This window comes from Narcine bancroftii, chromosome 1, assembly GCF_036971445.1.
Source record: "Narcine bancroftii isolate sNarBan1 chromosome 1, sNarBan1.hap1, whole genome shotgun sequence".
NCBI lineage: Eukaryota > Metazoa > Chordata > Chondrichthyes > Torpediniformes > Narcinidae > Narcine > Narcine bancroftii.
In genome coordinates, this window is record NC_091469.1 from 282060097 (window position 1) to 282131867 (window position 71771).

The window sequence follows — 71771 nt, forward strand, 5'->3', positions numbered from 1 at the left end:
TAACTCTATTGTCAATATCAGGGGTGAATGGTCCGATAATATTCTAGCTTTATATTCTGTTTTTCTTACTCTTTCTTCCATACATGCTGATAACAGGAATAGGTCTATTCTTGAGTATGTTTTATGTCTACCCGAATAATATGAGTATTCCTTTTCCTTTGGGTGTTGTTTCCTCCATATATCCAAAAGTTGCATTTCTTGCATCGATTTAAATATAAATTTGGTTACTTTGTTCTTTCTGTTAATTTTTTTCCCTGTTTTATCCATGTTTGAATCCAAATTAAGGTTGAAATCCCCTCCTATTAGTATGTTCCCTTGCGTGTCTGCTATCTTCAAAAAAATATCTTGCATAAATTTCTGATCTTCTTCGTTAGGTGAGTATACATTGAGTAAATTCCAAAACTCCGAATATATCTGATATTTTATCATTACATATCTCCCTGCTGGATCTATTATTTCCTCTTCTATTTTAATTGGTACATTTTTACTGATTAATATAGCTACTCCTCTAGCTTTTGAATTATATAACGCTGCTTTTACATGTCCTATCCAATCTCTCTTTAATTTCTTGTGCTCCATTTCAGTTAAATGTGTTTCTTGCACGAATACTATATCAATTTTTTCAATAAATTTAGCAGTTTCTTCCTTTTGATTTGGTTATGTATTCTGTTAATATTTAAAGTCATATAGTTCAATGTAGCCATTTCATACTTTGGTTATCTTTCTTTTCCGTTTCCTCATCATCACCTTTCCTTCTTATGCAATTCTGCTTTCTTGTTTTGAACATTTTATAAGACAACATTTCTAACACATCAAACATTCCCCTTATTCTCCTATCTAAAATCTCTTTAACCCCATTATCCCCTCCCCTTCCTGAGCTGCCCTTTATCGCTTGTCGGGCAACCACATCTCCCCTCTCCATTTGGGTTTGCGAATACACTTGCAAGCGTCAACTGATTTCGCAGTGACCGTAACTCCTCCCCACCCAGCCCCCCCGAAAAGATTTCAATTTTCATATATAACAAAGGTCACTCTTTTAATTACCTCCTTACTTCCTCTCTTCCCTTTCATTTCCTTATTAATTCTTATCTAACCTCTATATATTCTCCCTTAAATATGGATACACTCATGTACACACATATACACATACACACCTATATATATCTATCTATATATACACACATACATATAGTTCGTGGTCATTTTTACTCTCATTACATGTCTTCATCTCTCTGCCTGTTTTGTAGTTGTTCTGCAAATTGTGCTTCCTCTGGGTCCGAGAATAGTCTGTTTTGCTGCCCTGGAATAACTACTTTAAGTACCACTGGGTACTTTAGCATAAATTTATATCCTTTTTTCCATAGGATTGTTTTTACTGTATTAAACTCCTTTCTCTTCTTCAAGAGTTCATAGCTTATGTCTGGATAGAAAAAAAAATTTTGACCTTTGTATTCCAGTGGCTTTTTGTCTTCTCTTATTTTCTTCATTGCTTTCTCCAATATATTCTCTCTTGTTGTATATCTTAAGAATTTTACTAAAATGGATCTTGGTTTTTGCTGTGGCTGTGGTTTTGGGGCCAATGTTCTATGTACCCTTTCTATTTCCATTTCTTCCTGCAATTCTGGTCTTCCTAGGACCCTGGGGATCCAATCTTTTATAAATTCTCTCATATTCTTGCCTTCTTCATCTTCCTTAAGGCCCACTATTTTTATATTATTTCTTCTATTATAGTTTTCCAGTATATCTATCTTCTGAGCTAACAGCTCTTGTGCCTCTAACTTTTTTGTTAGATTCTTCTAATTTCTCTTTTAAGTCCTCTACTTCCATTTCTACGACTGTTTCACATTCTTCCACGCTATCCACTCTTTTTCCTATATCTGACAAGACCATCTCTATTCTATTCATTTTTTCTTCTGCACTTTTAATTCTTTTTATTTCACTAAATTCTTGTAATTGCCATTCTTTTACTGATTCCATATATATATATTTTTTTTTAAAATATATCCATTGTCTTGCCTTTCCCTTCTTCTTCCATTTCTCTATGTTCTTCTTCTTCCTCTGAGTTGGTCATCTGTTGTTTCCTTGTTTTCTTTTTACTCTCTTCTTTCTTGTTCTCGTTGTTTTCTGTGTTCTCTTTTTGTTGCTGTGTTGCAGCTGTCATCCACAGCTACAGAGATCGACTCCGCAGGTGTGGAGATCAACTCCGCAGTTGTTCCCCCCTCCCGTCAGTGTACATTTTTCATGCGCCATTGCGCACTTTTACTTGGCTCCACGAGCCATTTTTGTAGTCCCGAGCTCGGGGCCTCAACTGACCTTAGGGAGCGGCTTCTCTCTCTGCGGCGGGTCTCCTCAGACAGGTAAGGCCTTCACCTTCTTCCTCCGATGTTCTTTCTTCTTCTCTTCTTCCCGTTGTTTTCGACTTTTCTCTCTTCGCTGCCATTTTCTTCCCACCTTTACTTTTACTTTGTTTTAATTTTTATTCTTGTACCTTTGTGTTTTGTGTATTTTTTTTACACTTTTCGGGAGAGGGCTGGAGTTCCCTGACCGGCCACTACTCCATCACGTGACTCCCCCCAGGTTGTGAGATTTCTTCATTAACTTGTCTGTTGTAAGCTCTGAGCTACAAAAATTACTTTACAATTTGTTCTCAGTCTTTTGTTAGTCCTGCCTCCGATTCAATGACACAGGAATAATCACCAGCAGTATTTTCCACATCTAATGCTTCATTTTCATCCACTTCTGATGAAAATAATTCCTTCAATATTGTTTTAGATGCCTTTATTTTCACATTGATCTATTTTTTCTTCAGAACTGATTTTCTTATTTAGTCTTTTGCTGTTCCCACAACTCATCAACTTTCACAACTGAAATCCTGTTGACACTTGTCTCTAACTCCTCCTGAGCAATAAAATTCTTTCCTTCTCAAGGTTCATTAACTGTCCACCCAAGTCTAGTTTTAACAGCATAAGGTCCATCTCCCCTAATTCCTACTACATCTAGTGTAGTGGCCATTTTCCATCCATCCCATATCCTGTAGGATGATTCGCATATTACCAGGCACTTCAAGATCACTAATGTTTCCATATCTTCCATGGCATTACAACCTCCTCTTAAAAAGAAAGTATATTCTTGTAAAGCCCTTGCATCATTTGGTTTTAGTGATGATCATTTAAGAGCTTTATATTTATAAGCAAAAGCAATTTGATGCTTATTGCCAAAATTCTTTCTAGTAAATACTTAGCTCTTTCAAATCCTCTATCTGAGGACATATGTTGCCAACTCTTTACAAGTGTCTTTGGCTGTTCTTCTGTGAACATTACCAAATAATAAAGACAATCTTCAGGGTCGAGACACTTGTTTTAATATTGCATCTAAAAGATCTCATGAACATTTGGTACTGAAGTGGGTCTCCTTCTTGGGCAAAGAGAGAGACTGTAGCTGAATCAACGATGCAACAATTTCATTGCTTCTTCTTGTGGATAATAGTTCATTGTCCTGTTCACCACCTCTTGTAGCAGGTAATGTATCTGGAAACCTCACCGGAGTAGGTTCACCCATAGTTCTGATATTTGACTCGAATCCCAAGGAAAATGCAGCATTGGACTGAACACAAGCCGCAGCTCTGTTAGCGGATTTTACCATTGGTATATGTGGTTTGGCTACACCACACTGTGGGAAGATTTGTTCTTGTACCCGTGGTGCCAAGATTTCTGGCTCAATAATTGGTTTTGTTTTCTGTGGATCTTTCTTAAAATATTGTTCCATACTGATGGCGACTAGCATCAAATCACACGAAGCAGAGTGCAGGTAAAAACGCTAGTTTTAATAGGCTAATATATACTGCTCGGTCTTGAGGTCTGTGCAAGCCTAGGTCAGAATGAGGGGGGATGGTCTCCACTGGTTTACATATGCAAGGTCACCAGGTACCCACACTAGCTGAAGATGGACAGCAAGCACTTTATTATCATGGCTGCAGAGACGTTGGGTCATGGGATAGTAAAGGGGAAGCGTGAGTATTCATCAATGGCATTGAAGAAATAAACGTTCCTATTGTAGGAAGGGAGCAGGCCTTTAAAGTCAAGGCTGAGACGCTTGAAAGGCCTGGTAGCTTTTATTAGTGTAGCTTTATCTGGTCGGTGAAACTGCGGTTTGCACTCCACACAAATGGGGCAGGCCCTGCTTACCGTCCGTACCTCCTCTAGTGACAATGGGAGCTTTTGGGCCCTTATAAAGTGGAAAAGCCTAGCAACTCCTGGGTGGCCCAGCTCATTGTGCAAGCTCTGCAGCTGGGACATATGGTTAAGGGCTGCACAGGTGCCTCTGGACAGTGTATCTGGCGGCTCACTGAGCCTCCCTGGGCGGTATAGAATATCATAGCTATACATAGACAACTCTATCCTCCAGCGCAAGATCTTATCATTTTTTATCCTCCTCTGTTCTGATTATCGTGACAAGGGTGAAGCATTTACAGGCCAGAAAGAGTCTCCAATGCCTCACTGCTTCCACGATGGCTTTTGCCTCCTTCTCCACTACTGAGTGTCTTACCTCAGATCACTGCAGGGTCCATGAGAAAAAGGCCACTGGTCACCCCTCCTGGTTCAGGGTGGCAGCCAAAACTATATGAGGCATCAGTCTCTACCTGAAAAGGGACTATCTCATCTATGGATCACAGGGTTGCTTTCGCAATCTGATCCCTATCCTTCATCTCCTTAAAGGCTTTGGTAGCTGCTGGGCTGAGAGGAAAAGTTTAGGCTTCTATAAGTGGGTGGGCCCTGTTGGCGTAGTTGGGGACCCTCTGTACGTAATATGCGAAAAGCCCCAAACATCACTTTAATGTCTTCTGTGAATGTGGAATTTGGAGGTCTAGGAGCAGGCGCATGCGGGCAGGGTCCAGGTTAATTTCCCCGTTCTGCACCACGTAGCCCAGAATAGCCAGCTTCCTAGTGCTGAAGATGCATTTATTCTTATTATATGTCCTTTGCTGTCTGAAAAAAAACGTTAGATGTTAGTGTCATGGTCAGCTTGCAAGTGGCCGCAAATCATAGCATTGTCCAGGTATGGGAACACCGCCTGTAAGTGGTACTCATTCATTATGCGGTCCATCTCCCGCTGGAACGGGGATACTCCGTTGGTAATGCCAAAGGGGAGGTGGAGGAACTGGTACAGCCTACCGTCCGCCTCGAATATCCGGTTGCTCTCTCTAATGGGCAACTGGTGCTACGTTGCCTTGAGATCATTGGTGGAGAACACTTTGTACTGGGCAATGCTGTTTACCATGTCCGCAATACGTGTAAGCAGGTAGGCATCCACCTGCATAAATTTATTGATCGTCTGACTATAGTCCACAACCATGCGCCACTTTTCCCCAGACTTTACTACAACAACCTGTGCTCTCCAGGGGCTGGAGCTCTTTTCTATAATGCCCTCCTGCAGGAGTCTGCGGACTTCTGCTCTAATGAACTCCCTGTCTTTCGGGCTGTACCTCATGCTCTTGGGGTGCAGTTGGGAGTGAGGTGTGTGAATAACGGGGGTGGTTCTATATTCAGGGCCATAAGGTTACAGTGTCGTCTATTTCTAAGGAGTAGTGGGGGGAGCAACCCATCATGCACTATTGTGATGCTTTTCAGCTGGCTCTGAAAGTCCAGCCCCAGCAGTACTGGCGCGCAGAGGGGCGGGAGCACCAGCAACTTAAACCCCTCATACTCTGTACCCTATATCTCCAGTATGACCTTGCAGAAATATTTGACCTTAGTTACAGGTTTGTTGAAGCCAATAAAATTTGGTGGTCACTCGGGTATACTTTTAACGCAAGGCATTCTACTAGGCCTTGCTCTATGAAACTCTCTGTACTCTCACTATCCACAAAACAATTTACAGTGGACCCATTAATCTTAATACTAACGGTCATGTCCGATAAATCTGTGGACTTGCCTGATTCAATCGCAGTGAGGCCAGCATGACACGTCCTCCATTCTGGTAGGAGTCTGCATCTTGGTCATAGTAGCATTCGGCATCGTATTCGTCACCCAGATGTGATGTCCCCTGTCCAGTGTCCCTTTCCCAAGATGGCTGACAGCACACGGCACTCTGCTTCTGCTTGCCTGTGGGGGGAAGGAGAAGAGCTTTCCCGCCTCTCATTTGCATGAGAGAGGACTTTGGCAGGAGCCTTGAGGCTTCTGCAGACTTTCGCGTAATGCTCCTTCTTTCAACACCTCGAACAGTCCTTCTCCCTAGCCGGGCAGTGAGCTCTGGGGTGCTTTAGCTGCCCGCAGAAAGGGCATTTAGGGCGCTCCAGTGGGGCTGCTGCTGGTATGTGCTGCCCTTGATCACCTGTGTATCTCTCCCTGTGAGGGGCTAACGTCCAGTTCTGAGTACTCCTCTAGTTCCCTCCTAGAGTTCTCCAGACCCTCCGCAATAGTTTCTACCTCTTCAAGCCTAACCATCCCCTTTTCCAGAAACCTTTGTCTTATTTCTGTCGATCTGACTCCGGCTACAATTCTGTCCCTTACCAGGTCATCCACATACTCTTGAGCTGATACTGCTTTAAAAGTACAAGCCCTCGCCAAATCTTTCAGCGCAAGTATTAAGTTTCTAACAGACTCCCCTGCCTGTTGCGACCTGGTCATAAGCCAATGCCTGGAGTGTAGCTCACTGTGCCCTCTATTACAGTGTCTCTGTAGAGTGTTCATCGCTTCTTGATACGACTTAGAGTCCTGTATTAATGAGTACAGGTGATCTCCCAGCTGAGCTAACAGTAGCATCAGCATCTCCTCCCTTCACCCCCGCGTAATTTAAAAAGCATCTCTGCCATTGGCTGAAGTGTATGCTCGCTCTGGGGTTTCTGGGATCCAGTTCTAGTCTGTCAGGCCTCAGTACCTGGGTGAACCTCAGCCTGTGGTAGCTGGGGGTGGGGGGCAGGGCACGTACTGATCCTGTTCTCTCACCCATGTGGTCACCCGGTCCTGCGGAAATGCGGGACTTCTCTGGGGAAATCGGAGATGGTTGTGGGTGGCTCTGGGGTAGTAGTCCATCCCCACAGTCCTGCCAGTAAAATGCGATTGGTAGGGCAACTTTCCTCACCCCTTCCACCCGCGCATGGCATGACTCTTGGTCGTACACCAGGAACCCTGTGGGCTGCACGGCCGGTCCTGGTCCCGGCGAGCTAGTTAACAGGCAAGGCTCTCAGCCACTCATTACCTGCTCCAGGATGCTTCTGCCCCTTCCGTAGTCCACCATGACCACTGGGTGGGTCCCTCTCTCTCTCGATCCCGATCTTGCAGCTCTTCGTCCAATCTGTTTCTGGCTGCACGTGCACGGGGCCCATCTCTGTTCCTGGGTCGGGACTCGGCTGAGTCGAGGGCTGGTGGGGCATCCATTCTGGATATATATAAGCTTATTAAATTGATGGCGACTAGCATCAATTCACATGAAGCAGAGTGCAGGTAAAACGCTAGTTTTAATAGGCTAATATATACAGCTAGGTCTTGAGGTTTTGCCTCTGTGCAAGGCTAGGCCAGAATGAGGGGACATGGGTCTCCACTGGTGACCTAGTGGTCTAATAACATACCACCACACCATCATACACTTTAGGTAATCTACCTCTAGTACCAGATACCTCAGAACCTGCTAGTGCATTTGACAAGGAATCAAATACAACGATTCTTTTTCTCAATTCCATCTGCTCCTCTTTCTTCCTTCTCCGCTCGTCTTTTTTCCTTAGTCGCTCCTGCTTCGGCTCCTCCTTTTTTTAAAAACTATTTAAGATTTTCAAATTACGTACAAACAATACATAAAAATAATAACAAAATAAACTAAACTAAAACAATATAAACCCACCCTAATCCTCCCTCCCACCCTCAGCATGCCCTGCAAGGGGAGCAAAAAAAAATCAATCAACAACAAACAAACTATATAATGTCTTAAGATATTTCTAAACCCATACATTCTAAATAGGGTGACCACATTTGAACAAAAATGAAGAATAATTATCGTGCAAATTATAAGTTATTTTTTTCCATACAGGATCTCAACTCATTGTGCCAATGATTCATATTTACTTCTACATCATCTTTCCAAGTAATTACAATACACTTCTGTGCTACTGCTAATGCTAGACTAAAAGCTATCTGAAACTTGTCCAACCCCAAACCGGTCAGTGAAACAATATAACCCAACAAAAAAATTTCTGGATCTAATGGCAATCTAATCCTAAATAACTTTTCAAAAAATACTCTAATTTTTTTCCCCCCAAAATGGTTGAACTTTACCACAAAGCCAAACTGCATGTAAAAATGTTCCAGTATGTAATCCACATCTAAAACAGAAATCTGAATGACTAAATCCATATTTTTTTCACTTTCTCAGGGGTCAAATACAACTGATGTAAAAAATTATAATTAACCAAACATTAAGTAATTTAATCACCCTGTCTTGGCACATCACTTCCAAGTCTTCCTGAGGTATATCATAAGATAAATCACCTTCCCATTTATTTCTAGATTTATTTAAATTTGGTTTATCCATACCATTTTGCAATAAAGCATATATAGCAGAAATAAAACCGTTTTTAGATATATGTGAAATCAGAATCTCAAATTTCGTTATTTCAGATAATTTAATTTCTCTTCCATAATTATCCCTTACCAAAGCTCGAACTTGATAATACACAAATAAAGAATTAATTGATATTCCAAATTATTCTCTGTCCATTAAAAGAAAGAAACTGTCCTTCTTCAAAACAATCTTCCATCACTTTTATACCTTCAGATTCCCATGCCTTTAAATACCTATTATTCATCAAAAAAGGAATAACCCTATTTTGATATAATGGAGCTTGAATTGATATCTTACCCTTCGTACCTATAATAGAATTCCTTTTAATCCAAATCCCTAATAAATGTTTTAAAACAGTCATGTTATATCCCTGTAATAAACCAGAGTCCCACTTAAATATAAACTGGTGAGCCTGAGACTCAGAAATACAGAAATACAAGCTAGTTCCATTTTAGCCCAACTAGGAGGTTGCGTAATATCCAACATTCTATTAATGAATTTTACTTGTGCAGTTTCATAATATTTTTGAAAATGAAGTAATTGAAGTCCTCCTAAAGCATATTTCCACATCAATTTCTGTAATGGCATTCTTGTCAACTTCCCCTTCCATAAAAACTTCCGTACTGCCATATTCAAATCTTGAAAAATTACTTTTGGAAGTGAATAAGGAATCAATTGGAAAAGATATTGAATATGTGGGAAAATATTCATTTTAATACAATTTACCCGACCTATTAATGTCAATGGAAGATCTTTCCATTTAATCAAATCCATCTTAATCTTTCTCAATAATGGTACATAATTTAATTTTTATAACCATTACTCCTAAATTTTTAATTTTATTGGACCATTGTAATTTTGTAATCTGTTTACATTCACGATAATCTCCATTTGAAATTGGCAATATCTCAGTTTTATCCCAATTTACTTTATACCCAGATAAAGCACCATATTGCTCCAAGCATTCTTGCAAATATTTAAAAGATTAAATATATCAATACATCATCAGCAAACACATTAATCTTATATTCCTCATCTGCAACTCTTATCCCTTTAATATTATCATTTTGTCTGATTGCTGGTTCAATGACCAATACAAACAGGACTTTTGACAATGGTCAACCTTGACATGTTGATCGTGTTAACTTAAATGGCGAAGAGGTTTGGCCATTCATCACCACTCGATGCATTGATCAACATAGTCAATTGAAGAATATTATCAGAGACATACCTTCTTAATACCTGCCTGTACTGATTGAGGTAAATATTTGGCAAGTCTATTCATCAATATTTTAGCTATTTCCTTATAATCTACATTTAATAAAGAAATTGGCTGATATGAGATCACATTCAATGGGTCTCTGTCTTTCCTTGGGATTACTGTAATTATTGCACTTGAACAAGATTCTGGTAATCATTGCTCATCCGTTATTTGTTGAAGTACATCCATAAATATAGAAGATAAATCTGCATAAAACACCTTATAAAACTCAACAGTGAATCTATCGTCCCCTGGAGATTTCCCATTTGGCATCGCCTGTGTAGCTTCCTTAATTTCAAAATCTGTAAATGGAGATTCCAATTCTTTCACTTCATCTTCTCATAACACTGGCAGAGCTAAAGCAGATAACAAAGCTTCAGCTCCTCCTTGGAGCCACTCCCACTCAGCTCCTCCTTGGAGCCGTTCCCACTCAGCTCCTCCTTGGAGCCGCTCCCACTCAGCTCCTCCTTGGAGCCGCTCCCACTCAGCTCCTCCTTGGAGCCGCTCCCACTCAGCTCCTCCTTGGAGCCACTCCCGACTCAGCTCCTCCTTGAAGCCGCTCCCGACTCAGCTCCTCCTCGTGGCCGCTCCCTCTCTTTATAGCTGCTCCTGCTCTGTGCTTCCTCCTTTTTTTCTGACATTTATCCTTAAGCCATTCATCTTCTACACCAAAAACAGCCTTTTAGGCTCTAATTTTAAATGTGTTGATGTTATACTGGAAACTCTGGAGCTTGCTCTTGAAGAGCTTTGTTTGCTTCTCCTGCTTTTCACATTTGACACCCTGTCACCTGCAAGTATTTCTTCCGGTCTTCTTTATCCAATTTGAATTGTACATGCGTTGCATCTTCAGACTGTTCTTCATCCCCTTTTGGTGACACATCTTCAGCATTTCCACGTTGCTGTCTTCATATTCAGTTGTGTTTTGCAATAATTTTGCAATGACTTCATTCCCATCAACTGGCTTCTTCTAATGCCAGCTTCAGTCTTGCCTTTAGAAGATTTTTATTTTCACTTGTATCTCGATTCCAGTGGCTCAGTTCTTCTCTAAGTTCTGCCATCTTCATGTCTAATACGTTGCTCAATAGCAGAAGCAGCTGCTGCAGCCATTTTTCCTCGCCCTGTTTCACCGTCCTTCCAGCACACACAACAACCAATTCAACAGCCCCCAAAGGACTAGCGGCAGCAAAATCCAAACTGTGTTGAAACTTTCCACAAATACACAGGACTCCACAGACTGAAACCGATCACTTCTAGAAGATGTAATGTGTTGATATTACAAACGAGTTTCCACAGCAGCATCTGTCAATAATATCACTGATTTTCAAGAAGTAGCTTCACTAACATAATTATGAGACATTTTGCTATTAGATTAGAGACTTTAAATCACTGTCTGGCTGTTACTCATAGAGCATGGATAGAGATTACAAACAGCCCCCAACTTGAGGCATTTCCAAGATGGCAACATATAACTTTCAATTGCAATCCAAAGCTCAGAGAGTTTCTACCATCTTCCAATTTTCTATTCCAAACAATAGTAGTTTTAGTTGAGTGATCCAATATAGCGATCCAATAAACAGTCACCTGAAGGCGGTTAAGTACCTATTCGTGAGGTGTTTACAATTAGTTTCAATACAAGCCCAGATAATTTATTTTCAACACATAAACTTGAAATTATCTTTCTTAATGTCAATACAAAATATTCCTAAATAACATCTGACCAGATGCTCCGTGAATACCGAGTAATATCAGTGTTAACGTTTAACTAAAGTTAAAGGCTCCAACCTTAACAATGTCTGAACTCCGATCCACGCCAAACATTACTACACATGCTCTAAACACCTGAATGCACTGAGCATGCTCACAACATCAAAGATGGCCCCACCCAGCTAAAGCGCACTTAGGATGCCTCGAGCAGCAACGGGGACCAACAGTAGCCGACCTCACAAGAAAGGTAAACTAATTAAATATGGTGTCTCTTTTGTCCCCGACAACCAGAGAACGCTGTTTCGTCAAGTTATCCTTGTAAAATCAGATGACAATAAACTTGACTTGGAAAAAAATGCTGAGTTACTAGTAACTGCTGGAGGCCAGAGCAATGTTTTGAGCCAAACCATTTTATTGATCCTCGATGACGGTTTCTGGCCTGAAACGCTCAGTTATTTTTTTCCCCCACTGATGATGCCTGAACCACTGAGTTTCTCCACCCACTTCCATCAGGTAGAAGATATCAGAGCATCAAAATCAGGGATGTCCGGCTGGGAAATAGCTTCTTCCTGCAGGCTCTATGAGCTGTACCTTGTTACTGAATAAATAATTCCAAAATATTTACACATAAATGCAATCAGGACAGGGTTCGAATCCCACACTGTCTAAGGAGTTTGTATGTTCTCCCCGTGTCTATGTGGGTTTTCCCTGGGTGCTCTGGTTTCCTCCCCCCTCCAAAACGTATATGATTTGTAGGTTAATTGGGTGTAATTGGTCGGCACTGGTGGATGGGCCGAAAGGGCCTGTTAACGACCGCACTGTATGTGTAAATTTAAATAAATAATTTGGTCCAGTGAAACACTGTTTGTTCTGGTTGAATCAGTCAGATGACAATAAACTTGAACCTGTGCAACGAGAGGGTTAATGACACATCTTTTGGTTTAAAATGGAGTTGTCTGCTCACAGTCCTCAAAATGAGCAGGCATGTTAACTGGGAAGATCAACAAGTCAAGTCCTGATTTATGGGGTCCATTCGGCCTTGAAACCTGCACACAGGACATAAAGCACTGTGAGAAGATGAATTAGGTGAACAATGTAAGGCCGGTTTTTCACTGTTGGTTTGGAGAGTTATGGCCTACTAGAATGTGTAGATTAGGAAAGAACCACGGACTCTGATTAGATCAGTGTGAGTAGTGAGCAGGTTCTTTCAATGTCTCAACCTGGAATCACAATTGGTGCCAGTTCGTCTGAGTCTCTTCAAGCCACCATCCCAAACCAGAGTCCACGATGAGAAGGGCATTTTGTTCTGTTGATCTTTCATGTTACTCACTGCTTGTTACCACATTTTTACACCCTGGAAGTATATTTTCTCTCTCATTAATCTGAATCCTTGAAAACCTGATGAATTTATCTCCTTACAACTTTCTGTCTGTCCCTTCCATTACTTGTTAGATATACAGTGCGGTAACAGGCCATTTCAGCCCATGAGCCTGTGTCACCCAATCATACCCAATGGACCTACAATCCCTGGTATATTCTGAAGGGTGGATGGAGACAGGGCCCAATCTCACAAAAGTGGTCATCTGGCTTTGGAGACAGTGCCAAGGTTAACCAGGTTGATTCCAGTGAGGAGGGATTAGGTTGGCTTCAGTCTCTACTCTTTGGAGTTTCAAAGAACAAGGAGGGATCTTATGGGGAGAAGATGAACAGAAATTCTTTCAAAAAATATACCTTATTCACAATAAATTATTTACAAGTAAAATGCTCAAGATCTTTTATATTTCTAGTATCAATCATATCAATACATTTTCATCATTCTACATTTTACATACCCCTTTAACACCTTGCTGTTTCTCCCCCTCTGTTGCTTGAGGGAGCTGGTGCCTGGTGACGGACAGACTCAAGACTGTGGTCCTTCTCTACAGCGCTCTCGCGTTGGCTGCACCAAGCCTCAGTGTGGAATGAGCTAATTGGCAGCATTCCCACACCAACATCTCCGTGTGCTGAACGGCCAACAGGTTTTGGGCCAACCAAAGAGCGTCTTTCACCGAGTTAATTGTTTTCCAGATGTTCTGGATATCAGTCTCACAGTGTGTCCCTGCTAACAGCCTGCAGATCAGAGACTCCTCTGTCATGCTGCTGTGGGGATGAACCATGACATGGATCCTTCTCCACTCTTTGTAAATCTACATTCAGTAAAGAGGTGGGCAACAGTCTCAACCCCACCGCAGCCATCTCAAGGACAACGTGCGTGGAAGGTGATGTTCTAGTTGTACAAGAAGGATTTCATTGGGAGGGCTCCTCTCCCCACCAGCCAGGCCAGGTCCTGGTGGTGGTTTGTGAGCCATAACAATGAGGTATTCCACCAGATGATCTGGACGATCAGCTCAGGACCAATTTTGTGGTTAAAAGTGTTTTTCTGTAACAACTTTTCCACAAAAGGAAGAGATGATAGAAGCAGGGAGGTTGTTTCCACTGGGAGCTGATACCAGAACTGGGAACAGAGCCTAAAGATACAGAGGAGTAGATTTAAGAGAGGGATAATGAGGATAATGGCTAGAAGTGCTGGAGGAACCCAGCAGGTCATATAGTGTCCATGGAAAGCGATCGGCAGTTCGTGTTCCAGGGCCTGAGCCCTTAATTATGCCAAAAATCTGGCAAATATGCAAATAAGGTGGGGTGGGGTGAGAGGTCAGAGGCTGAGAAAGATGCTCTCTGATGGGGAAAGGAATGGGGGAAGAAGGAAGTCAGAGGGATGGGGGAAAGAGGGGGGGTGACTGAAAATTGGAGGTCAATATTGGCGCCATCTGTTTGGAGTTAAACTAGAACATCTGCAGATCCCGGGATTGAGTGCAACATACAAACTTCCTGGAGAAACTCAGCAGGTCATGCAACATCTGTAGGAAGTAGAGGACCATCTGAGGCCTACAACTGATGTTACCCTTTACTTCCTAAGATACTTGATGACCTGGTGAGTTATTCCAATGTTTGTGTCTCACCATTTGGGTGGAACTGGAAATTGGATTCTCGCAGAGTGGTGAATCTGTGGAATTCCCTGCTTATTGAAGCAGAGCAGGTTGCCTTGTGGAAAGTATTTAAGACACAATTGGATATATTTTAAGGAATGGGGAGATGTGGAGCTGAGTCCATGGGCAGATCAGCTATGATCTTATTGACTGGGAGAGCAGGGTCAAGGGGCCAGATGGCCAACTCCTGCTTCAGTTTCTTTTATTATCTCTTGTATTTCTACTATTCCAAATGGCTCTGTTAATTTATTTTGTTCCTCTATTTGTAGTTTTGGTAGTTCAATTTTAGTCAGAAATTCATCTATTTTCCCTTCTTTCCCTTCGTTTTCAGTTCGGTATAATTGTTCATAGAATTCTCTAAAGTTTTCCTTAATTTCTTTTGGATTATATGTAATTTGTTTGTCTTTTTTCCTTGATGCCAATATCATTTTCTTAGCTTGCTCTGTCTTAAGCTGCCATGCTAGGATTTTGTGCGTTTTTTCACCTAGTTCATAATATTTCTGTTTTGTCTTCATTATATTCTTCTCCACCTTATATGTTTGTAGTGTTTCATATTTTATTTTTTTATCCGCCAATTCTCTTCTTTTAGTTGTATCTTCCTTCATTGCTAATTCTTTTTCTATATTTACTATTTCCCTTTCCAACTGCTCTGTTTCCTGGTTATAGTCCTTCTTCATCTTGGTTACATAACTTATTATTTGCCCTCTAATGAATGCTTTCATTGCATCCCATAGTATAAACTTATCTTCCACTGATTCCGTATTTATTTCAAAATACATTTTTATTTGTTTTTCAATAAATTCTCTAAAATCCTGCCTTTTAAGTAACATGGGGTTTAATCTCCATCTATACATTCTTGGAGGGATGTCTTCTAACTTTACTGTCAATATTAAGGGTGAATGGTCCGATAGTATTCTAGCTTTATATTGTTTTTCTTACTCTATCTTGCATACAAGCAGATAACAAAAATAGGTCTATTCTTGAGTATGTTTTGTCTAGCCAAGTAATATGAATATTCCTTTTCCTTTGGGTGTTGTTTCCTCCATATATCCAAAAGTTGCATTTCTTCCATCGATTTAATTATAAATTTGGTTACTTTGTTCTTTCTGTTAATTTTTTTCCCAGTTTTGTCCATATTTGAATCCAAATTCAGGTTGAAGTCCCCTCCTATTAATATGTTCCCTTGCGTATCTGCTACCTTCAAAAATATATCTTGCATAAACTTTTGATCTTCTTCGTTAGGTGAATATACATTGAGTAGATTCCAAAACTCCGAATATATCTGACATTTTATCATTACATATCTCCCTGCTGGATCTATTATTTCCTCTTCTATTTTAAATGGCACATTTTTACTAATTAATATAGCTACTCCTCTTGCTTTTGAATTATACGATGCTGCTGTTACGTGTCCTACCCAATCTCTCTTTAATTTCTTGTGCTCCAATTCAGTTAAATGTGTTTCTTGTACGAATGCTATATCAATTTTTTTCTTTTTTCAGTAAATTTAGCAGTTTCTTCCTTTTAATTTGGTTATGTATTCCATGAATATTTAGTCATATAGTTCAACGTAGCCATTTTATACTTTGTTTATCTTCCCTTTCCGTTTCTCCATCATTACCTTTCCTTCTTATCCATTTCTGTTTTCTTGTTTTGAACTCTTTATAAGACAACATTCCTAAAACATCAAACATTTTCCTTATTCTCCTATTTAAAACTTCTTTATTCCAAAATCTCCCCTTCCCCTCCTGAGTTGTCCTTTATCCCTTGTCGGACAACCACATCTCCCCTCTCCATTTGGATTTGCGAATTCACTCGCAAGCGTCAGCTGATTTTGCAGTGACCGCAACTCCTCCCCATCCAGCCCCCCCCCAGAAAAGATTTCACTTTTCATATGTAACAAAGGTCACTCTTTTAGTTCCCTCCTTATTCCCTCTATTCCATTTCCTTCCCTTATTAATTCTTATCTATACTATCTATATTTTCCTCTAAATACGGATACATTCATGTATGCACATTATACATATACACACATATACCTCTTTACCCACATACATATAAATCGTGGTAATTTTTACTCTTATTACATATCTTCATCTTTCTGGTTGTTTTGTAGTTGTTCTGCAAATTTCCTTTCTTCCTCTGGATCCGAGAATAGTTTTTTTCCCTCCCATAAGGTTGTTTTCGATGTATTGAACTCCTTTCTCTTCTTCATGAGTTCAAAACTTATGTGTCTTTTTAGTTATGTATTTCTCAGTCTTTTGTACTCTCGTTACACATCTTCATCCCTCAGTCTATTTTGTAATTGTTCTGCAAATTTTCGTGCTTCCTCTGGATCCGAGAATAGTCTGTTTTGTTGTCCTGGAATAAATATTTTCAATACCGCTGGATGCTTTAGTATAAATTTATACCCTTTCTTCCATAAAATCGCCTTTGCTGTATTGAACTTCTTTCTCCTCTTCAGGAGTTCAAAACTTATATCTGGATAAATGAAGATTTTTTGCCCTTTGTACTCCAGTGGCTTGTTGCCCTCTCTTACTTTTTCCATTGTCTTCTCCAGTACCTTTTCTCTTGTAGTATATCTTAGGAATTTTACTAAAATAGATCTTGGCCTTTATTGTGGTTGTGGTTTAAAGGCCAATGCTCTATGTGCCCTTTCTATTTCCATATCTTGCTGTAGTTCTGGACATCCTAGGATAATAGATCCAGCAGGGAGATATGTAATGATAAAATGTCAGATATATTCGGAGTTTTGGAATCTACTCAATGTATCCTAGGATCCTGGGGATCCAATCTTTTATAAACTCTCTCATATTCTTGCCTTCTTCATCTTCTTTAAGGCCCACTATCTTTATGTTATCTTCTGTTATAATTTTCCATTATATCTATTTTCTGAGCTAACAGTTCTTGTGTCTCTATAACTTTTTTATTAGATTCCTCTAATTTCTTTTTTAAGTCCTCTACCTCCATTTCTACTGCTGCTTCCCGCTCTTCCATCTTGTCCATTTTCTTTCCCATTTCTGTTAAGGTCATATCTATTTTATTCATTTTCTCTTCTGTATTGTTTATTCTTCTTCTTAAATCATTAAATTCTTGCGCTTGCCATTCTTTAAATGACTCCATGTATTCTTTAATAAGAGAAAGTATATCCTTTATCTTGCCTTTCCCTTCTTCTTCTATTTCACTGTATTCTTCCTCTTCCTCTGGGTTGGCCATCTGTTGTTTCTTTGTTGCCCTTTTCTTCTCTTCTTTCTTGTTTTCGTTGTCTTCTATGTTCTCCTCTTGCTGCAGGTGTTCTGCAGGTGTCATTGCCAGCTGTGGAGATCGACTCCCCAGCTGGTCACCCCTCCCGTCGGTGTGTTTTTTTGCATGCGCGGTTGCGCACTTTTACTCGGCTCAGCGAGCCATTTTTGTAGTCCACTTTTTACCGACCTGAGGGAGCAGGTTTCTCTCTCCACCGCGGGCCTCTTCGAGCAGGTAAGGCCTTCTCCTTCTTCTTCCATTGTCTTCTCTTCCTCTCTTCTTACCGTTGATTTCGATTTTCTTTTTTCGTCGCCATCTTCTTTCCACCTTTATACTCACTTTTCTTTAATTTTTATTTTTGTACCTTTGTATTTTCCTTTGTTTTTCCCGACTTTTCTGGAGAGGGCTGGAGTTCACCGTCCGGCCACTACTCCATCACGTGACTCCTCCTGCTTCTGTTTCCTTGAGGTGAACAGTGCAGGTGTCTAGAAGTGGAAGCTCAGTGAACACAGAGGAGAAAAAAACTGTAAGAGTATCCCAGCAGGGTGAGGTGGTTGGGGGCTGGTATGGAGCAGACACAGGGACAGGAGGGGAGGTGGCAGGATACTCCCAGTGTGGCCCCAGCTGGACTGAATGACCTTGTCTTTGTATCTACATTGAGTGTAATACAGGGATACAGGGGGATGAGACACAGTTTTCAAACAGCTGCTTTATTTGGTACAGATCCAGGACATGAAGTACAATTCCTGTAATTGGGTGGTATGGATAGCGAAACACTATTATAGGACCAATGACCTAGGTTCGAATCCAGTCCTGTCTGAAAGGAGTCTGTACTTTTTGTTTCATAATTGGTAGGTTAATTGGATGGCATGGGTTTCATGGGTGGAGAGGCTTCAAATATGTATTGTTAATGTCTTAAAATATATAATCGGGCTCATTAACATTGAAAGAGAGAATCCATTCATCCTCCACTTTCCACTGCATTGGAAATGCAACCAACATATTAAAAGACTCACCCCTCCCCAGATACACTCCCTTTACCCCCCTCCCCATGGAGAAGAAGATTCACCAGTGTGAGTTCACAGTTTCTTTCCCCTGCTGTCAGACTTTTTAAAGATCCTCACATTTGTAGAATAATGCTGCTTTTGCCTTGAACCCACTGGCCTGTCCCTGCACTGAGACTTGTTTGCAGGACTATGTATGGGATGTCCAGCTCCAAAACAAACTTTCTCACAGCACCTTTGGACATGTGACAATAAACTTGAACCTGAAAACAAACTGCAAATTGACAATACCAAGACCTGTTTTGATTTGTTTCCTCAATAACCACAAGACTCCTGTCTCTCCTGGTGTTTAAGTGAGTGATGTTTAAATATTGCACACTCTGCAAACTTTACATGTGAACCCGCTGGTGTTTCACCAGACTGTTCAACTGGGTGTCAGAGCAAGTGAATGGCCTCTCCCCATTGAGACCCCACTGGTCTCTCAGCAGATGGGAGCACTGAATGAAGCTCTTCCTGCCCTCAAACGGCCTGTTGCTGCAGTGAATCTACTGGTGGCTCAGCAAGTTTGATCTCCAGCTCAAGCCCTTGTCACACTCAGGGCAGATTTTAACATCTTTTCCCTGGTGTGGCCCCACTGGTGAGTCAGCAGGTGGGAGGTCTGGGTGAATTCCTTTCCACTATCTCAGGGCAAGTGAAGTGACTTTCCTTGGTGTGGACCCGCTGATGTATCTCAAGGTCGGATCTATTGGTGAAGCCCTTCTCGCACTCGGGGCATACAAACAGCTTTTTCCCCATGTGGACCCGCTGGTGGGTCATCAGGAGAGAGGTCTGGGTGAAGCCCTTCCCACAATCTGGGCAGGTGAAGGGCCTTTCCCCGGTGTGGACCTGCTGGTGTCTCCTTAACTTGCGAGACTCACTGAACCTCTCACTGCACTCGGTGCAAACGAACGGCCTCTCCCCAGTATGGCCCCGCTGGTGCCTCAGTAGGTGGGAGCTCTGGGTGAAGCCCTTGTTGCACTCAGGGCAGGTGAAGGGCCTCTCCCCGGTGTGAACACGCCTGTGTCTCTCAAGGTTGGACCACCTAGTAAAGGCCTTCTCGCACTCGGGGCAGGCGAATGGCTTCTCACCGGAGTGACCCCGCTGGTGCTTCCGCAGGTCGGAGATCTGGGTGAAGCCTTTCCCACACTCAGTGCAGACAAACGGCCTCTCCCCGGTGTGGACTCGCTGGTGGGTCAACAGGTGGGAGGACTGGATGAAGCCTTTCCCACACTCAGGACAGACGAAAGGTCTTTCGCTGCTGTGAATCTTCTGGTGGCTCAGCAAGTTTGATCGCCCGCTGAAGCCCTTGCCACAGTCAGGGCAGGTGAAGGGTCTCTCCCCGGTGTGGACCCGCTGATGTTTTGTTAACTCACTCGACCGTTTAAAGTTCTTCCAGCAGACGGAGCACTGAAACGGGCTCATCACTGTGGGTTGAGAGGGTGTGATAAGGGGATAAATCAATGCAGTCCTGCCCCAGGGCACACAGCACATACTCAGCCTGTTGGAAGTTCCTGGAGAGCTGGGTCGTGGGTTAAATCAACACTGAGGCTGAGACTAGAATTGGGACTGGAAGAGAAGTGTCCTCTAGCTGGGCATTGCAAGCCCTGGAACCCCCTGGCACCCGGTGCTGTGCTCTGATACCAGAGACCCGGCACCTGGTGCTACGCTCTGCTCCCGGAGTCCTAGTACCCGGGGCTGAATCACCTTTGGTCCCCAACAAGCACCGGAAGGTTTGGTGCTACTCATGTGAATGTGACGACACGTCCCGCGAACCTGCACCCTCCCTTCTTTCACACGTTGATGAGGCACTTTCTTGGCTGAAGAGATTTCTGGGTAACGGTTATCACCATGAAAGGCATTGATTGTCTTTAAACAAACCTTTTCTCGGTTTCGTGTCTCCCAAATCAATCTCCAACAGTGCAACTGCTGCGATGGAGGAAACACAGCCGCCAATCAATGCACAGAAAGACCCCATCAACGATGACGACAACATTGTTTTTATGCTGATTGAGGAATAAATATTCCAGGATTATTTCCCAGTGCCTCCTCGGAAAACATCAGGCAATATTTTGTATCAACTTGAGAAGAGGGGGGCTTTGGCCCACCAATGTTGGGGATTCTTTTCCTCTTCCACCGATGGTGCTCGACCCGCTGAGTTCCTCCACAGAGCAGAGTGACTAGTGCAACCCTAATACAGCACCAGGCAGTCGGGTTCGAATCCGGCGCTGTTTGTACGTTCTCCCCATGACCTGGGCGGGTTCCTCCCAACCAGCACGATCAAAATCCACGGAGTTTGTCAGTTAATTGGTGTATTTGGGTGGTGCAGGCTGGTGGGCCGGAAGGGTCTGTTACCGAGCTGGATCTCTAAAATTAGAAATAAAAAATAAGTTTTGTTTCAGGTTAGATTGTTGTGTCCAAGTCTCCAACTAACACAGAAATTCAAAACTTACATTAACAATGTAATGCACTGAACTCACCAAAGTGAAAATACTGTTTGAAATTGTCATTAACTGATGATGGGACATCTCAAAGGTCAAGTTCTGACCCAGACCTTCTCAAACCCCTTTTTATTTGGATTCTAAAACCCCACCTGCACCAGACCTTCCCCTTTCTTGGTCCCCTCTCCATTTCTGATCTAAACGCTGCCCCTTATTGATTGCATTTGCAGACACATTGCCAAGTTTCACATGCAGCAGAAATTTTCCACGCACGAATCTAGGGAAGATGCTGCCTCTGTGTTTTGACCCAGTTCAGCCTGGGACACAGCAGAGTTTTTTAAAATCTACATCACTGCACTGCCAAGCCTCATCTCTGTATCGTCACCTGGCTGAGTTCATCAGCTGATGGAAACCTCATCTCTGCCTCTCTTTGAGAACACACAAGGAGTAGGAGCAGGAATTGGCTTGTTCGGCCATTCACTAGACCATGGCTGCTGCGGCCGTGAAGTCAGCACCATTGACTCACCTGTTCCCCACAACTCTTAGAATAGAGAACACAGAAATCGATAGAACAGTACAGGCCCTTTGGCCCACAGTTCTGTGCAAACCCAATAACTGACTCCAACAACTGCCTAGAATTTCCCTCCAACATAACCCTCCACTTTTCTCAGCTCCATGGACCCATCTCCCTCACAACAGTCAGGGCCCCAATCAGGCCTTTCAAGTGTAGCAACCCTTCACTTGTGTACCCACAGGACTGCTTTACTACATCCAGTGCTCCTCTCCATCAAAGAGACCAGTCACTAATTGGGAGAACGTTTCGCTCCGTCCACACCAGTGAGATACCTCACAGTAGCCAACCATTTCAATTCTGTGTCACACTCACGTTGGTCCATGGCCTTATGCACTGTCCCAGAAAGACCACCCGCAAATTGGAATAACACATGATTTTCTGTCTGGGCCCCCTCCAGCCAGATAGCATTAACATCGACATTTCCACTTTCTGCTAACCTGCTCTCCACTTCCCCTTTCCAGTTCTCCCTCCCTTCCCCTAGGCATCCCACCTGCCTTTGATTGCTGCCGTCCCCTCCCTCCCTTCTCCACCTACCACCTCCTGCCTTTGTGACCACCCCTCCCCCCTACTCTTCTGCTCGGATGCCTGCCGTCGTTTTTCCATACCTTGATGAAGGGCTTAAGTTGAAATGTTGGTTATGTATTTTTACCTTTGCTACATAAAGGGCACTGTTTGACTTAATGAATTTCTCCAGCATTGTGTTTTTATTTCTCTAATAATCTTTTAAAAAGATCCTACTGTACCGGCCTCTGGCAGCACATTCCTTGCACCCACCAGTCTCTGTGTGGAAAGCCTGCCTCTTACATCCTCCACCCTTCGTCCCTGCACCTTAAAACTATACCCCCTTGTGTTAGCCATTTCAGCCCTGGGGATAAACCCTCCGGCCATCCCCACGATCAACATCTCTCATCATCTTATACAGCTCTATCAGGTCACCCCTCATCCTCCATAATTCCCCTATTATTCAAAAATCTACCTGTACCTTAAACTCATTTAATGAGGCAGCCTCCACTCTTCACTGGGCAGATCTACACCTCACTGGGAGAAGCACTTCCTCCCTCTCTGTCTTAAATCTAATTCCCAAAATCGCGAGGCTCTGCCTCCCAGTTGGAGTCTCACCTGCCAGTGGAAACAATCTCCCTGTTTCTATCCTCTGTCCTCCTTTCATAATTTTATATGTTTCTAAAAGATCTGTTTCCCCCCCACCCCCCATCCTTCTCAACTCCAATGAGTAGAGGTTCCAAGCTTCTCATCAGATAACCCTTGTTATCCAGAATCAACCTGGTGAACTTCCTCTGCCCCACTTCCAAAAGGCAGAGACCTTCCTTTACTCCCAAATTTTAAAAAAAAGTTTCCACGTACAGCACGGTAACAGGCCACTTCAGCCAATTTATACCCTACTAACCTACACCATGTTTTGAATGGTGGGAGAAAATCAGAGGCCCTGGGGAGAACCCAATGACAGAACAAACAAACTCCTTAGACAGTATGGGATTTGACCCCTAATCGCTGGCGCTGCAACGGCTTTGAGCTGACCGCTACACCAACCGTGCTGACCCTGATCATTCTGTTTCCTCCTCACCTTCATCCTGGACACGATACAAACACATGTCCACCAAACTACAGCCGCAACTAAATTAAAGAGATGCTCAACTATTCACCACCCCACCAACTGTCCCCATGCTCCATTCTCTGAGACTATGGATCTACACTGGGTTCCATCTATAGGCCCTCCGTTTTAAAATCCCCATCAGTATTCTTTGGTTCCTTCCGTTCCTCACAGCCACCATCTCGACACCTCCTCCAGCACAGTATCAGTGGTTATTAGATTCTTTTTGGGGAGTTAGTGAGGAATTACAGGACATGGGATTAGTGCAGGAAAGTGGTGCCAATATAAAAGATCGGCCATTACCTCATAGAGCAGAGTAATAGTGTGGAAACAGGCCCGTCATGCCAACGTGCCAATGTGGACCAAAATGTCCCACTCACACTCATCCACTTGCCTGTCTTTGGCCGATATCTCTCTTAACTACATTAGAAATGTAAGGAATAGGAGCCTGCTCCACCATTCGATTAGATCACAGCTGATCTGATGGGCTCATCTCCATCTACCTGCCTTTTCCCCATACCCCTGAATTCCCCTACTATGTAAAAATCTATCCAACCTTCAATATATTCACTGAGGTCACCTCCGTTGCTTCAATGGGCAGTGAGTTCCACAGATTCACTACCCTCTGGGAAAAGCAGTTCCTCCTCATCTCTGTCCACAATCTACTACCCTGAATCTTGAGCCTCTGTCCCTAGTTCTGATCTCCCCTACTAATGGAAACAGACGACTTACCTCTAATTTATCAATGCCTTTCATGATTTTACGATTCTATAAGATCCCCTCTCATCCTTCTAAATTCTAGTGAGTACAGTCCCAAACGACCCCATCTCTCCTCATAGGCTAAACCCCTCATCTCTGGAATCAACTTGGTGAACCTCCTCTTTCCTGCAGTTTGGAGACTCCATCTATCCTTGCTGGCTACTTCCTCCCGATAAAGCTAAGTAATTGTGAAGGATTGTTACTTAATATTTGCAGTGTGAAAGAAAACAGAGAATGAACAGCCCTGCTCCTTTCTAAATGACAAGGTGAACCAACTTCTCTCCAATTCATTTTGATAATGGAACGAAGACTTAATTTTCACAATTTTTTCCCCCCATTTTGACAGTAAATCAATTCTGTCCATTTATTATTCTTAATCCAAACATTACAAGCACAACATAGTCCACAATTCAAGTCACTCACACATACCACAAACATGATTGTCTCTGCTGTCGCCATCAACCCATGGGGAGCTAACCACCTCCCCCCAAACCACCTGTGAGCACCGAGCAACCCTCCAAGGAGCTTCATAAAGCCCCATTACATCCCTGCTTTCATATTCTATCCCTCTGGAAATGAATGCCAGCATTCAATTAGCCTTCCTTGCCACCGATTCTATGTGCAAGTTCATCTTTAGGGAGTCTTGCATGACTCCCTCTGTGCCTCTGATTTGTAAACATCCACATCTCTATTCCTTCCACCACAGTGCATGATCATATACTTCTCTACACCTGCCATTTTCTTGCCCAATCTTCCAACCTGTCTATGCCCTTTTGCAGACTTCCTCTACACTACCTGGCCCTCATGACCCCAACACTAGGCGTATTTTCTACTCTACTCCCCACCTACAACAGGGACCACTCCCTCTGTGCCTCCCTTATCCACTCCTCCTTCCCCACCAATGGACCCCTTGTGACCTTCCCGTGTCCGCAGGAGATGCTCCCCTTGTGCCCACACTTCCACCCTCTCCACCATTAGGGGCCCCACAGTCCTTCCATGTAAAGTAACATTTCACTTGTGAATCTGCAGTTGATCATCTACTGCATTCGGTGCTCCTGTTGTAGTCCCCACTACATCGGAAAGATAGATGCAGACTGGGGGATCACCTTGTGGAGCATCTCGGCTCTGTCCCCTGCAATAGTGTGGATCTCCCAGTGGCCACACATTTCAGTTCTCCATCCCATTTTCTTGCTGACATGTCTGTCCATGGTCTTGTGCACTGCCAGACTAAGACCACCCGCAAATTGGAGGAACAACATCTCATCTTCCCACTGGGCACCCTCCAACTGGATGGCATTAATATTGACATCTCGGACTTTATTAAACCACCTGCCCTGTGGCCTTTCCTCATCTCTGTCTCTACCTTCCATCTCCTTTCCCACAAACATGATCAATTCTCATCTCGTTCCTTCTCATATCCAATTTACACCTTTGGTTTGGTGTTATTCTATGAATTAACTCTTCCTTTCCAGACTTAATGTCATGCTTACCTTTTGTGTTATTCGTAGGTGTGGATCAGAGCAATGTTTTAAACTAATTGACAGATCCTCGGGATAGGCCACCAAGTTTTTTGTAGATTAGTTGGCGTTCTTATATATATTATAATTATTTCTTTATCTGTTTTCTTTGTTCAGAGAATTATTTCTAGTGGAATATATATCATATTTTCACTCTTTGGAATCTATATATGACCCCTATCCTATGCAGACTTGGACAGACCATTTTAATTGTTATCCCTATTCTCCTTATGCTTTGTATATTATGAAATGTTAATAAAAAGATTGAAAAGATAATGAACACCTTTTGTTGGTCTGGATTCTTCCTCCTTTGTTTGAATTCTGAGATTTTCTGCTTTCGGCTGATTCAAATTCTTCCTTGAAGAAGGGCTCTGGCCTGAAACACTGGAAATTTATTTTTGTCCCCTATGGACACTGAAAAGACCAGCTGAGTTCCTCCAGCATCTCGGTGTGTTTTTAAGTACCCACGCCTCCTCCCATCTTTAGATCATCTGCAAAATAAACCCACTTCAGGGTGGATGTTCCTCGAACAGACTTCTCAGTGGAGCAGCTGAATGGAGTTAAATAAGAAAGTCTGCAGAGGCTGGTTAGAGCAGAGGATTCCAGAGGGGGAACAGTAAGAGGGGTCTCACAGAACTTCCTTCGGAGACATGTATGTTAGTTCTTGTGTATGTATCTCGATCACCAGTTTTCCCCTCTTATCCACTGAAGTGAACAGCAATGGGAATGAACCAGTCATGGAGTTTGTTAATATTGGCCAATACTGAAGAGTCTGGAGGGATGGCATTGCAAAAAGTGTTGCATTCAGTTCTGGTTGCCTCGTTACAGGATGGAGGTAGATGCTTTAGAATGAGTGAAGAGACTGGGGTAGCTTGGTTAGCATAGCAGTAGCGCAATGCTGTTACAGCACCAGCAATCAGGACCAGGGTTCAAATCCCACATTGCTTTAAGGAGTTTGTATGTTTTTCCCATGTCTGCCTGGGTTTTCCCCGTGGAGGGTGGGGGGGGCTCCTGTTTCCTCCCACCATTCGAAACCTACCAGGAGTTGTAGGTCAATTGGGTGTAATCGGGTGGGACGGGTTCATGCGTCAAAAGGGCCTGTTACCGTGCTGCATGTCTAAAAGAAATTCAACCTCCAAACCCTGTATATTTTTGAAAGGCAGGTGGAAACTGCAGCACCCAGAGGAAAGCCATGCAGACACGGGAAGAATGTACAAACTCCTTATAGACAGCACTGGATTGTCGTCGACACTATAATACCATTGCGTGAGCTGCTGAGCTAGCTGTCACTGAGCTAACTGTCACTGAGCTAACTGTCACTGAGCTAACTGTCACTGAGCTAACTGTCACTGAGCTAACTGTCACTGAGCTAACTGTCACTGAGCTAACTGTCACTGAGCTAACTGTCACTGAGCTAACTGTCACTGAGCTAACTGTCACTGAGCTAACTGTCACTGAGCTAACTGTCACTGAGCTAACTGTCACTGAGCTGTCACTGAGCTAACTGTCACTGAGCTAACTGTCACTGAGCTAACTGTCGCCGATAGGGGTGCTGTCTTTCACAGGAATCTATAAGCAGTCTGTGGATATTTGAAGATGAATTGGGAAATTACCCCAGAATGATTCACAGGATGAGGGCCTTCCATTACCTGGTTTGACTGTGGAAAAGCTGGGTAACTCTGGAACAGAGGAAGTTGTGATGAGCGATCTAAATAGAGAGAAAGGTGGAAGAAAAGCTTGTTTTCAAATAATCCAGATACTTGAACGAATCTGATGTGTTCTTTCAGGCTTAAGTTCAACTTCTTATTTTTGGAAAGTAAAATCCTGCAGATGCTGCAAATCGAATCAAAACAAAAGCAGGAAAGAGTTTACATTTTAGTTCAGCCGTTAATCAAAAAGGACCGGACCTGAAATACTGGAGACATTAGGGTCCAGGTTCAAGAGATGGAAAATTCCAGAATCTGAAGAAAAATCCAAACTGCTGGAGGAAGTCAACGGCTAGAGGGGCTTTAGTGGGAGGAAAAGGATTGTCAACATATGGAGTCCAAGCCGTTAGACCTGAGGTTCTCAAACGTTTTTTTCCACTCACCAATGGCATCCTGTGTAAGTGGTCAGTAAGGGATGACTGAAAGTGGTATGTGAGTGGAGAGAGAAAGATTGGGAACCACTGCCTGAAGGTCCCGGTGTTTTCTGCTTTTATTATATACTCCTTATTTGTACTTTGTGTCAGTTCCAACTGTAGCCGTTACCTACCAGGGTTTGGATTCCGGCAAGGTCTGCAGAACTGAACGGCCACAATTCGCACGCCCGCCTTCCCGGACTCCGTCTGCTGAGCAACAGGAAAAAAAAGTGATGGTCACAGTGGGATCAATAGCTGTCTTCATTTCCCATAATCCCCCATGCAGCTGGAACCACTCTTCCAGGGTAATGTGTATGCCTGTGCCCGCAATGCAACACGGCAAGGTTGACCATACAATGCAAAGAAATCACCGGGGGGGGGGGGGGGGGGGGTGATGGATGAGGAGCATGCGGCACAGCACCACATCCACCCTGCGGAGCTGAGGGCCTGTCGAACCAGCCTCAGTCTCCGCGCTGATGGAAGACGTTCCACTGTGCTACCTTCCTCCCATACTTGTAGAATAATGCTGTTCTTACTTTGTACCAACTGATCTGTCCCTGTAACTCTGCACTCCTGCACTGTGAGTTATTTGCCGAACTATGTACGGGATGTAAAAACATACTTTCTCACAGCACTTTTGTACATGTAACAATAAACTTAAAACAAATTGACAACAATACCAAGACCTGTTTTGATTTGTTGCCTCAATAACCACAAGACTCCAGTCCCTCCTGGTGTTTGAGTGAGTGATGTTGTGAACTCGCTGGTGTTTTAACTGGGTGAACTCCATCGCGCACTCAGAGCAAGTAAACGGCCTCTCCTCAGCAAAGTCGCTGTCAGAGGAGATTGACAGGGGGACATTGGGGGGCATCAGGGGAATGGTTGGGGGGGGGGAGGAGGTGAGGGAGGGAAACCAGGGGCAATATCTGCCGTGGATCCTCCGTCCGCCGCCCTCACATGTGCCCTGTGTGGGAGACTGTTTGCACCCTGTCCATCCCTCCCCTTGCACGTCCACATCCACCCCTCCACGTTCACCTCTCCCACTTCCTCCCCCGCCCACTATAGTTCGACTGCTGTTTCCACCATCCTTGTGGCCGGGGGTACAGCGGTTGCAGCCGAGGACGAGGGGGAGGGGGAGCAGGGGGCGGGGCGCTGTGGCAGGGGATGGGGGGGGGGGAGAAGGAGGAGGAGGCATGGGATGTTGCTCGGGAGCGGGCGAAGCAGGGGCTCTGGCGGGTGGGGGCGGCACACGCTCTCTGCCCAGGCTGTTGTTGTCCCTTCTCCCTGATTTCCCTCCCTCCCCCACATTTGACAGGAGGCGTGTCCCTGCCCTCCCGCCCCTTCCCACCCCCACCGGCCCGACTATCGGAGAACGAGGCCCCGCCGGGTCCTTGGTGCCGCTCGCCCTCAAACCTGGCAGCACCGGCACCACCTCAAGGCAGCGTGGCTCCAAGGGCCGGGCTTCGACACCCCCTAACCGCCCCGACCCCCACCCGGAAACACCCAACCCTTCACCCCCCTCCCCCCACCAAACGATCGCTCAGTCCGGGACAAGTCTCACCTCCAGGCCGCAGGCTCCCCCGTGGACCGGCCCGTTGCTTAGGGAACGACGCTCAGGGACGTTGGCGGACCCTATGACGTCAGGGCGCGCACTCAAGAGAAGGGTCCGTCGATGCGCATGCGCACAGGGGCTTCCCAAGTCCCAGTCCAGGCGGAATCAGACTCCGTGGAGGCAACGGGTTCATTGGGTCCGCAAAAAGAGGGAATAAAGTGACGAAGGGGGATCTAGTTGTGGGGAGGGTAATGTTGGAGATGGGGAATCCCTATTAATTCAGGGTGAGATCAGGATGACAGTGGGAGATGATCTAGTTTGTGGGGATGGGAAGGTGGGGAATCCCTGTTGATTCAGGGTGAGATCAGGGTAACAGTGGGAGATGATCTAGTTTTTGGGGAGGTGTGAGAGATGGGAAAATTGATCTAAAATTATGAACATGGAAGAAACTAAAGTTCATCAGTAAAATGGCTGTAACCAGTTCAAACAGGATAAGCTTGGGGCTTAGGATGCAGGAAAGCAGAGTCAGCACGATTAACATAAGAATCTTCTAGTCTTTGTGACAAGACCATAGGACTAAGATAAGGAATGGTAAGGTACAATAGAATGTAGGAAGTTGAGGTAGTCTGGATCAGATAAGGGTCTCCTAGCCCTGGACAGAAGTACCAAGTCATACATTTCTAATTAGCTAACCATACACAGATTTATACATATGAAATTAGCCAACCCTAGATAGAATGAGTCAACTCTGCATATCAAGAGACTGTAGCCCTGAGAATCAGGAAGGTGTGAATAAGGACAATAACATGAAGGGACACCGACAGGATACCCCCCCTGGTCCTCCAAGTATTCTGAAATTGCACGTAGGCAGGCAGGATTGCCTAATGCCAAACCTCTCCAGCAGGAGGCAGAAGAATGTAAGGGGGAGGGTATTCCTACACTGAAATCAACTGTATAAAAGTTGGGTGAGCCCCAGTGTCTGTGTGTATTCCCAGGGTAAGGGGAAGCACCCAACTTTGCATTGTTGTAGTAATAAATGTTCTTTGTTCTCAATTTTTGTCTCGAGCAATTTCTTTAAAGGTACTTTAATTCCTAACAAATGGGGGCTCGTCCGGGATCACACTCCCTCCACTGACAGAGTACCCCGACGACGAGAGTAGGTGCACCCCGGCTGATTCAGCTGGACTCACGGGCGACGGGTGGCTGGTCAGTGGAAGAAGCGAGTGATATCCGAGAAGAGGCATTGAGAACAAACGGCGGAAGGACGCGCGCTAGAGCAGTACTGCTAGAACTCGGTAAGAGTATTTTACTTGTTCCTAAGCATGGGAATAGCGGGCAGTAAAGATGAGAGTCCTGACACAGGACGTGACCACCAGATAGCTACGTACAGCCCGCTTGGGTTGATGTTATCTGAGTGGGGCACAGGAAAGACCCGCGGTAAAGACAAACTGACGATGGTCAGGTATTGTTGTAATGAATGGGTTAAATACCCGGTTAAAGGGAGCTCCGTGTACTGGCCAAAATTCGGATCCGAGGATGAATGGATGTGTAAAGCTTTGAACCTATGGCTCTATCAAAACCAGAAAGACAATGTTGAGAGCAGGGAATATGCAGCCTGCTGGCTCAAGGGATCCATTGAACAGCTGGTTTTGAATGAGAAAGAATCCAGGGATAAGAGAGAGGAGGAACCTCTTGTCCCTGAATCACAGGGTTGGGATGTGTTACATTCCCTCCCTCCACCCTATGTTCCTCCTATGCCAGCTCCTATCTTTCCTTCCCCTCCTATGACCTACCCTTCTGCACCTTCCCCACCTCCCCCACCACTAGAGAAGAGAGCAGGAGTGGTATGATAACTTGCTCACAAAGCACTCGATTACCACCTCTGTTGGCAGGAGAGAGAGGTAACTTTAATTCAGAACAGCGTGAGACTCTTCAGGAAGAAAGGGCAGAACCCTTTGATTCATTTCCCAGGGAGCAGGAACCCAGACCAAATAAGCCAGAAACCAATTGGATGAGACCACTGCGGGAAGTTCCCATGGGAGAGGGTCTCGGTTTCGTAAATGTGCCCCTGACCAGTACTGAAGTGTGTAACTTTAAGAAAGAACTGACCTCCCTATAGAAGATCCCCAGGGATGTGCCGAACAGTTAGACCAATTTTTGGGACCATATATATATACAATATGGGGGTCTCGACATAGAATCCCCAGCAGGGGAACAATTGGTACTAACAGGTTTTGTTACCAACTCAGCCCCAGACATTAAGAGAAAATTACAAAAGACAGAAAATTGGCATGAGCAGGGAATAACCCAGCTTCTACAGATCACACAAAAAGCATTTGTCCAGACATCTGAGGATAAGCAGAAAGCAAAGGCTAACATTTTGATGCAAGCAGTTAAAGGAATAGTAGATGAGTAACATGAAAAAAAAAGGCAGGGACTGTGTGCCAGCTCCTGAATGTTGGGAGAAGTGCAGGGAGTGGGAGAATAGAGACCAGAGATAATTTCATAAATCACGACTTCCCACTTCAGTCACTGACCAATATTGATTAAAATTCATGCTAAAAATTAAATGTCATAAATGATCGTTTTTCAATACTGTAGAATTAGCGAATTTAACTACCAGTTAATTCCAATTTATGAAATAAATTGTATTTAAATGTGATTTTGCACAGGGAGTACCTGAGAGTTGAGTGATGTTATAACATTTGCAGGGAGAAATGTTTGCGCAAATAGGGTGAGTTCTATACATCTTAACTTTAAGTGTATGTGAGATAAAGAAAGGATCTGATGTGTAAAGTGGCTGGATCAGCCAGTTGAAGGGGGAGTGTGCATGTCCCTTTAAGTGCACTGTGGCACTTGAAATTGAGGCTTCAGGCTCTTGTCTTGCAGTTAGAGGTATGGAGCCCTATCAACACATTTAATACATTTCTTCTACACATTCAGCAGTCAAGGTCCGTGAGTTTAAAGATCACCCACCTCTGGAGAATAAAGATACCTCTGGGGATTCCTATGGGGATTCCTATAAGTTTAATCATTCATTTCTCTGGTGCATTTTCCTCTGGAGTGAAATTAATGCCTCAGCACAATCTCTCTGTATTGCCGCTGTTATTTAATTCATGATAACTTTCCCCCATTCATCAGGTTTATATTTAAATCCGGTAGTGCGGAAGTTACATTGTAAATAATCACGGAGGTAAACCCTGCGCAACTGGATTCAGCTTAATGGAGAAATAAACCTGCGAACTGGTCTATGGTGCTGTGTGAGTACTGCAATAGGTGGAATATGATTTAAATTGGTGGCATAGTTCAGAACAATTGGGTGCATAAGAATAATAATATCATTAATAACTCACAAATCTTGTACCAGGTGCTATTCAGTACATCTTGACTTAAGGACTGGAGAAATTGGCATGTTAGAATGAGATTGGCATGGTACCAATATTTCTTGATTCAATAATGACTCCACAAGCTCCAGGATTCATGCAGCAGAACTTTAAGTGGAATATAATAGAAACTAGCCTGTACTTAAATTATTGTGTGTGCAATCTTCATAAGAACATCTTTTAACTTTTTTTGGTGCCTGTTTTACAGACTGTTTTAAATAAGGCCAGCTCCTGTGAGCTGTGGCACAAGGCATTTTACTTAAGGCAGAACTAAAGGTTGAATATGTTTCAAGTTCTCTTGCAGGGGCTCTTGTGCTGCAATGTCTGTTATGTACTCACTCTAACAAATTGGAGGGTTGTGCCCCATACAGACAAGCAGCTCCAACTGCATTTTAATAAGGTCTAACATATTCAAAACCCATGCAAATATGGTTTGTGTTTCATTTTACAATTTTTACACTAACACAAAGGAAAGTCAGATTGTTATTCATTTTATTAAAACCTGGCGATTGGGTTTATGTAAAAGCATGGCAAGAGGATCAACTAAAACCTGCCTGGGATGGTCCCTTCTGTGTACTTTTAATTACAGACACCGCAGTAAGAACAAGAGAGAAAGGCTGGACCCACATTCAAAGAATTAAACCAGCTTCTGAACCACAACATCACGACACACAGATTCAAACCTCAACCTGGCGTGCAGTTCCTCATCCATCAGACCTGAAACTTACACTGCGCCGTGACAAAGTGCCGTAATTTAACATTTTTTTTCGTTTCTTTAATGGTTTATTCAGTTATTGTTGTATTTTATTGCTGTTTTCAATGAGCTTTACATTTATTGTGGTTTATTCAGTTATTGTTGTATTTTATTGCTGTTTTCAATGAGCTTTACATTTATTGTGGTTTATTCAGTTATTGTTGTATTTTATTGCTGTTTTCAATGAGCTTTACATTTTTTGTGGTTTATTCAGTTATTGTTGTATTTTATTGCTGTTTTCAATGAGCTTTACATTTATTGTTGTTTATTCAGTTATTGTTATATTTTATTGCTGCTTTCAATGGGTTTTACTTTCATTGTTGTTTTACTCATTTTTTGGAATATTGTTCGTTAATGTTTTAAGTCCCCCTGGAATAGGGGCAGCAGAGGTTACAATTGTGCTCCTTTAGAATGTAGACAGGGCATAGATTTAATGTATAGTCATAGTGGGATATGGGTTAACAAGGGATTCCAATACGGACCAAGGGAACTGAACAGCTTTAGTGGAGTACATCTAATTTGTATCTTAGCCTACACAGGTATTAAAGACAGGAGTTTTGAAGCGATAGCACAAAGGACATGGTGGGACAAAGACAGACAGAATGGTAGTCAGGATTGTACATGTAACAGAGAGAGAGAGAGTTAATACATATGCTAATGTACACAGACAGGCTGCAACTCACAAGTTCAATGATACATATGCTAATGTTAGCAGACAAGCTGCAACACACAGTTAAATCACAAGAAACAATCCCCCCCCAGCTTGGTCTCTTTTCATCACCCCATGAAGGGGAGCACCAGTTTCCAACAACGTGAGCTGCTTGACACTTTAATATCAGGCTCCAAACAGCCTTCGGAGATCGGTGGCCCTAGGGTTCGGGGCTGAAGAGGACATCAGATACTAGCCACAATTCAACGGAACCGCCTGACTACTCGTTCGCTGCTGAAGGCAGCGTTTCTCACAGACTGCTACTTGTTGCTGCTGAAGGCAGCGTCTCTCACAGACTTCGTCAGGACAATGCTTACAAAAGTCGGGTGGTTAAAAGACACTGCTTCAATGTTTCAACGTGAATCTGCCCATGCCCATGTTCAGACGTGGCAACTTCGGACTGATGTGAGATGGACTAGACTCTTTACTGAGAACTGGAGCCTGATACTCACAACCCTAATAAGCAGCTGGACTCGCTACTCTGACCTTCATGGTGCTCCCCTACCTAAAGACTTTACACAGGTGTTACAATTCGGTTATTGACCAGCTGGGTAAAACTACACCTTACAATTGAAAGATCAGTATTACTGATCTAAAAGAAAAGTGAGGAAGGTGGGGGGGGGGGGGGATCAGTCACACTGACACTAGTAACCAAAGATCATTAACACTGATCATGGTGAAAGATCAGTATTACTGATCTAAAAGAAAAGTGAGGATTGTGAGAGATGGGAAAATTGATCTAAAATTATGAACATGGAAGAAACTAAAGTTCATCAGTAAAATGGCTGTAACCAGTTCAAACAGGATAAGCTTGGGGCTTAGGATGCAGGAAAGCAGAGTCAGCACGATTAACATAAGAATCTTCTAGTCTTTGTGACAAGACCATAGGACTAAGATAAGGAATGGTAAGGTACAATAGAATGTAGGAAGTTGAGGTAGTCTGGATCAGATAAGGGTCTCCTAGCCCTGGACAGAAGTACCAAGTCATACATTTCTAATTAGCTAACCATACACAGATTTATACATATGAAATTAGCCAACCCTAGATAGAATGAGTCAACTCTGCATATCAAGAGACTGTAGCCCTGAGAATCAGGAAGGTGTGAATAAGGACAATAACATGAAGGGACACCGACAGGATACCCCCCCTGGTCCTCCAAGTATTCTGAAATTGCACGTAGGCAGGCAGGATTGCCTAATGCCAAACCTCTCCAGCAGGAGGCAGAAGAATGTAAGGGGGAGGGTATTCCTACACTGAAATCAACTGTATAAAAGTTGGGTGAGCCCCAGTGTCTGTGTGTATTCCCAGGGTAAGGGGAAGCACCCAACTTTGCATTGTTGTAGTAATAAATGTTCTTTGTTCTCAATTTTTGTCTCGAGCAATTTCTTTAAAGGTACTTTAATTCCTAACAGAGGGGAATGTTGGAGATGGGGGAGGTAGGAAAGCCCTGTTGATTCGGGGTGAGATCAGTGTGACAGTGGGAGATAATCTAGTTTGTGGGGAGGAAAATGTAGGAGATAGGTGGGGAAGCCCTGTTGATTCAGGGTGACACTGGGAGATGATCTAATTTGTGGGGAGGGGGGTGTTGGAGGTGGGGGAAGCCCTGTTAATTCAGGGTGACCGTGGGAGATAATGTAGTTTGTGGTGTTACAGAGTTCTGTGTTGTGTATTGGCCTATGTGTTGTGGGGTTTATGTTGAAAAGTGACAGTTTGCCTTAGAGAGCCAAGGTGAAAGTGGACTGCTGAGAGAATGGGAGACGGACTGAGCATGTGCAGAAAATAATCTAAAAATTTCTGGACTTGGACGATAAACCACCACTGGGGGTGCTGTGGAGTGGAAGAAGGCCCAAAACATGAGTCATTGTCTGGAAGACAGTTTAGAATGTTGGGATTTCAAAAAGGGATGAACATTCCGAAGGCCGTCAGAAGGATCTGGACCAAGCCGTTGTTCCTCTCTCTGCAAGCAACACAAGACAACTTCGAATTTTGTGCTCTCTCTCAAAGATCTTTTAGCTTCAGTTTACCAAACAAACTGAATTTTGTTAAAGATCTTTGCTTCAGTTGAGATCAAAGTTTTTGTGAGTCTTGTGTGTTTTGTGTTTGTTATATGTCTAAGTTTTTCTGAGGGCTGGTTGGAAATATAACTTAGACTTTCATTGCATATGTTATATTTAGACTGGGGAATTTATTAGTTTTACACTGTTATAGAAAGTTGCATAGTAACCAGTGTACATTCTTATAAAAGGTGGGATTTTGAATTAAAGTTTGAAGGTGAATTGTTGCTAATAAAGTAATTGTTCATCTTTACCCCTGTGTGATATGCCTTCTTTGTGATTGCTGGTTTGATCTTGTAACATAATTTGGAGGAATCGTCCGGGTTCAAACCAATTTGGAAGTTATGGAGCGATTGACTTGTGCTTAGTTATCAGTCGTCTCAATTTGACTCAACCTCCAGCTTGCAATTAAAAATAAACAGTGAGTGTATAAATCACCAGCAGAAAAACCAGCAACTATGAATATTAACCAGTTCATAGCTAACCCTTCAGTGGTTAATTTAAAAATGGCTAAAAAGTCAGAACTGATGGTTATAGTTGGCAAGTTAAAACTTCTTGCAGTAAGAACTGGGATGAAAAAAAAGGAAATTGCACGAAAGATTGTTAAGCTCTATGTAGGAAAGGGGGTATTTGAAGAAGCTATATTAGAACTGTTTCCAAAGGAGAAAACTTCAGAGGAAGTAAAGTTGGCTTTGAGAAAACTAGAGTTAGAGGATAAAAGAGAGGCAGAAAGAAAGCAGTAAGGCAGGCAGAAATGGATGTGAGAGAGAAAGAATGGAAGCATGAGCTAGAACTAGCTAAATTAAAGCTGACCCTAACGCAAAGAGAGGAAGAAGCCCAAAATCCATGTGCTGGTCAGGAGGAGAGGTTTCTGGTCAGTCGAGAAGTGAGGTTAGTTCATTCATTTGAGGAAATTGAAATAGACCAGTATTTTCAGCATTTTGAGAAAGTAGCTGTAAATTTAAAAAGGCCAACAGACCGGTGGACACTCCTGCTACAAAATGTTCTTAAAAGGAAAGCCCAACAGGTGTATTCGTGTCTCACGGTACAACAAGCAGCTAATTATGAATTTGTAAAGCAGGCTATACTCTGGTCTTATGAACTTGTCCCAGAGGCTTATAGACAAAAGTTCAGGAGTTTAAAAAAAACAACCTGGATTTTGCTTATAGGAAGGTTGTGTGTTTTGATCGGTGGTATGCTGCGATGAAAGTAGAAAATAACTTTGATTTATTGAGGGAAATCATTCTGATTAAGATTAAAAATTGTGTTCCTGACAATATTCAAGTGTACTTGGCAGAGAAAAATATAAAAACTTGGCATGAATGGCTAAATTTGCAGAGGAATATGCTTTAACCCATGAGTCTAAGTGGACACCGGGGAAAACTTTTCAAAGGAATACTGCTGATAATCCAAGTAGAATAGAAAGAAAATCTAGAAGTGAAGTTAAAGGAAGAGAGGAAGAGAAATGGGTGAAGAAATTTTTCAAGTGTTATTTGCCACTATTGTAAGAAGCCAGGGCACATAATAGCAAATTGTCCTGCAATGAAAAGGAAGAAAGAGAAAGGGGGTGGTACCAACTGCCTGTGCTCAGAGTGAGAAAGTTAGGGATATTTTTAAACCATTCATGAATGAAGGTTTCATTTCGGTAAAGAAGGATCCAATCAAGTGCCAGTTAAAATCCTGCGGGATACTGGAGCAGCATTTTGAATTTTGATGAGGAGACCGATACTGGAGATGTGAATTTAATTAAAGCCATTGTTGGTCAAGCAGAGCCTATACATTTGCATAGAATAGTGACAAAATCAGACTTAGTTAATGGCCCAGTTACGATAGGGATAAGATCAAGTCTGCCGGTGGATGGAGTTTCTCTTTTGTTAGGGAATTATTTAGCAGAGGGTAAAGTCATACCTTTGGTGAAACCATTGGATTATGAGTCCGAGAAGGATTTGGAAATCTACCCTACGTGTGCCATTACTAGAGCCATGTCTATAAAAAAGGTAGAGGTTGAGAAAGTCTGTGATGATCCAGTAGTGGAGGCAAGCATTGAGGACAAACCTAAGGATCCAGCTTTGCAGTTGTCAAGAGAAGAATTAATAGCCAGACGAAAGCATGATCCTGATCTTGCTTGGATAAGAGATAAGATTCTTTCTAACCAGGAAATTGAAACTGTGCCAGTAGGTTACTTTGTTCAAGATGGAATAATGATGAGAAAGTGGAGACCACAAGTGATACCTGCCAGTGATAAGGCAAGTTGTAATTCCCAAAATTTACAGGAATGAAATATTAAAGTTGGCTCATAGTACACCTTTAGGAGGTCATCTTGGAATGAAGAAAATGACAGAAAATATAAGGAAACAGTTTTATTGACCAAAATTAAGAGAGGATGTTGTGAACTTTTGTAGAATCTGTCACACTTGTCAACTGGTGGGTAAGCCTAATCAATGACCACCAGTGGCACCTTTACAAACCATCCCTGCTTTCGGGGAGCCCTTCTCAAAAGTGATAGTGGATTGTGTTGGCCCATTGCCAAAAACCAAAGCAGGAAATGAATATTTGTTAAGACTCATGTGCACAGCTTTAAGGTTTCATGAGGCTATTCCCCTGAGAAACATTAAAGCAAAGACACAGTTTGGCCTACGAAGGGAAATTCAATCGGACCAAGGGAGTAATTTTATGCCTGGAATATTTCAACAGGTGGTGTATGAATTGAGAGCCCATCAAATTCTGTCATCCTGAAAGTCAAGGGGCCTTGGAAAGGTTCCATTTAACTGTGAGGGCTTATTGCATGGAAAATAAAAAGGATTGGGATGAAGGAATCCATTTGTTATTGTTTGCTGTTAGAGAGGCAACTCAGGAGTCTCTTGGCTTTAGTCCATTTGAGTTGTTGTTTGGTCTTGAAGTCAGGAGTAGATTACTATTGTTGAAGGAACAGTGGATATATAATGATATACAATCAAATCTATTGGATTATGTTTTTAAATTTAAAAACAAATTACATCAGGCTTGTGAGATGGCAAGGAAAAATTTTAAAACTGCTCAGGGCAAAATGAAAATTCGGTATGGTCACAAAGCAAAAATTAGGGATGTTAAACCTGGTGACAAAGTATTGGTTTTGATTCCAATGCAGTCAAACACTTTAAGAGCTCAGTTTTCAGGACCATATAAGGTGAAATAAAAAATTAACCAGGTCACCTATGTCATTGAGACGCCTGATCATTGAAGAGAGACCCAGGTCTGTCACATAAACATTCTTAAAGCTTATTTTGAGAAAATGACTGAGGAGGAGACTAGGATTCCAACCAAGGTGCTAGTTATAGAGGAAAATAAGGAGGAGATAAGTTTCGGGGAAGGTCATGGAGCAGAGAAAGTGATAAGCCCCAGGCTGGAAAATTCTATAGTTTTGCAAAACTTAGACACCAAGTTAATGCATTTGACTAAATCAGAAAGGGAAGAAATGAAAACATTACTTATGAAATTTAAGGATATATTCCCAGATGTTCCAAGAAGAACTTCTGTGGCTTGTCATGATGTGGAAGTCAGTGATGCTAAGCCTATTAAGCAGCATCCTTACCAAGTTAATCAGGAAAAGAGCAGATTGTTGGATCAAGAGTTAGATTATATGCTCAAAAATGACATCTTTTTAGGTTTTGTACAGATTATCTAAAGGTAAACATGGTGACAAAGACTGATGCATTCCCTATCCCCAGAATGGATGATTGTATAGATAAGGTGGGGAAGGCTAAGTTTCTTACAAAGATTATCTCTTAAAAGGATATTGGTGTGTTCCTTTGACAGAGAAAGGCAGGGAGATTTCTGCATTTGTTACACCTTCAGGATTGTATGAGTATAATATTATGCCTTTTGGGGTGAAAAATGCACCTGGCACATTTCAGAGAACAATTAATGCAGAAATTCAAGGTTTAGAGCACACAGGAGCCTATATCAATGATTTAGTAATTAGTACAGATACATGGGAAGAACATGCTTGAATTAGAGCAGTTGTTTCAGAGACTGGTGGAAGCACACCTCACAGTGAATTTGCACAAGAGTGTGTTTGACATGCCACTGTAATTTATCTGGGTTATATAGTAGGACTGGGACAGGTGGCACTGGTTGGAGTGAAAGTATTGGCTATCATTGTGTTCCCTATCCCCTGTAATAAGAAAGCTCGTTGGAGATTTCTAGGTATGATTGGCTACTATCGTAGATTTTGTAAAAAAACTTTGCAGAAATTGCACTCCCATTAACAAATCTATTTGGAAAGAAAGAAAAATTTATCTGGTCAGATGCATGCCAGGAAGCATTTCTGAAGTTAAAGGCCATTGTATGCCATCAGCCTGTACTTTTATCCCCTAACTTTGAAAAGCCATTCTCTTTAGCTGTGCACACCAATGACGAAACGGTTGGTGCTGTATGGTTACAGAAGAAGGATGGTGATGGAATAGAACATCCTATTTCATACTTCTCAAAAAAGTTTAACGACCATCTATGAAATTATTCAACCATTAAGAAGGAGTTATTAGCACTTGTTTTAGCATTGCAACATTTTGATGTGTACATTTGTATTGCTCAAAAACCATTATTAATACATACTGATCAAAATCCATTAGTTTTTCTGTCCAAAATGAAAAATAAGAACAGACGGTTATTGAATTGGAGCTTACTATTACAAGAGTATGATTTAATTATTACACATATAAAGGGGATGGATAAAGTAATAGCAGATTATCAAGATGATAATCTGTGTAGATATGAATCTAATCACATACTTACTGTAAAAAATGAAGTATTCATTTTACTTATGTAATACTTCCATTAATTGTTAAAAATTTGTTCTTGTGGACCAATTTTCTTTAGCAGGGGAGGTGTTTCAGAGTTCTGTGTTGTGTATTGGCCTATGTGTTGTGTGATTTTGTGTTGAAAAGTGAGAGTTTGCCTTAGAGAGCCAAGGTGAAGGTGGACTCTGCTGTGAGAGTGGGAGACGGACTGAGCATGTGCAGAAAATTATCTAGAAAATTCTGGACTTGGATGATAAACCACCACTGGGGGTCCTGTGGAGTTGGAGAAAGCTCAAAACATGAGTCATTGTCTGGAAGACAGTTTAGAATGTTGGGATTTCACTAAGGGATGAACATTCCGAAGGCCATCAGAAGGATCTGGACCAAGTCGTTGTTCTTCTCTCTGTAAGCAACACAAGACAACTTCGAATTTTGTGCTCTCTCTCTCTCTGTCTCAAAGATCTTTTGGCTTAAGTTTACCAAATAAACTGAATTTTGTTAAATATCTTTGCTTCAGTTGAGATCAAAGTTTTTATGAGTCTTGTGTGTTTTGTGTCTAAGTTTTTCTGTGGGCTGGTTGGAAATGTAACAGACTTTAATTGCATATGTTATATTGAGGCTGGGGAATTTATTAGTTTTACACTGTTATAGAAATTTGCATAGTAAACAGTGGGCATTCTTATAAAAGGGGGGCAGATTTTGAATTAAAATTTGAAGGTGAATTGTTGTTAATAAAGTAATTGTTCTTCTTTACCCCTGTGTGATATGCCGGCTTTGTGGTTGCTGGTTTGATCTTGTAACAGTGGGGAGGGGAATGTTGTAGATGGGGGAGGTGGGGAAGCCCTGTTGATTCAGGGTGGGATCAGGATGACAGTGGGAGATGGTCTTGTTTGTGGGACCAGGAGGTTGAATGAACTGGTGAGATCAGGAAGCAGGTGACGTCATGGACCCTGTTTGTACACATCACCACCTGCTGGCCGCCCTTTGTATGTGCAGGTCGGGTTGAGCGTTGATGTGATTGGTCCTTTCTGATCACATGTCGGACTGGCCATGTTAGTCCCTCTGTGCTGTGGGATAGGAGGCTTCGCTGGTCTCTTAGTTAATGCGAGTCAGCGCTGTCGATGTGTAAGAGCTTGAATTTACTTGGCGATGGGAGCGGGTGGTCCGAGGGGCAGCCGCTGATCCGTGGGGCTGTGACTGGGTCGGTTGTCGGTTGTTGGTTGTGTCTGAGCCACATAAACCCACATTGGGCCCAACTTCACTGGGTCCAAAGGCCCGGAGACGGGGCCCTTCTTCCCGGCAGGAATTTGGGCTCAACAAGGGCAGCTCTCCTGTCGGGCCTGTCCCTATTATCACCCTGTCCGCTGTTCACTGTGGGGTGGGGCATTACACTGGGGACTGGGGGGAAAGGGGGGACATTACACTGGGGATTGGGGGAAAGGGGGGACATTACACTGGGGATTGGGGGAAAAGGGGGACATTACACTGGGGACTGGGAGGGGAAAGGGGGGACATTACTCTAGGGACTGGGAGGGGAAAAGGGATTGGGGAGGACGTCACATAGGTCTGGGAAGGGAATGGGGAGGGTGTTACACTGGGGATTGGTGGGGGTCAGCCCATCTGGGTGGGGGTCAGCCCATCTGGGTGGGGGTCAGCCCATCTGGGTGGGGGTCAGCCCATCTGGGTGGGGGTCAGCCCATCTGGGTGGGGGTCAGCCCATCTGGGTGGGGGTCAGCCCATCTGGGTGGGGGTCAGCCCATCTGGGTGGGGGTCAGCCCATCTGGGTGGGGGTCAGCCCATCTGGGTGGGGGTCAGCCCATCTGGGTGGGGGTCAGCCCATCTGGGTGGGGGTCAGCCCATCTGGGTGGGGGTCAGCCCATCTGGGTGGGGGTCAGCCCATCTGGGTGGGGGTCAGCCCATCTGGGTGGGGGTCAGCCCATCTGGGTGGGGGTCAGCCCATCTGGGTGGGGTGGGGGAGTGCATTTGGGGGCTACATTCTTTATTATTTACCTTTCAAATAAAACAGAACAATACAGTACAGGCCGTTCGGCCCTCAGTGATGTGCTGGCCCATGTATTATTTAAAAATCCTACTAAACCCTCCCTACGCTTTCGCCCTCTAATTTCCTTTCATCCTTGTCTGAGTCTCTTAAATGCCCCAATGTTCCAGCCTCCACCACCGTACCCAACAAGGGATTCCAGACATCCACACACTCTTCGTTTTTTTTTAAAAAAAGACTTACCCTGATGTCTCCCCTCAACTTCCCTCCTTTAACTTTGTACATATGTTTTCTGGTGTTTGCTGATCCTGCCCTGGCTGTCCACCCTTTCTATATCTCATATAATCTTGTAGACCTCTATCAAGTCTCCTCTCATTCTTCTATGCTCCAAAGAGAAAAGTCCCAGCTCTACTAACCTTGTCTCATAAGACTTGTTTTCCAATCCAGGTAACATCCTGGTAAATCTCCTCTGCAAACTCTCCATGGCTTCCACATCCTTCCTATAATGAGGTGACTAGAACTGAACTTAAGTGTGGTCTCATCAGGGATTTGTAGATTTGTCACATGATCTTTCTACCCCTGAACTTAATCCCCCATTAATGAATCTGAGCATCCCATTGGCTTTCTTAACTATCCTATCAACCTGTGCAGCGACCTTGAGGGACGTATGGATTTGAACCCCAAGGTCCCTCCGTTCATCCACACTCTTAAGTAACCGACAATTAATCCTGTACTCAGCCTTCTGGTTTTTCCTTCCAAAATACGTCAACTCACACTTATCCGGATTGAAATCCATCTGCTACTTTTCTGCCCAACTCTGCATCCTGTCTATATCCTCTTGTAACCTTCGGCAACCTTCAGCTCCACCCACAACTCCTCCAAACTTCGTGTCATCCTCAAACTTACTGACCCATCCTTCTCTCTCTTCATCCAGGTCATTTATAAAAATTACAGAGCGGGGTCCCAAAACAGATCCTTGTAGCACTCCACTAGTCACCAACCTCCTGGCAGAATACTTTCCTTCCACTACTACTCTCTACTTTCTTCCTACAACCCACTGATTTTTTAATCCACTGATCCTGTGCCTCATGACTTTTTCAATGAGTTTTTCGAGGGGGAACCTTGTCTAATGCCTTGCTAAATCCACGTTGACCACATCTACTGCCCTACCCTCATCAATTTCTTTTGTTACCTCCTCAAAAAAACTCAATTACACTTGTGAGGCATGACCTTCCCTTCATAAATCCATGCTGACTATCCTTGAGTAGACTACTTCTCCAAATGATCATAGATGGTATCCTTAAGAATCCTCTGCATTAGTTTGTACACCACTGATGTAAAGCTCACCGGTCTATAATTCCCAGGATTCCCCCATTACCTTTTTTAAACAAGGGGACTACATTTTTTGTTCTCCAATCCTCCGGCACCTTCCCTGTGGCCAAAGAGGATTCAAGGATAAGGAACTCCTCATTTGGTGGAGTGGTGTAAGACTGATGAATCACGAGAGAATTTCAAGGAATGTGTACTGTAAGGAGCAGCCTCTTCAATGGTTTCAGAAACGTGCAATAACAAAATAAAAATGCTGTGATTTTTTTTTAAGTTCCTTGATGCAAGTTAGCAGCTCGTGTCTGTTTTCTTGCTGTAACAGACTTCTCACACTTTGTAAAGTTTTGTTTATGCAACTGTATTATTTGTTTTGGAGCAACTTCAGGTCCACCTTCAACATTTCGTGTAGTCGGCAGAATCCCAAGACAGGAATCATGGATCAAGTCAAATTGAAGAAGTGGCCGGGCCAGTGTTGGAGAAACAGAGGGAGATAGGCCCCCAGTGTAAATTTACCTTGATCTCTCACTGTCGATCCCCTGGTGGAACAGTCTCTCGCCCAATGTTGACTGGAATGCCTTGACGGGATCCACAAAAGGAGCTGCAGGAAGGAATACGGATTACACGAGGTTAGTGTATTTTAATGGGCAGTGAGTTTGAGATACTTGGTCAGTTGAACTGAACTCAGTCTATTTGGGAATTGGGCAGTGAGCAAGATGACTCCTATTATCATTGGGAAGGAGTCTGGTAGAACTCAGTCTTTGGGGGAAATTAAGAATTGGACCATGAGTCAGGGGACGTAGTCTATTAGGGCGTGGGGAATTGGACAGTGAGTCGGGATTCAGTCTGTTGGGGATGGGGAATTGGACAGTGAGTCAGGGGACTCAGACTGTTGGGGATGGGGAATTGGACAGTGAGTCAGGGGACTCAGACTGTTGGGGATGGGGAATTGGACAGTGAGTCAGGGGACTCAGACTGTTGGGGATGGGGAATTGGACAGTGAGTCAGGGGACTCAGACTGTTGGGGATGGGGAATTGGACAGTGAGTCAAGGGACTCAGACTGTTGGGGATGGGGAATTGGATAGCTAATCAGGGGACTCAGTCTATTGGGGATGGGGAATTTGATAGTGAGTTGGGGGATGGGGAATTGGATAATGAGTTGGGGCATGGGAATTGGACAGTGTGTCATAACTCGACTATTGGGGGAATTGGACTGAGGACTCGGTCAGCGAGTTCAGAACGTCTGGTGTAGTGAGTTATTTGATTAAAGAGGAGAAGGTACAGATCTGGATATGGAGACATTTGGCGAGGCAGCCAGGAGAATACAGAGAAAAATATATGACAGAACACAGATAAGATTAAGTGCAGCGCTGACTAACTGGGCTAAGAAGTATGGCCTGTGGGGGGGGTGGGGAACACGCTGAGTGAGCTTGTTGACAAAGAAACACCAGTTCATGGGAAACACCAGGAAAGAAGAAGCACAAGAAAGAAAGGACTGGTCCATGCTGGCAGGAAAAATCGCTGTGGGATCCCAACCCCAAGGCTGGCTCACTGGTGTTGTTTGAGGGAAACGATTTGGAACAGACTGATGATCATTGAAGTTCCCGATCTCCACGATGTCCTCGTTTGTGCCCTGGTGTATCTCTGCCCCCCCCCTCCCCCCCTGCTGCTTTCCCTGCATTAACAGCTTCTGTCATTCTTGGTTCCCCTTCAGTTTCCCCTGTTCGTTCATAGAGGGAGAGAGAGAAAACTTTCCACAACTACTTCCCCATTATGTGACTAACTTAACCCTTTGTGTGGATGGCAGCTCTTTTATTGATGATACTGATTAGTGATACTTTGTCTGTGCTGGTGTTTCTGATTCTGAAGGTTCTGAAAGTACTTTTTCTCTTCACCCATATCTTCTCCAAAAGCTGAACTTTTTACACTCTCCATGTGTGCATTTTAACGTCTGTACCGATACTTCTATTAATAACGCCCTTTTTGTCAAAATCTGTTAAAATGCTCCACAGCTCCCTGCCAAACTAGCAGAGAATAGGTTTACTGTGCACACACAAGTACCACTTTGCAAAGTCATTAAAAGCTGTATGTGGATTTGTTTTGGAGCAACAAAATTATAGCATTACAGGGGCACAGGCACTGGTGGGGGTGTTTTAAAGGACATTGACGCAGTGACATGCTGTTGAGTGTGGAGATACCAACACCCAAAAGGTGCTTAAGAGTCAAGAACGAGGCCAAAATCTTCCTGTCACATAATTCAATGTCCATCAAGGTCCAGGTCAGACAGGGTCTGTCCGTACCAGCCAGGCCAGCAGGTACAAAGGGGAAGTGACCCAGGAGATTGGATGCAGTTTAGGTGAAAAGTCCGATGAATAGGTGCAGCAGGCTGACTTGGGATTATACAAACACACAGGGAGCTGGAGCTGCAAGGAAAACCCCATCGGAACAACAATCTGGACCCCAATTGTCGACTCCACCTTCCAACTGGAGGGACAACAACTTCTATTCTGTCTCTGCGTCTCCAACCAGACGTCATGAACATTGCCTTCCCATTTCTGTTCATCCCCTTTTCTGAGTCTCCCATTCCCTCATCTCTCTGTCTCCTTTTCTCCAACTCCCCAACCCTTCCCTGCCTTCTGTCAGAGAGAAACCCTCTGCCCTCTCCCCGTCACTTCTCAGCATCTTGCTCTTTTCCCCTCCCACCTGTATTCACCTATGATCTCTTAACAGTTCACCTGTGCTGCTCCCCCTACCCCTCTGCTTTTTCATCAGCGACTCCCTATTTTTCCACAATTCTGGCAAAGGCCCCAGTGGGAACATGACCCTTCCACACATGCGGCAGGTGAACGGACTCTCCTGGGGGGAGCACACCCCTTCCCATATATGCGACAGATAAACGGACTCTGCCCAGGGGGAACACACCTCTTCCCAGATGTGGCAGGTGGACAGACTCTCCCCAGGGGGAAACACACCCCTTCCCACACACGCAGCAGATGAACAGATTCTCCCCGGGGGATCTCACCCCTTCGCAGATGCAGCAGGTGAATAGACTCTCCCCAGCGGGAACATACCCCTTCCCACACACGTGACAGGTGAACGGACTCTCCCCAGTGTCGCTGCACTCATCAAATGGGTTTGTGTGCGGCCTCCCTGGTCAACGGTCATTTTGGGCCTGAGCCCTTCTTCAAGATATGAGTAAATATCTGGCAGTGCCTGGACAGAAGGAAAGAAAAAGCCAGGGGGAGAACAAAAGGACAAAAGGTGTTGTTTGTATGTGGATAGGATATTTGGGAAGAGGAAAGGTGGGAATTGACAGGGTGGGGGTGGAGGGAGATTAGGTTCTGTGAATGCAGGGCTGTTAGGAATAGAAGGGAAGGTCTTTTGTGTTTCGCTGCATCTTAGTCTGGCCTATTCCGTGAGGACCAGTTTTGTAGCCGAAGGTGGCAACATCCAGGTTTGTGTATTTTCCCCATCCCTTGCCTGTCGCTCAATTGTCCAGCCTCTAACCTTACTCAATTCTCAGATATAGCTGGATTCCTGTCACCAGCAGCATCTTTGCAAGGAACCACCTTTCCCATTCTCCTACTTCCCACCATTGGTGCTCGGGCATCCCTGTGTACAGTTGTGAGTGAACTCGATTGACACATGAACGGTGTTTCGTGGGGTGATAGCAATTGAGTGACAGGTCTCTAATGTGACAGTTGGTGGGTCAGGTGGTTCCGATTGGTTGGAAATTGTTCATCCTTTTGACGTCACAATGGAAAGTTGATGTGTGTTATTGAGACGTTGGACAGAGCAGTTTCTGGATCGTTGAGGATTCTGGGTAATAAAAGCTGCCATGAGCATTCTGTTCAAAAGTCTGAAATAATTCCTGTGCTCTCCCTCAGATCATCACGTGCTTACTCAAATGTGGTTTGCAAAACTAGACCCCATATAACAGTAAATCCTGGGCTCATCATCAGTTCCTTGCTCTCCACAGTGTTGCTTCTCCTCCTTTCCATTAAAAGGCCATATCGATGAACTTCCGAGCACCTTCCTCAACCCCATAATTGGGGAAAAGGATAATTAAGTATAGTTGTTTCAGAAATAGCTCATTTTGTTTTTGTTGAGATTATTGAGTGATCTGCCATTTCTCCAAAGTGATGGAGTGCAGGGACCACGTAAGTTAGATGATAACACCCCTGCCAGTGATAGGACCCATTCAGAGTGTGTGTGCTGAGTAGGTATCGAGCATGAAGCCTGGGGGTTGATCTCAAACTGAGAAGTGACATTCGTACAGTGATCAATCCCTGACCATGTTTTATACCTTGTGCACGTGCCATCCTTAGTAAACAAGTTCAACCACATGTAGAAGGGTGCAATGCACAGATACTTATTAAATTATTAAACAGGTGGCTTGCAGATCTACAATATAAGATGTTCACTCTCTTTCCTCTCTAATTATTGTGACATACCCAAGCTCAGTCCTCCGTTTGATTAAATGGGATTGCCATTATTGGAACTCCCTGACCACTGCGGGATGGTAATTGGGTACAAAACCCAACACTGAGACACTTTTGTGATTTTAACATATAGGAGAGACGTACTCAAATATGTGTGCCCCTGTCATTCTTGCTTTGACTCTTTTGAAGAGTCCCCCATGTTCCCTATTACCTGAAGTATGACAAAAAAAATCTTCATTTACATTAGCAGGAAAATGCAGTCCATTATCTGTATTAATAATGGTTGGGAGTCCTGTAGTAGAATTGTTTCTGCTGTTGTGCTTGACATTGGGATTGCTTCCCCCCCATCAACTAAAAAGGTCAGTGATATAAGACGGTACTTCTAGCTATGTACTCTAGATAATTCTGTAAACACCCAAAGGATCCCATAGGCATTTGTCCCCTTCCCAGAGGGCACTTGACTGCTTTGCCAGGATTATTTTTCTGACAGATAACACACGCCCACGTTCTCCTCTGTGCCTCTTTTCGTAGGTTAGGATGCCACATTGTTTGAAATACCTCTTGTACCATTCCCTCCCTACCTAAATGTGTCATTGCACAGGTACAAAGGCAAATGAGGGGCTGGGGGTGGACATCTCTTCACACGTTACAAGGTCCAAATGAGGGGCTGGGGACAGGCATCTCTTCACACATTACAAGATTCAAATGATGGGCTGGGAACGGGCATCTCTTCACACGTTACAATGGTCAAATGAAGGGCTGGGGATGGGCATCTCTTCACATGTTACAATGTCCAAATGAGGGGCTGGGGACGGGGACCTCTTCACATGTTAAAGTTGCCAAATGAAGGGCTGTGAACAGGCATCTCTTTACATGTTACAACGGCCAAATGAAGGGCTGGGGACGGGCATCTCTTCACATGTTACAATGACTAAATGAGAGGCTGGCGACGGGTATCTGACACAGTTGATACATACAAGGCATTCTTTATGGGGGAGCCTAATAAGGTAAGGAGCTCCCAGGGTTGCCACAGAGCACCAAAACATGGGCAACCCACAAAAGCATAACCTGAATCGCTGTAAATGTTAAGGGAAAGATCTCTTCCTTTGATGCATGCACGAGTCAAAGTGAATAGTTCAGCCCGATGAGCAGATAAGGGTTGGTGGAAGGCAGCATCTTCTATTTCAGTGTCACTGTCCCTTACCATCGCATATCCAGATCGCCGTTGTCCCTTCTCATCTACAAACCATGTTGTCACTTTGTTGATCAGGCCGTCTGTTAGATCGTGGCAGGCCGAGGTCAGAAGATGTTTTCTCTGCAGGCAGTCATGATCTGGTTGTTCCTCAGGGTTGGGGACAGGTGCTGAATTAATAGTGGCACAATGATGTACAGGCCTTGGGGTTGTGCACCGTATGTGGTCTGGGTGAAGCGGATATCATGTACAAACCCAACCGGATCTCCATTCCTGTCTGCAGCATGATGTGCTATCAGTAACATTTCCTGGGGGTTCCACAGTGTATAAATCTGGACCGTAGGTTACCGGCCTGAGGATGAGGGAGAACTCAAAGGGGAAACATGCCACCAACATCTGTAATGGCTTCTGAGGCCTTTTTCTAGGATATGTCTTTACTCGTTCTGCTACTGAGGTTGGGCCAGGTGGTGCAGTTGTCTGTTACTGAGGGGCAGTAGCAGGGGAGGCTCCTCCAGCTGCCTGCGGCAGTGGTGCCTGGGCTTGTGGCACTGCCTGAGGAAGGGGCTTATAGAGGGATGGTTGTGCCCATAAAAAGGAATCCTTGTTATCATGCCAGAGTAGGGTCGCCATGCCAGAAAGTGGGTCCCCAGGGTCATCTGATTGTTTATTGGCTGCTTTGGTGATCATCTGGCAATGGGCCTTACATTCACCATTTCTGCCCTTTTTGTCCTGGTTCTCGTGCTACTCACACTGATTTCAAAACCTCCCAGTCCTTGGGTGCACCCTCCTTTGTATATATCTCTGTCCCCCTTCTACTTGCACAGTCTCTCCAACTCCTTCCCTTTGTCCTGAGCCACTCATTTAATCCTTGTTCCCTCCATTCTCCCATCCATTTCTTCCACTTCTATCCTGTGTGCTTTTCCCATAATAATTGTTCCGCTTCCTCTATCATCCTCACAGACCATGATCTGTGAGAAGGGTCAGCATGGACAGGTAGACGCATGAGGGTGAAATTTAGCAGAGAAACAAGCATGATACGTTTTGATGGAAAGGAGAAGCCACAAACCATATTATGAACCCAGTGTTTACTGTTATATGGGGGGGCAACATTTTAGTGAACCCACCTGACCCACCTACAGTCACATTAGAGACCTGTCACTGAATCACTCTCACCTCATGTGGCAACATCCAAGTGTCAATCATGTTCGCTCCCTACTGTACACAGGGCTCCCCGAGCAGCAATGTTGGGGGATGGGAAAAGGGGTTCCTTTGCAAAGACAGTGTTGGTGGCAGGAATTCAGAGCATTGGCTGCAGAGAATGCCTTGCTCACTCTCACTCCACCATCTTCTCTTCACAGGGTGAAGAAAGCAGTGCGTCTGCAGACAGGAAGCTTCAGACAACACCACATTGTGGTCTGACACTCCAACTGGTTACCTCAGGACCATAGTATCAGCCAGATTTAAGGGTGGATCAGGAGCACAGAGATCACTGCAGGGAGAATCCTTACACCCATTGAGTGCATGAACTGGACTTCAGGCAATTGGCCAAAGTGGAGGATCAGGTGACCAGTGATACAGCAGATAAAACACTCCAAAGTGAAGCGTGCGGTGAGGTGGGGCTTTCTTTGGACTTGCTGGAAACAGATCACTGCGCTCTCACTGGGGAGAGATCGTTCCCCTATTCCAAGTGTGGGGAGATTTACTAGCTCTGACGCACTGCTGCAGCACCAGTATGTCTCCACGAGGGGAGTCCATTCCCCTGTTTTGACTGAAAGAGCTTTCAAACCTTCAAGGGCTTGGAGGAGCACGAGTGAGTTTCCCCTGGGGAGTGGCCATTCACCTGCTGCGGGTGTGGGAAGGGGTGTGTTCATCGTTGGAAGAGTCTGTTCACCTGCCGTGTATGTGGTAAGGGGTGTGTTCCCCCTGGGGAGAGTCTTCATCTGCCACGTGTGTGGGAAGGGGTTCACCCAGTCCTCCGGCCTCATGAAGCAACAGAGCGTTCACTCCAGGGAGAGAGCCTTTAAATGTGGTGTGTGTGAGAAGGGGTTCTCTCACCTCTCCAGCCTGCAGGCACACCAGCGGGTTCACACTGGGGAGAAACCGTTCGACTGCTCCCTGTGCGGGAAGGGGTTTTCTCACCCCTCCAACCTGCAGACACACCAGCGGGTTCACACTGGGGAGAAACCGTTTTCCTGCTCCCTGTGCGGGAAGGGGTTCTCTCAGCGCTCCAGCCTGCAGGCACACCAGCGAGTTCATACTGGGGAGAAACCATTTACCTGCTCCCTGTGTGGGAAGGGGTTCTCTCAGCTCTCCGGCCTGCAAGCACACCAATGGGTTCACTCTGGGGAGAAACCATTCACCTGCTCCCTGTGTGGGAGGGGGTTCTCTAACCCCTCCAACCTGCAGAAACACCAGCGGGTTCATGATGGGAAAAAACCGTTCACCTGCTCCCTGTGTGGTAAGGGGTTCTCTCGTGCCTCCAACCTGCAGAAACACCAGCGGGTTCACACTGGGGAGAAACCATTCACTTGTTCCCTTTGTGGGAAGGGGTTCTCTCAGCCCACCGGCCTACAGGTGCACCAGCGGGTTCACACCAGAGAGAAACCGTTCGACTGCTCCCTGTGCGGGAAGGGGTTCTCTCACCCCTCCAACCTGCAGAAACACCAGCGGGTTCACACCGGAGAGAAACCATTCACCTGCACCCTGTGTGGGAAGGGGTTCTCTCAGCCGTCAAACCTGCAGGCACACAAGCGGATTCATACCGGAGAGAAACCGTTCACCTGCTCCCTGTGTGGGAAGAGGTTCTCTCAGCCCTCTGGCCTTCAGGCACACCAGAGTGTTCACACCGGGGAGAAACCGTTTACCTGCTCCCTGTGCGGGAAGGGGTTCTTTTACCCCTCCAACCTGCAGAAACACCAGCGGGTTCATGATGGGAAAAAACCGTTCACCTGCTCCCTGTGTGGTAAGGGGTTCTCTCATGCCTCCAACCTGCAGAAACACCAGCGGGTTCACACTGGGGAGAAACCATTCACTTGTTCCCTTTGTGGGAAGGGGTTCTCTCAGCCCTCCGGCCTACAGGTGCACCAGCGGGTTCACACCAGAGAGAAACCGTTCGACTGCTCCCTGTGCGGGAAGGGGTTCTCTCACTCCTCCAGCCTGCAGAAACACCAGCGGGTTCACACCGGAGAGAAACCATTCACCTGCACCCTGTGTGGGAAGGGGTTCTCTCAGCCGTCAAACCTGCAGGCACACAAGCGGATTCATACTGGAGAGAAACCGTTCACCTGCTCCCTGTGTGGGAAGAGGTTCTCTCAGCCCTCTGGCCTTCAGGCACACCAGAGTGTTCACACCGGGGAGAAACCGTTTACCTGCTCCCTGTGCGGGAAGGGGTTCTCTTACCCCTCCAACCTGCAGAAACACCAGCGGGTTCATGATGGGAAAAAACCGTTCACCTGCTCCCTGTGTGGTAAGGGGTTCTCTCATGCCTCCAACCTGCAGAAACACCAGCGGGTTCACACTGGGGAGAAACCATTCACTTGTTCCCTTTGTGGGAAGGGGTTCTCTCAGCCCTCCGGCCTACAGGTGCACCAGCGGGTTCACACCAGAGAGAAACCGTTCGACTGCTCCCTGTGCGGGAAGGGGTTCTCTCACCCCTCCAACCTGCAGAAACACCAGCGGGTTCACACCGGAGAGAAACCATTCACCTGCACCCTGTGTGGGAAGGGGTTCTCTCAGCTGTCAAGCCTGCAGGCACACAAGCGGATTCATACCGGAGAGAAACCGTTCACCTGCTCCCTGTGTGGGAAGAGGTTCTCTCAGCCCTCTGGCCTTCAGGCACACCAGAGTGTTCACACCGGGGAAAAACCGTTTACCTGCTCCCTGTGCGGGAAGGGGTTCTCTAACCCCTCCAACCTGCAGAAACACCAGCGGGTTCATGATGGGAAAAAACCGTTCACCTGCTCCCTGTGTGGTAAGGGGTTCTCTCGTGCCTCCAACCTGCAGAAACACCAGCGGGTTCACACTGGGGAGAAACCATTCACTTGTTCCCTTTGTGGGAAGGGGTTCTCTCAGCCCACCGGCCTACAGGTGCACCAGCGGGTTCACACCAGAGAGAAACCGTTCGACTGCTCCCTGTGCGGGAAGGGGTTCTCTCACCCCTCCAACCTGCAGAAACACCAGCGGGTTCACACCGGAGAGAAACCATTCACCTGCACCCTGTGTGGGAAGGGGTTCTCTCAGCCGTCAAACCTGCAGGCACACAAGCGGATTCATACCGGAGAGAAACCATTTACCTGCTCCCTGTGTGGGAAGGGGTTCTCTCAGCTCTCTGGCCTGCAGGCACATCAGCGGGTTCACACTGGGTAGAAACCATTCATGTACTCCCTCTGTCAGAGGGTGTTCTCTCAGTCCTCCAGCCTACAGACACATCAGCTGGTTCATACTGGGGAGAAACCGTTTACCTGTTCTCTGTATGAGAACCTGCAGGTTCATGATGGGGAGAAATCTGGTCCCTGTGTGGGATCGGAACACCCAGTCTACTAGTCTGCAGAGTCACTAGAGAGAGTTCACACCTGGGAGAGACTTCTCTCTCCCAGCAAGTACGGAAAGGGATTCTCCGATTCCTCCTCTCCGCAGTGCCACTGTTGAATTTGTACTGGGGAGAGACCGTTCACCTCCCTGATCTGTGGTTGGGTTTCAGTGTTGAGATCATAAAGCAGAGAGAAGCTGGTCGAGACTTCGCTGTGCAAGTTCCCTTTGATGTTTGCAGTTGATTGTTTGAAGCTCTGCGCTGCAACATCGGGATTCTCAGATGGTTTCAGCATTTATAAAAAGTAAGTTTGTGGGCATTTTGGTGCTGAGCCTTTTGCCAGGAGTTACAAAAATGAGACAGACACCTGAATAAATAGGCGAAGGGAACGGGGTAGCAGGGGATTAAATGTGGGCACCAGGGGAGTTCCCTGTTGGCAGCCCATGGGATAACAGCTTCTATTAGCTGCTCCTGACCTTTTCAATCCTTCCAACCTCCACTCCTTTTCCCCAAAGTCATTTTTTTCCTTTTTTTTTCTCCCAAAAATTCAAATAAGTTCAATATGAATACACGATGAGCTACAGGTGGAAAGAAAAGAAGAAATCTCCACCTCTGGGGAATCATTCTCTATTATTCTGCAAGACATTAATGACCTGAGGAAGGGCATTAACAAATCTAAAAATGATGGTAAAATATCAAAGAATCTATTGCTCACATTGCTAATAAACTGGACGAGTTACGGACTGTTAATGATTTTCATGATAACAAAATTAGGATCTGCAAACTGGATTTGCTGTTTCCTTTTTTAATCAGATGGCCATTCCTTCCTGGGTTACAATTGGATTGTGCAACGTAGAAGAAGAGATGACAGAAGAATTTGTATATAAATGGGACTCTAAATTAAAAAAATAAATAATCCTCTATTGAGGCATGTATTTTATGTCTGGGACCAGATGAAACAATTTATAGCACTGAAAGGGATTATTCTCAAAGATGCCTTTATTTCAAAATAATATGATACCATTGACTTTGGGTAATAACATTTTAAGCTCCTGGTTCCCAAATGGTATCCAGTGTATTGAGGCTTGTTAGAAATGACAGAGGCAACTCGTATCTTTTGAGAAACTAAAAATAAATACAATTTGACTGATAGAACATTCTTCTGCTATCTCCAATTCCGGTCTTTTTGAGGGATAAGTTGGGAACCATCATTGGCCCTGTCAATGTGCACAGACATGGAGGTTCTCGTTCGAAAGGGCAATGCAACTACATTCCTTTCTACTCTGTATTTCCTGCTTCAAAAATTGGGTTACATAGATCTCTGGAGATCAACAATGCTGGTCAAATTTATGCTTAGAAAGTGTGACAGCTCTTATTAATTCAAGGTATAGAATTATCCATTTCAATTTTTTACATCAATTCCATCTCACACCTCAGAGTTACATCATAGCAAATCGGAAATTACAAATCTACGTTTTAGGTGTGACATAGATATTGGTACTTTTATACATTCTACCTGGATATGCATGAAATTAAGACCCTTTTGGATAAATTTGGGGAAATCTGAACAAAAATGATGGGGGTGGACTTCCCTCTTGATCCACAATTGTTCCTTTTGGGGAATTTTCCATTATGAATGTTAATGTCCCCAAAAATAAATCAAATTTATTAAAATCATTTTGGCAGTAACATGGAAATCCCATTCCCTCTTCCACCTTGATCATTGGAATATGGAAATGCAAAGTTGTAAACCCCTGGAGAAAATTACTTATAATCGTAGAAATAAATATAACATGTTCATCGATATTTCACTATCTTATTTGAATTATTTAAATGCCCAGATAGTTTGGACCAGTGGTTCTCAACTTTTTTCTTTTAATTCACGTATCACTTTAAGTATTCCCTATGCCATCGGTGTTCTGTGTGTGATTAGTAAGCAATTGCTTAAGGTGGTATGTGGGTGGAAAGAAAGTTTGAAAACTGCTGTTTTAATCGTCCCTCAATGACTCATTTCCAAAGGAAATGGGCCAATGACAATTTTTCTCAAGCAAAATATTTCAGTAACAATTGGGTCTATAACAGTGATTCTCAACCTTCCCTTCCCACTCACATCCCACCTTAAGCAATCCCTTACTAATCACAGAGCACTTATGGTGTAGGGAATACTTAAAGTGGGATGTGAGTGGAAAGAAAAAGGTTGAGAACCACTGGTTTAGTCTATTTATTAAATATTTTATATTTAATCTTCATCCCTTATTAGTAATTTAACATTTTTATTTCTTTATTTGATTGTATAAAATGTTGATGCCAGCTCTTTCCCCTTTTCCTTTTTCTTCTCTCCCCTCTGTCCACTGTTTCTTTTCCTTTCTCTTAAGGTACGCACGAGTCATTTCTAGGCTCAATGTGCATTTTAAGGATATAATTTATTTGTTTATTTTTATATATTCATATAGACATTCACTGAGTCCAAAAATAAAAAAAAATAAAAGGATCTGGAAACTTCACGTGAACTTGTGGAAGCCCAACTTTGGGACTTGCCATGAGATAATATGGTGTTAAACAGATCTAATCTTATTTTACTGAAGGAAGTCACTGATTTGGATGCCAGGACCAGAAGAAACAATTTAAGAATCATTGGACTAAAGGAAGAAACTGAATCTGTCCACCTTACCAAATTCTTTGCTGAGTTTCGCCGTGAAGTGTTTAGTCAGGACTTGCTAACTACAGTACCAGAAGTTGACAGAGCACACAGATCACCAATTCCTAAACCAGCTCCTGGTAGCAAGCCTCACTCAATAATTCTCTGCGTACACCATTTTCAGATTAAAGACCAACTCATATGAGAATCCCAGCGTACAGGGATGTTGCATTATCATGAACAAAACATTCGGATTGTTGATGACTACTCCGTGTGGGTCATAAGGAACATACTCAGTATAAAGTTGTGTTTCAACTTTACAAAGGTTTTATGTCAGTGGTTCTCAACCTTGTTCTTTACTACTTTAAGTAATCCCTATGCTATCAATGCTCTGTGATTAGTAAGGGATTGCTTAAGGTGGTATGTGGGTGGGAAGGGAGGGTTGAGAATCACTACTTTAGACCCAATTGTTAATGAAATATTTTGCTTGAGAAAAATTGCCATTGGCCCATTTCCTTTGAAGTTATGAAACCATGCACATAACGAGTCAATTGGGTACAATTAAAACCGTGGTTTTCAAACTTTCCACCCACGTGCCACCTTAAGCAATCCCTTACTAATCACAGAGCACCTATGGTATAGGGAATACAAAGTGGTATGTGAGTGGAAAAGGTTGAGAACCACTGCTTTAAACCATTTCTGTTTTTCCCGGCTCAACTGCGAACCAGATGTCAGATATCTCTAAGAAATGGCTGGATTTTTTCCCCAAGGCTGCTCAGCAATTTCTGGAAGAATCTCCTTTTGATTACTATTTCTCAGTTTTTGTGTGGCTGTTTAATTATTCCTGTTCTGAACTAACAAACCTCATTAGTACTATTAATACTAACACTGGTACAGTAATGGAAGATTTGCCAGACCATGGTAAATACAATAGTTTTTATTAAACTATTAATAACAAACTTCTTACTTATCTCTAAACTTAACTTGAAATTTAACCCCACTATGTGCAAATGTGTGTGTGTGTGAAGTCCAAACTATTTCAGTTTAGACTTAAGTCTGAAAAGTCCATTTTTTCAAACTCTCATGCCTTTTGATAAGTTGGTTTTCAAAGAGATAATCTCACTAGTGTTTTCACAAGTTTCCCCCTATCTTGTTGGAGTTGCAGAACTGATCTTCATGATGAGTTATTTCTTGTCCTGAAATCAATTAAAATCCACTTTTGTTTCATTATTGGCTCTGTCTTCCTAGACGTTGCACCTCCAAACTGACACTTTTTCTCTTAGTGGTGTTTTTGCAAATGTGCTGTGACCTGTGTCTAACCCTGTAACCACCCATAACTAACTTTACTCGGATATTTTAATAGGAAATATAGCTTAACATTAACCTAAATGTTAATATTAACACAGATCCATTACATGCTGGAAAATGATTCTCCTTAGAATTAGTTTTTTTTAGATTTTTCTTTTGATAAGGGGGGGGGGGGAATCCATTTTCTTTCATTAATTTTTACTCTTTATAAGACTGTTAAAGTCTTATTTCCCTTTTTAAATATTTTTTTTCTCTAGTTGGGACCTACTGTAAGTATATTAATTTGAAGTATTTAAATTTCATTCCACAAGTTAAAGAAGCAGGCCATTAGGCCCATCAAATCTGTTCTGTGACTATACTAAGCTGAACTATACTCACACCTAGTTCTAATTACCAGCTTTTTCCCCATATCCCTTGATACCCTTACTAATTTCCTGTTTAAATTCTCCCAGTGATCTTGCCTCCACTGCTTTGTGTGGCAGTGAGTTCCACAGATCCATGATCCTCTGACTAAACAAGTTCTTCCTCCTCTCTGTTTTAATTGGGTAACTTCTAATTTCAAGACTATGGCCCCTTGTCATCGATTCACTCACCAAGGGAAATATCTGCATTCACTCTTGTCGAAACCTTTCAATATTTGAAATGTCTGAGATTCCCCTCACTCTCCTATAGTCCAACAAATACAACCCAAGAGCTGCCAAATACTCCCCATATGCTAGCCCATGCATTCCAAGAATCCTAGTAAATCTCTGCATCCTCTCCAGCAATATCACATCCTTTCTAAGATAGGGGGCCTAAAACTACAGTTTTCCAAATGGGGTCTTACCAGTGTCCCATGGAGTCTCATTAACACCTCTACTCTTGTATACCATTCCTCTTGAAATGAATGCCAACATAGCATTCATGTTCTTTACTACCAATCCCACCTGGGTGTTAACTTTTAGATTACTCTGCACAAGGATGCCCAGGTCTCTGCACCTCCAAGGATTGAATTTTCTCTCCATCCGGATAGTTCTCTGCCTGTTTATTTCCACTGCCAAAATGTAGAACCGACCACTTCTCAACATTGTACTTCATCTGCCATACTTTTGCCCAGTCTCCCAATCTGTCTGTATCCTTCTGTAACTTTATGGTTTCTTCAACACTTCCTGCTCCGCCACCTGTCTTAGTGTCATCTGCAAATTTGGACACAAAACCATTCATTCCACAATCCAAATCGTTAATATAAATTATAAACAGCAGTGGCCCCAAGACTGACCCCTGCGGAACACCGCTTGTTACAGGCAGCCATCCTGAACGTGATCCCTTAATTTCAATCCTTTGCTTTCTGCCTATCAGCCAATTTTCTACCCAGTCTAGTAGCATCACTGTAATTCCATGGGCCTTCACCTTATTTATCAGCCTAACATGTGGCACCTTATCAAAAGTCTTTTAAAAATCCAAATATACGACATTCAGAGCCTCTCCTTTGTCTATCCTACCTGAGATTTTTTTTAAAGAAGTTAGTCAGGCAGGATCAAACCTTTCAAAAACAAAACCATGCTGACTTGGACCTACCCTGTCTTGCATTTCCAGGTATTTTATAACGTCATCCTTGAGGATTGACTCTAATATTTTCCCAACCACTGACGTCAGACTTATAGGTATATAGTTTCCTTTTTTCTGTTTCCCACCTTGTACAGCGGAACCACATTCTCAACCTTCCAATCTACTGGAACCATGCCAGAGACTATTGATTTCTGAAAGATTGTCACCAATGGATCTACAATCTCCAAAGCCACCTCTTTAAAACACTTGGGTGTACCTCGTCTGGTCCTGGAGATTTGTCCATTCAGTTGTACCTAGCACAATTTCTCTAGTAATCTTAACTCTCCCACTCTGTCTGTTAGGGATATTACTAACGTCCTCCACCGTGAAAACTGATGTAAAATTTTGATTTAATTCTTCTGCCATATCTTTATAACCCATTATAATTTCCCCAGCATCGTTTTCTATCAGTTCTATGTCAACACATGTTTCTTATTCTTTATCTTCTTTTCTTTGGCTTGGCTTCGCGGACGAAGATTTATGGAGGAAGTAAAAAGTCCACGTCAGCTGCAGACTCGTTTGTGACTGACAAGTCCGATGCGGGACAGGCAGACACGATTGCAGCGGTTGCAGGGGAAAATTGGTTGGTTGGGGATGGGTGTTGGGTTTTTCCTCCTTTGCCTTTTGTCAGTGAGGTAGGCTCTGCGGTCTTCTTCAAAGGAGGTTGCTGCCCGCCAAACTGTGAGGCGCCAAGATGCACGGTTTGAGGCGATATCAGCCCACTGGCGGTGGTCAATGTGGCAGGCACCAAGAGATTTCTTTAGGCAGTCCTTGTACCTTTTCTTTGGTGCACCTCTGTCACGGTGGCCAATGGAGAGCTCGCCATATAACACGATCTTGGGAAGGCGATGGTCCTCCATTCTGGAGACGTGACCCATCCAGCGCAGCTGGATCTTCAGCAGCGTGGACTCGATGCTGTCGACCTCTGCCATCTCGAGTACTTCGACGTTAGGGATGTAAGCGCTCCAATGGATGTTGAGGATGGAGCGGAGACAACGCTGGTGGAAGCGTTCTAGGAGCCGTAGGTGGTGCCGGTAGAGGACCCATGATTCGGATCCGAACAGGAGTGTGGGTATGACAACGGCTCTGTATACGCTTATCTTTGTGAGGTTTTTCAGTTGGTTGTTTTTCCAGACTCTTTTGTGTAGTCTTCCAAAGGCGCTATTTGCCTTGGCGAGTCTGTTGTCTATCTCATTGTCGATCCTTGCATCTGATGAAATGGTGCAGCCGAGATAGGTAAACTGGTTGACCGTTTTGAGTTTTGTGTGCCCGATGGAGATGTGGGGGGGCTGGTAATCATGGTGGGGAGCTGGCTGATGGAGGACCTCAGTTTTCTTCAGGCTGACTTCCAGGCCAAACATTTTGGCAGTTTCCGCAAAGCAGGACGTCAAGCGCTGAAGAGCTGGCTCTGAATGGGCAACTAAAGCGGCATCGTCTGCAAAGAGTAGTTCACGGACAAGTTTCTCTTGTGTCGTGGTGTGAGCTTGCAGGCGCCTCAGATTGAAGAGACTGCCATCCGTGCGGTACCGGATGTAAACAGCGTCTTCATTGTTGGGGTCTTTCATGGCTTGGTTCAGCATCATGCTGAAGAAGATTGAAAAGAGGGTTGGTGCCAGAACACAGCCTTGTTTCACGCCATTGTTAATGGAGAAGGGTTCAGAGAGCTCATTGCTGTATCTGACCCGACCTTGTTGGTTTTCGTGCAGTTGGATAATCATGTTGAGGAACTTTGGGGGACATCCGATGCGCTCTAGTATTTGCCAAAGCCCTTTCCTGCTCACGGTGTCGAAGGCTTTGGTGAGGTCAACAAAGGTGATGTAGAGTCCTTTGTTTTGTTCTCTGCATTTTTCTTGGAGCTGTCTGAGGGCAAAGACCATGTCAGTAGTTCCTCTGTTTGCGCGAAAGCCGCACTGTGATTCTGGGAGAATATTCTCGGCGACACTAGGTATTATTCTATTTAGTAGAATCCTAGCGAAGATTTTGCCTGCAATGGAGAGCAACGTGATTCCCCTGTAGTTTGAGCAGTCTGATTTCTCGCCTTTGTTTTTGTACAGGGTGATGATGGTGGCATCACGAAGATCCTGAGGCAGTTTACCTTGGTCCCAACAAAGCTTGAAAAACTCATGCAGTTTGGCATGCAGAGTTTTGCCGCCAGCCTTCCAGACTTCTGGGGGGATTTCATCCATACCTGCTGCTTTGCCACTTTTCAGTTGTTCGATTGCCTTATATGTCTCATCCAGGGTGGGAACCTCATCCAGCTCTAGCCTTAGGGGCTGTTGAGGGAGCTGGAGCAGGACGGAATCTTGGACTGAGCGGTTGGCACTGAAAAGAGATTGGAAGTGTTCTGACCATCGGTTGAGGATGGAGATCTTGTCGCTGAGGAGGACTTTGCCGTCTGAGCTGCGCAGCGGGCTTTGGACTTGGGGTGAGGGGCCGTACACAGCCTTTAGAGCCTCGTAGAAACCCCTGAAGTCGCCAATGTCCGCGCTGAGCTGGGTTCGTTTGGCGAGGCTAGTCCACCACTCATTTTGGATCTCCCGGAGTTTGCGCTGAAGATGGCTGCATGCGCGACGGAAGGCTTGTTTCCTCTCTGGACAGGACGGCTTTGTAAGGTGAGCCTGGTGGGCAGCTCGCTTCTTTGCCAGCAGCTCCTGGATTTCCTGGCTGTTTTCGTCAAACCAGTCCTTGTTTTTCCTGGAGGAGAAGCCCAGTACCTCTTCAGTGGATTGCAGTATGGTAGTCTTCAACTGATCCCAGAGGGTTTCAGGGGACGGGTCCGTGAGGCGGGTTGCATCGTCGAGCTTTGCTTTGAGGTTTGCCTGGAAGTTTCCTCTCGCTTCGTCTGACTGCAGGTTTCCAACATTGAACCTCTTTCTGGGGGCTTTATTGTTCCTGGGCTTTGGTTTGAAGTGAAGGTTGAGCTTGCAGCGAACCAGCCGGTGGTCAGTGTGGCATTCCGCGCTAGGCATGACCCTGGTGTGGAGCACATCTCGTTTGTCACTTTCTCGCACCAGGATGTAGTCCAGGAGGTGCCAGTGCTTGGATCGGGGATGCATCCAGGTGGTCTTAAGGCTGTCCCTCTGCTGAAAAAGGGTGTTTGTAATGACAAGTCGCTGTTCTGCGCAGAGCTCCAACAGGAGGCGCCCATTGTCGTTGCACTTGCCGACGCCATGCTTGCCCAGGATTCCTGGCCAGGTTTCTGAGTCTTTGCCGACACGAGCGTTGAAGTCGCCCAGGATGACAACCTTGTTGGCTGTAGGGGTGCGTTGGATGAGGTTGCGCAGGTCGGTGTAGAACTTGTCCTTTTCTGCTGGTTCCGCCTGGAGGGTTGGAGCATAGACACTGATGAGGGTGATGTGACGCTTGTTCTGAAGGGGGAGTCGCATGGACATGATTCGGTCCGAGAGGCCTGTCGGAAGGTTTTCGAGTTTGGAGGCAATGAAGCTCTTGACCATGAAGCCTACACCAGATAGGCGTCGTTCATCCGAAGGCTTGCCAGACCAGTAGAGTGTGTAGCCCGCGCCGCGTTCTTGGAGGCTGCCTACATCTGCCAGGCGGACTTCACTGAGAGCGGCTATGTCGATGTCAAGTCTGAGGAGTTCATGTGCAATGAGGGCAGACCGACGTTCAGGTCGGTGGCTGTCAGCCTTGTCTAGCATGGTTCTGATGTTCCAGCATGCTAGCTTGAGTTTGTGAGCATCTTTTGAGGGGGAAGGCGTGGAGGGGGAGGACGTGGAGGGGGAGGACGTGGAGGGGGAGGACGTGGAGGGGGAGGACGTGGAGGGGGAGGACGTGGAGGGGGAGGACGTGGACCTGTCCTCGGGCCTGCGCAAAGGAGCTTTTAGGTGGAGTGCAGTACGCGCAGTACTGGCCCCACCCTTTACACCCATGGTTCGTGTGCCGTGGCCAAGCAAGCTGGGACGTGGCAGCGAGGTCCTTGGGTCGTAGGTTTTATATCGGAGTGGCCTTCTCCTATGCAGGTTTCTTACCCGGGCTGGAGGGGCCTGCCTCCCCTCCTAGGTCGGTCCATACTGCCCGGACCGGGGCCGAGGCCGCCGCAGCTCACCCTGTGCCTGGACTGGGGCCGCCGCCTCCCACTCTCTGCCCGGATCGGGGCCTCCCCCTGCCCCACTCGACCGAGGCCGGGGCCGCCGTCTCCCCCTTGCTCCTGCCCGGATCGAGGCCGCCGCCGTCTACCCTTCGCCCGGACCGGGGCCGGGGCCGCTGCTGCTCTCCCTGTGCCTGGACTGGGGCCGCCGCCTCCCACTCCCTGTCCGGACCGGGGCCTCCGCCTGTCTCACTCGACCGAGGCCGGGGCCGCCGTCTCCCCCTTGCTCCTGCCCGTATCGGGGCCGCCGCCGTCTACCCTTCGCCCGGACCGGGGCCGGGGCCGCTGCTGCTCTCCCTGTGCCCGGACTGGGGCCGCCGCCTCCCACTCTCTGTCCGGACCGGGGCCTCCGCCTGCCTCACTCGACCGAGGCCGGGGCCGCCATCTCCCCCTTGCTCCTGCCCATATCGGGGCCGCCGCCGTCTACCCTTCGCCCGGACCGGGGCCCCTTATTCTTTATATATATTTTTAAAAACTCATATTATTGTTTCCCAATCTTTTTTTTGTCTCTTTCTGTAAGTTAGTAAAGGAATCCCAGCCCTCTGATTTTCCATAATTTTAGCTTCCTTGTTTGTCCTCCCCTTTGCCTTTATCTTGGCCTTCACCTCTTTTATTAGCCACATTGGTACCATCTTTCCTTTGATTAATTTCTTTTTCCTTGGAATATATCTATCCTGCATGCTTTTTATTATTTGTAAAAATATCTTCCAATGCTGCTCTGTTCCTCCAACTAGTTTGCTTTTCCAGTTGACCTGAGCCAGTTCTTTTCTCATACAACCATAATTTCCTTTATTGCACTGAAAAATGTATATATCTAATAACATTTTTTCCTTTTCAAATTTGAAATTGAACTCGACCATGTTATGGTCACTGCCTCCAAGAGGTTCTCAGACCTTTAACTCCCTAACGACCTCAGGTTCATTGCACATGACTCAATTGAGAACTGCATATCCCCTGGTGGGCTTCTCAACAAGCTGTTCAAAAAATACATCTCTGAGATTTTCTACAAACTCACTCTCCTGCAATCCAGTAAATTCGTGTCCTTCCCCAATCACCAGGCATGTTAAAATGTCCCACAATTATTTGGATATTATCTTTGCAACATGCTCTTTGTATTTCTGTCTAATAGTCCTCTTCCCAGCTGGTGTTTGGGGCCTGTTTTTAACTGCCATCATAATCTTTTTTCCCTTGGCATTTATTAATTCAACCCATACTGATTCTTAGACCCCATGTCTCTTCTTTCTAATGATTTAATGTCATTACTTACCATCAGAGCCACCTCTACCCTCCTGCCTATCTTTCCTTGGATATTGAGCTCCCAATCACACACCTCATTGAGCCATGTTTCAGTAATGGCCACAATGTCATCTTTTTAGTTGAATTTGAGCGACCAGGTTATCCACTTTTATTCTGATGTTGCGTGCATTAAAGTATAGTGCCCATAAGCCAGTATTCCTGGTGAACATCTTTCTCCTATCTGCTCACCTGCCTATCCTTTATGTTGTTATTGACCACCTCTACATCATGGACACTGCAGCAGTTAACACAGTAGCCATGAAATTAAAGTCTTTCTGGATGCTTCACCCACACACTTGGTTCGGGCAAGTGGAAGCACAATTCCACCTCTGGCAGATCACCTCCGATTCGACAATGTTCTACCATGTTGTCAGTGCCTTGACCAAGAGACCGCAGCCAGAGTGGACAACCTAATACACGACTCCCACCCCCACCCCCCCAGAGGAAGGTAAATATCCAACTCTCAAGAAGCTCCTTTTAAGTACCTTTGGCCTGTCCAGGTGCCAGCACACTGCCAGGCTCATGCACCTAGATGCCCTGGGAGACAGAGCACAATCTGCCCTCATGGGCAAAATGCTCACACTGGCACAGGGTCACAAGCCATGACTCATGTTTGAGCAGGCTTTCCTGGAGCAGATGCCAGATGACACAGCTGCTGTTAGCAAGATGAGGATTTCTCAGACCCACACAAGGTCATGGCCCGAGCAGATGTCCTGTGGCACATGAAACACGAAAACAAGTCTGCCGTGAACAAGGCTTCACGCCCCAACCCCAACCAGGCACAAGCATGCCCAAGCAAGCTGGCAGAGGCACCAAACACTAAATGGAGCTTTTATCACCAACACTGGGTGGCACAGGCATGTTAATGCAGGCAACTTTGCTCATTTCTGCTAATGGCCATGACGGCTGACCACATTAATAGCCTTCTGCATGTCACTGATAAAGTAAGTGGCTGATGGTTCCTGGTTGATGTGGGTGCCAAACTCAGTGTCATCCTACCAACTGCACTAGAGGCACAAATGCGACCATGAGGCCCCATGCTCGAGGCACCAAGCAACAGAACCATCAAAACCTTTGGCACTTGCGGGGGGCGTGGCAAGATGACGTAAGGATCAGATATGCCTTACAGTCCTCTCCTGACTCTATCTTATTGTTTTGTCTAGAAATGTCCGTTAAAATTCTTTAAAAGTTTAGATAACTTCAGTGCTGTTAATTTAACTTATGATGGTACAATTGGTGGAAAAGAGCAAAAAAAAACGACAACAGATTATCAAAAAACTACATTTTCCAAAAGTTCAAGTTTTGGAGCCTACCTACAGGAAAGACATCGAGACTCAGCCTGAAATGGATCCCAGGAGAAAGGTACAGCTTTCGGATGTAGAGTTCAATATTACATCGGTAGAGCCCTCTAAAGAGGGCGCCAAACAGCCTTTAGAACAAAGAGTTACTCAGGTTCACACATGTGCAGTAGCATCTGACGGCAATGTTATGAATGAACCACTTGTAGTAACATCAGTTGAAGTACCGGCTGGGGAAAGGCATTTGTCAACTGTAGCGGTGGCACTGCAAACTGCACCTTTTGAGATAAAAGAACCTATACAACGATGTACTGGGAGAAATTAACACATTATGGACTGGGGAAAATCCCGGCCAGCGTCCTCCAGTCATTGCTGGAGAGGCTGTGGCTGGGGTTTCCACACGCAGCTATACTACAAGGAAGGCAACCAGAATGAAGGAAGCAACAGAAGACCCTTTGGTTATGCAGAAGAAGCAGGAATCTGTTGAGCCAAAATCTCTTCCAATTGAAAAGATTCTTGTGAATCTTGAATCTAAATTATCTTATACAATGCAGGGATTATCTAAGATTATGACTGAACTTGGCATTAGGTTCAATACTCTGATGGAAATAAATTCTCAACAGATGGCTGAGTTTGGAGCTTTTAAGCTTGAAGTGAGAGATAAATTTAATTCGTGTGAAGAAGATATAGACGAAATACGAGATCAAGTTTCAGATGTGACCAAAATGGTCGAAGACTTACAAACTCAAAATAAAAATTTGGTGAAAAAGATTGATTATTTGGAAAACCAATCCAGACGGAACAATATAAAGATTATTGGTTTGCCGGAAGGAATGGAGGGACCAGACCCAAGAAAATTTTTTACTGAATGGATTCCGCAGGTGCTGGGTCAAGAACATTTCCCGGAAGGTATAATACTGGAACGTGCTCACAGAGCCTTGCATAGAAGACCTATTTCAGGTCAAAGTCCAAGACCTGTTTTGGTTCATTGCTTGAATTATTACGACAGAGAAATAATTTTACGAGTGGCTATTAGAAATGCACAACAGAGAAAATCACCCTTGATGATTCAAAATAATCGAGTTTTCTTCTATGCGGATTTGAGTCAAGAACCAAAGTTCTTTGATTCTCCAAAGGAAGCTATAGCATTTGCTCAAGAGCTGCCAATTACTCAGTTTCAACAGAGACGTAGTCCGCCGCGATCTCTAAGGAGACAAGAGATGGAAGAAAAGAGCCGTGCTCCAAGAAGGAATGGTTGTAATGGTGACTCGGCAGTTGGAGCTGATTAAAAGAAGAGTTGTTCTTTTTTTTTCTAATGTTTTTTTTAAAAAAAAGGAATATTAAATAATGATGATGTTAGTTTAAGATGAAGTGAGAGTTGGGGGAGAGAACTGGATGGGCACTATTTCCTGAAAGTCATCTGCTACGTGTGAGTTATCTCACACCCATTTTTTTCTGGGAGTTACCGCATTGTGCGGTTTAGACGGGAGGGGGTATTTTTAACCTCCTACCTGTTTTTTTTTCCTTTTTTTTGTATTATTAGATTAAAGAGTGAAGGTTTTTTTTGTGTTTATAAAAAAAAAAGCATAAGAAAGTATTTGATTATTTAAAAAACTAAAAATTGATGTGTTTTTTTTGTAAAGTTTATTCAGTAGATAAGGAATATTTGAAATTTAAATGTGAATGGGATGGATAAGTTTTTTTTATATTTTTTCTTTAACTTTAAGGTGAAAGGAGTGGTAATTCTGGTGTATATTATTTTGCTATTTTAGTTATAGAACGAAGGGAATAATGGTGAAAGTTATAAATTGAATTGTACAATTCTTAATGAGGCTTGAATTTTGTTTGTGGTTTATGCACCATTTGTTGAAGATATAGATTTCATTGTAGATGTGTTTTTATTATTTGGATATCTGAATTTTAACGTAATGATTGGGAATATTTAAATGTGGTATTGGAGCTTTTATTGGATAATTATTCAAGAGTAAAAGGGAAAAATGGTGGAAGAGTACTAAAATTGAATTATACAATGTTTAATGAGGTTTGAATTTTGTTTTAAGATGGTGATTTATGTGACTAATATGATGATAGATGTGAAGTTAGTTGATATTTGGTGAAGGTTTATCTCTATAGAGAAAGTTTTTTTTAATCTTTTTTTTTCTCATGCTACAATTTTTTTTAAAGAATTGATTATTGTTTAAGAATTTTTGATGGACAATGTTACTAACTTTACAAATTTTTTATATTAAGTTTGAGTTAAATATATATTTCATCTTAACTCTGTTAAATATATGCATTTAAGTTTGATATAAATATGTTTTTTAAGTCTGATATCTTAGTATTAATTACTTTTCTTTTTGTTAGTATTTTAATCGGTTATGTTTTTGTTTTTTTTTTAAGTGGGTTTTTTTCTCACATATATTATTAACTTTATTAATTCTTCACTCTTTAGTTTGGGGGGAAAGGGGGGGTTGGACTAATTTGAGTTGGGTTATTAATGTGTAATAATTATTGGGGAGGGTATAGTTTATTTAGATTACTGATACTGTATTGTAATTTTATTATTTTGTTCTTAATTTTTTTAAATGTAATTCTATATGTTATTCATGTTATAAAATCTTAAATAAAGTTTAAAAAAAAACCTTTGGCACTTGCAATGTGCAAATATAGCTCAGCAACAGAGGTTCTGGTGGAATTTCACACTAGCTGCTGTGGACACATCGCTACTCAGTGGCGATTTCCTTCAGGCGCACAACCTGCTGGTGGACGTGAAAGCCAAGTGCCTAGTGCATGCCTAGACTATCAAAACTGTCAAACTCGAAGCTACTGTCGCCCGCAACCCAGGTGTGGCCACGGTGAATGCCCCTAAGGACGAGTATAGACACATCCTTGATGAATTTTTGGCTATGCTCAGACCACAATTCACTTCCACCATGCCACAGCATGGGTTTCTACACCACATACTGACCCAGAGGCCCCCACTCCACACCAAAGCCAGGAGACTTCCCCCAGACAAACTGCAGTTGGTCAAAGAGGAATTTTCCCAGATACAAGAGTTGGGCATAGTCCGCAGGTCCGACAGCCCATGGGCGTCCCTACTACACATGGTCCCCAAGTCCTCAGGCTGTTGGTGGCCCTGTGAGGATTACTGCCACCTTAACGACTCCACCACACCCGACCGCTACCCATTCCCACACATACAGGACTTCATGGCCGATCTTCATGATGCAAAGGTGTTCTCCAAAGTCGATTTGGTACGTGGCTATTATCAAATCCCAGTCCACCCAGACGGCATTGGCAAGATGTCTATTATCACCCACTTCAGACCTTTCGAATTCCTCCACGTGCATTTTGGTTTCAAGAACACAGCACAAACCTTTCAGCACTTGATGGACACTGTGGGCAGAGATTTGAACTTTGTGTTCATTTGCCTGGATGACATACTCATCTTAAGCAAGGACCACGAGGAGCACAAGGACCATCTCCACAGACTTTTTGCCTGCCTGTCAGAGTTTGGACTCACAGTTAACGTGGCAAGTGCCAATTCGGGAAAGACTCCATGCAGTTCTTGGCCACACTATTACCGTGAACAAGGCAGCACCATCGACAGAGAAGGTCGCAGCCATACACCAGCTCACCCGCCACGACACCCTCAAAGGCCTCCTGGAATTCACAGGAACTTCTACAACTGATTGATCCTAGGGCAGCCTGCATCATGAGACTGCTGTTCGCCATGATATCAGCCAGAAGCAATACCCTAGCATGGCCAATGCCACCTTGCTAGTTCATCCCAGATCAGACAAATCCATGACACTCACATAGATGCATTAGCAACAGCCATCCAGGGCATCCATGAGCAATACTTTGAAGGTCAGTGGAGGCCACTGGCACTTTTCAGCCACGACCTGCACCCCTGAACTCAAATACAGTGCGTTTGACAGGGAACTGCTGGCACTTTACCTATCAGGCAGATTCAGTATTTCCTGGAGGGCAGGCTATTCATGGCATTTATGGACCACAAGTCCCTCACTCACGCCTTTGCGATGACCAAGAACCCCTGGTCAGTGCACCAATACCATTTATCCTATATATTTTGAGTTTCCAACCGCCATCCAGCACCTCTCCAGCAAGGACAACATCATGGCTGACACACTCTCCCAGCGCGCCATCCAGTCCTGGACTACTCCCAGCTGGCACAGGCCCAAAAAGAGGACTTGGAGATGCAGGCTTTCCACACAGCCATCACCAGCCTCTGCTTCGAAGACCTCAGTCTGCTGGACAGCCCCAACACACTCCTGTGCAATGTCCCCACTGGGGCACCATACCTGGTAGTGCCTCAGCAATGGAGGCACCAAGTTTTCAAGGCCATTCCTGACCTCGCACACCTGTCCATAAAAACCACAACCTGCATGGTAGCAGAGAGGTTCATGTGGCACAGCCTGAGAAAACAAGTCATGCAGATGGCTCACAACTGCAACTAGTGTCAGGCATCCAAGGTCCACCATCATGTCAAGACTCCGGTCCAACAATTTGACCCCCTGAAAAGACGGTTCAAACATATACATGTCGACACCATGGGCACACTGCCTTTCTCATGAGACACCTGGTAACTCCTCACAATGGTAGACCGCACCACAAGATGGCCAGAGGCCATGCCTCTAAAGGACTCCTCAACTGATTCCTGTGCCAGGGTACTAATCATGCATTGGATCGTGAGGTTTTGGGTACCACCCCACATAACCACTGACAGAGAGGTGCAGTTCACATCAACACTTTGGACGCAGCTCGCAATGCTCCTGGGCATCAAGCTGCACCACACCACTGCTTATCACCATCAGGCCAACAGACTCATGAAGCGCTTCCACCATCACATGAAATCAGCCCTCATGGCCCGTTTAAATGGCCCCAATTGGGTGGACGAGCTCCCCTGAGTCCTGCTGAGCATCAGAACGGCGCCTAAAGAGGATTTACAGG

The 71771-nt window shown here is 44.4% G+C and overlaps 2 protein-coding genes and 1 long non-coding RNA gene across 11 annotated transcripts; 1 reads left to right on the forward strand and 2 right to left on the reverse strand.

Moving 5' to 3' along the window:
• Nucleotides 1-1034: 1034 nt before the first annotated feature.
• Nucleotides 1035-29492, reverse strand: LOC138745029 (zinc finger protein 774-like). Of its 8 annotated transcripts, XM_069902113.1 has the most exons (6): nucleotides 29408-29492; nucleotides 27981-28056; nucleotides 19919-21194; nucleotides 7198-7377; nucleotides 5932-6101; nucleotides 1035-4985 (listed from the first exon to the last, which is right to left on the reverse strand). In XM_069902113.1, exons 3-6 carry the CDS (start codon nucleotides 20319-20321, stop codon nucleotides 4968-4970), a joined length of 771 nt encoding a protein of 256 aa, XP_069758214.1. In that variant the 5' UTR covers nucleotides 20322-21194; nucleotides 27981-28056; nucleotides 29408-29492; the 3' UTR covers nucleotides 1035-4967. The 8 variants fall into 8 exon arrangements, with proteins under 8 accessions (XP_069758214.1, XP_069758204.1, XP_069758175.1 ...); XM_069902103.1 differs by lacking the exons at nucleotides 1035-4985; nucleotides 5932-6101; nucleotides 7198-7377 and adding an exon at nucleotides 26011-26218 and having other exon boundaries at nucleotides 18482-21194; nucleotides 29408-29491; XM_069902074.1 differs by lacking the exons at nucleotides 1035-4985; nucleotides 5932-6101; nucleotides 7198-7377 and having other exon boundaries at nucleotides 18482-21194; nucleotides 29408-29491.
• A 12564-nt stretch (nucleotides 29493-42056) lies between these two features.
• LOC138744981 (zinc finger protein 850-like) lies at nucleotides 42057-56424 on the forward strand. Of its 2 annotated transcripts, XR_011345910.1 has the most exons (4): nucleotides 42057-42202; nucleotides 44779-45028; nucleotides 51393-51844; nucleotides 55376-56424. XR_011345910.1 is itself a non-coding variant. In XM_069901946.1 (3 exons), exon 3 carries the CDS (start codon nucleotides 52018-52020, stop codon nucleotides 54397-54399), a length of 2382 nt encoding a protein of 793 aa, XP_069758047.1. In that variant the 5' UTR covers nucleotides 42057-42202; nucleotides 44779-45028; nucleotides 51393-52017; the 3' UTR covers nucleotides 54400-54493. The 2 variants fall into 2 exon arrangements, 1 of the variants encoding a protein (XP_069758047.1); XM_069901946.1 differs by lacking the exon at nucleotides 55376-56424 and having other exon boundaries at nucleotides 51393-54493.
• Nucleotides 44745-48078, reverse strand: LOC138745073 (uncharacterized). Its single transcript, XR_011345993.1, has 2 exons — nucleotides 47908-48078; nucleotides 44745-45000 (listed from the first exon to the last, which is right to left on the reverse strand). It is a non-coding gene; the product is annotated as an uncharacterized lncRNA (long non-coding RNA).
• Nucleotides 56425-71771: the final 15347 nt, after the last annotated feature.

Bases quoted from the DNA above. Each gene is read 5' to 3' on its own strand.
- LOC138745029 (XM_069902074.1), bottom strand. From the start codon at position 20,321: ATGTGCTGTGTGCCCTGGGGCAGGACTGCATTGATTTATCCCCTTATC.
- LOC138744981 (XM_069901946.1), top strand. From the start codon at position 52,018: ATGAAGCAACAGAGCGTTCACTCCAGGGAGAGAGCCTTTAAATGTGGT.